The sequence below is a fragment of the Nelumbo lutea genome, chromosome 4, assembly GCF_056320005.1.
Source record: "Nelumbo lutea isolate HS-2025 chromosome 4, American lotus-T2T, whole genome shotgun sequence".
In the NCBI taxonomy this organism is placed as follows: Eukaryota; Viridiplantae; Streptophyta; class Magnoliopsida; order Proteales; family Nelumbonaceae; genus Nelumbo; species Nelumbo lutea.
The window spans coordinates 94,590,620-94,662,478 of NC_142687.1; the positions used below are offsets into that span (position 1 = coordinate 94,590,620).

At 41.0% G+C, this 71,859-nt stretch overlaps 1 protein-coding gene, 3 long non-coding RNA genes and 2 pseudogenes across 8 annotated transcripts; 4 read left to right on the top strand and 2 right to left on the bottom strand.

The window, feature by feature from the left end:
• The first annotated feature begins 281 nt into the window (after positions 1-281).
• On the top strand, positions 282-6,170 carry LOC148861934 (uncharacterized). Of its 2 annotated transcripts, XM_088986767.1 has the most exons (4): positions 285-538; positions 903-961; positions 3,545-5,214; positions 5,684-6,170. In XM_088986767.1, the coding sequence occupies exons 2-4, from the start codon at positions 909-911 to the stop codon at positions 6,049-6,051; spliced, it is 2,091 nt and encodes a 696-aa protein (XP_088842893.1). In that variant the 5' UTR covers positions 285-538; positions 903-908; the 3' UTR covers positions 6,052-6,170. The 2 variants fall into 2 exon arrangements, with proteins under 2 accessions (XP_088842894.1, XP_088842893.1); XM_088986768.1 differs by lacking the exon at positions 903-961 and having other exon boundaries at positions 282-538.
• LOC148861935 (uncharacterized) lies at positions 2,042-2,839 on the top strand. Its single transcript, XR_016113434.1, has 2 exons — positions 2,042-2,212; positions 2,362-2,839. It is a non-coding gene; the product is annotated as an uncharacterized LOC148861935 (long non-coding RNA).
• A 14,785-nt stretch (positions 6,171-20,955) lies between the features above and the next one.
• On the top strand, positions 20,956-22,869 carry LOC148861936 (cytochrome P450 monooxygenase 76AD131-like; annotated as a pseudogene). The gene is made up of 2 exons (XR_016113433.1): positions 20,956-22,020; positions 22,167-22,869. The product of XR_016113433.1 is annotated as a cytochrome P450 monooxygenase 76AD131-like (transcript).
• Positions 22,870-25,292: 2,423 nt separating this feature from the next.
• Positions 25,293-28,001, bottom strand: LOC148861937 (putative pentatricopeptide repeat-containing protein At3g15130; annotated as a pseudogene).
• A 2,840-nt stretch (positions 28,002-30,841) lies between these two features.
• On the top strand, positions 30,842-35,848 carry LOC148861938 (uncharacterized). 2 transcript variants are annotated; one of them, XR_016112528.1, is made up of 5 exons: positions 30,842-31,442; positions 32,114-32,259; positions 32,667-32,770; positions 35,437-35,525; positions 35,602-35,848. It is a non-coding gene; the product is annotated as an uncharacterized LOC148861938 (long non-coding RNA). The 2 variants fall into 2 exon arrangements; XR_016112527.1 differs by lacking the exon at positions 32,667-32,770.
• Positions 35,849-39,306: 3,458 nt separating this feature from the next.
• LOC148861939 (uncharacterized) lies at positions 39,307-45,015 on the bottom strand. Of its 2 annotated transcripts, none has more exons than XR_016112550.1 (6): positions 42,320-45,015; positions 40,647-40,701; positions 40,459-40,566; positions 40,029-40,127; positions 39,842-39,919; positions 39,307-39,715 (listed from the first exon to the last, which is right to left on the bottom strand). It is a non-coding gene; the product is annotated as an uncharacterized LOC148861939 (long non-coding RNA). The 2 variants fall into 2 exon arrangements; XR_016112551.1 differs by lacking the exon at positions 42,320-45,015 and adding an exon at positions 40,933-41,976.
• Between the last annotated feature and the right edge of the window lie 26,844 nt (positions 45,016-71,859).

The following is a 71,859-nucleotide window of genomic DNA, read 5'->3' on the forward strand; positions in this document are numbered from 1 at the left end:
ATTAATTTTTTCATTGTTTTTTTGCTGAACTATTATTTTTCCTTTGTTTTTTTTTTTTTGTCAGCAACATATATTTTCACCAGATGCCTCATAAATATAAAAGAGAGAGATGGATAAAGTGATTTTTCTGCAAGCAATCCAGCCGTACAACATCTCGCATTTGTTTCACAGGTTCGATGAGATCTTCCAAATGTGCGATTGGATTAAACAGGCGAATTTTTTGCTTTGTACGACGGCCGGTGTATTCGCATTTCATTGGATGTCAAGGTCACAGGAAGTTTAGCGTGGGAACCAACACGTGAAATGGTGAAAGGAAAAGGGCGAATTCGACGCTCAGCTCCTCGGGTTGTCGGCCTCGCGATTACTAGAAATTATCGCCGTGGTTTTTCATTTCCTCGGTTCCCCCCCCTCGTCTCTCGGTCGTACCCTTCCTCTTCCACGATTCTCTGGTTCTTCTCTTTTCACTGTCCTCTCGGTCGTTATCTGTAAACAACAAAAGCAACGGTGCTTCAGACGCGGCAGATCCCTCTCTGACCGGGTAGTGTATCTCTCCCTCCCCCTTTCTCTCTTTCTCTCATAAGTCAATTTCTCCTTAATTAATTTGTTGGGCCTTTCGCCCTTTAAGATCGCTCAAGTGTTAAAAATTCCCTAGCTTTCTTCTTCCGAAAATTTTAAGAGGTTATCACTCGAAGTTAAAATAACAGCTTATCTAGTTGAGATATTTGTTCTGATTCAGTTTTTGTGCTTGGTTCCCGTCTTTTACATCTGGTGATGCTTGAATAAAAAACTGGTTGCTTACTTTAAATTGGCCAAAGAATTTGCTTTATTGGTTCTGAGCTATTCCTGTGTTAAATTGAACTGTAATTCGAGTATTGAGAAATATGGGTTCAAACTGGGTTCAGACGTTAATGGAATTCTTGGTTGCGGAGCTGTGCCTTGGGCCGACGGATGCAAGTGACAGGTTGAATATTTTCTGTTTGGTTTTGTTATCTACATTTTGAGCTTATGGGATGAAAATAATGGATATAAACCAGGTCCAACCTACATTTTTGAAAATGGAAAATGGAATCTGTGTTTCTGGTTGTGTTTATAATTGCTTTGGAGATTTGGCTCTGGCTTTCAAAACTTGGGCAATTTCTAGCATCAATTGCTCTTTTAGATGTATTAACCAGCTTAAAGTGACTATCTACTTGGGAGGACTTATGATTGAGTTGATTTATTGGCTATACTCGTTCGCTCTAATTCATGTAAAAGTTAGTGATTTTGTTCGGTTAGTTGGATATAAATTAGTTATGCAATTCATTTAGAAGATGCTTACAGTGCCTTTTTTTAGCAACAGAAAAAAAAAAAAAAAAAGAAAGCCAAAGGTTAGGTCTGTATCCAGTCTACCCCACCCAAGACCCTAGATAGCTGGGGCCAACATTGGATAATGGCCATTTTTTTCTCTTTGCTTAAACTATTCTTTGCTGCATGTTGTATTGCTATTGCTTCTTTTTTTCCTCTAGGAAAATGTCCTTTCTTAATATTCTAGTTGTATAGAAATTTTGGTGGCTTAATTATCAAATTATTAGTAATCTTCTAAGTATTCTAGATTTGAAAATGCTATCTATTTTCTCTTTTTCATTTACCTATCTCAGATTTGAGCCCATCTTACCATAGATCTGCTCATCAAAGGTTTGATTTCAGAACATCCTATACCCGTTGCTATGAATTACCACTAGTGCTGCTCGAAAGATGTATAACCAACATTGATAAACTTATAAGCTATCCCTTTTCATTATCAAAGTAATTGTGAGTGATTAGCAATTGAATTAGGGAGGCTTCAAACGGTATCTTTGACATCAATGCCAGGAATATTTAAAAAAAGAATATCATGACTAATTTGGCTGTATTTTGGTTTGGTTGGTTATGTTGATTTTACTAGGCTTGTTATTACATAAAATTTTTCAAGTTTTCATAATGCACTTCAGTTATTGATAGTATTAGTCGATATTATTTTATTTGTGTTAACAATACTTCATTTTGTTGTTTGGGCTGTTAGGGAGGAAATAAATGGAAGGATTTTCAAGGAAGAATACTACTCTAAGGAGACTGTAATAGAAAACATATTAATAAGTGATGGTATGCTGGGTCAAAACATTGTTTATTTTTATCTTCTCTCCAAGAATGCTATGGTGAGGGGATGGTCTTGTGTAGCTAAGTCTACAGCTAGGTAGGACAGTAATATCTTATTCTTGGAAGCCTCAGAATATGTATCAAATTAAACTAAATTTAATTGACTAGTGTACAGAATCAAGGAATATCCAGAATTGGCAGGGTGTTTAGGGATCATAATTGGGTGATCTTGGCATTTTTTTTCAGGACCTATAGATCAAGGAGACTCACTAAAGGCTGAATTGCTTGCCTTACACCAAAATTTAAAGCTAGGCAAATCTCCGATCTCAGAGATATGCTGGTGGAAAGGTGATTCATGTATTACTTTAGGCTGCTTGTCAAAAAAAAAAAAAAAACAAGGACCATGTTTGGCAGATGCATCTTGAGGGAAGTAAGGAAGCTGTCTCTGGAACTAAGAGCTCACTTTAAATGGACACCAAGAGAAGCAAACTGTTTGGTAGATGCTTTAGCCAAAGAAGGGGTTAACAGGGCACAATTGTATCTGGAAGGGGATGGGGTGACAAATGGGGAACCTGCTACACAGTTTTGTATAAATAAAGGGGTGGTAGATGAGGCTACCTGGGGATATTGGGGGTGCTTGGCACTTTATCTTTGTATGTATTCCACGTTCTTTGTAACATATTGATAAAGTTGGCTGTTATAAATAAAAGAAATACTTCGTCTATTATTATTTCTTCTTTATTTCTGGTGCATTTTGGTGAAACTTACCTTTCCCCCCTTCTACGCTGAAATTGATATGAGAATTATAATTCCCCCCTCTGTGTTTCTTTTATTAGTCTATATGTTCTATGCATAATTGCTCGATTTGATATCATGTTATAAACATATCTTAAAACTTTTCATGTTGTTGTTTTAATTATTGTTATAAATACTTTTTTACCTTCATCGTTATTATCATCTTATAAACCCTATTATGATGTCTCATATCTAAAAAGGTCATTACTCAATGTTGGTCCTGACTATCTGGGATCTTGGGAGGGGTGGACTGGATATAGATCTAATCTTCAGCATTTTTTTATTTTGTGCAAAGTGGATGATCTCAAATTCAAGCTTAAGTTCTTATGCTTGTCTTCCTGAGATTTTACCATTACATCAAGCATTGGCCCCTTATGATGTTTCGTATCTTTATTTTTAATTGCAATTTGTTTCTCTGGTTAAGTTAAAAGGACTAATTTAAAATCTTGAAATCGGCAACAAGATTATAATTTGTAAATAAATGTAAAGATATCATGAACTTATTTATGCTTTTCTTTTATTTTTCTCCTTTTCTTGAGAGTTATCTTTTTCTGCTTTATTATTATTATTTTTATTGGGGGTGGGTGGGTGGGTAAAGTAAAAAGGATCTTGCTAAACTTGCTACTTATCTCAGAACTATGGTAAGAGGAAGAGATGCCTGCTGGGAGCACTGTGTTTTGGTTGATGCAACAAGACAAAAGGTCAGATGTAATTATTGTCAGCGTGAATTCAGTGGTGGGGTTTACCGTATGAAATTTCATTTGGCTCAAATCAAGAATAAAGACATAGTTCCCTGCACAGAGGTCCCAAATGAAGTGAGGGAATTCATTCTTAGCATATTAAACACTCCAAAGAAACAGAAGAATCCCAAAAAGCTAAAAGTAGATCGGGCAGCCAATGGTCTACAAAATAGCTCCTCTGCTAGTGGTGGTTTCCATCCTAACCCTGCATCTAGTGGACAACGAGGTAGCACTTGCCCATCTTTGTTATTTCCTCGTCCCTCACCAAGTGCACAACCAATGGTTGATGATGCTCAGAAGCAAAAGCAAGATGATGCTGATAAAAAGATAGCACTATTTTTCTTCCATAACTCTATTCCATTTAGTGCTACTAAGTCCATGCATTATCAGGCAATGGTGGATGCTATAGCAGAGTGTGGTGTAGGTTATAAAGCCCCGAGCTATGAAAAATTGAGATCCACTCTCTTGGAAAAGGTGAAAGGTGAAATAAATGATAATTACAAGAGATTTAGAGATGACTGGAAAGAAACAGGTTGCACAATCTTGTCTGATTGTTGGTCAGATGGTAGGAACAAATCGTTTGTTGTATTTTCAGTTACATGTCCTAAAGGGACATTGTTTCTTAAGTCAGTTGATGTATCAGGCCATGCAGATGATGCTCATTTCTTATTTGAGTTGCTTGAGTCAGTTGTTTTAGACGTTGGTGTGGAAAATGTTGTTCAAGTAATAACAGATAGTGCAGCTAGTTATGTTTATGCAGGAAGACTTCTCATGACCAAGTACAATTCATTATTCTGGTCTCCTTGCGCTTCATATTGTATTGACAAGATGCTTGAGGACATCAGTAAGCAGGAATGGGTGAGCACAGTATTGGAAGAGGCATTGGCTATTGCAAGGTACATATATAGCCATGCATGGATTTTGAATATGATGAGAAAGTTCACTGGTGGAATGGAATTGATCAGGCCAAGAATAACTAGATTTGTAACAAATTTCCTTTCCTTGAGATCCATTGTAATTCAGGAGGACAATTTGAAGCACATGTTCTCCCATACTGAATGGTTATCATCTGTATATAGTAGACGACCTGATGCACAAGCTATTAAGTCATTATTGCATTTAGATAGATTTTGGAAGTCAGCACATGAAGCTGTGAATATCTCAGAGCCCCTCGTTAAAGTTTTGAGGATTGTAGATGGTGATATGCCTGCCATGGGTTATATATATGAGTTCATGGAAAGGGCAAAGATTTCTATTAGAATGTATTATAAAGGGATTGAAGAGAAATATATGCCAATTTGGGACATAATTGACAGGAGATGGAATATGCAGCTTCATTCTCCATTACATGCAGCTGCAGCTTATCTTAATCCTTCTATTACGTACAATCCAAATTTTAAGGTTGACATAAAGATGAGGAATGGGTTTCAAGAAGCCATGATGAAGATGCTTCCTGAGGATAAAGATAAGATTGAATTCACTAAGGAACATCCTGTATATCTAAATGCACATGGTGCTCTTGGCAGTGAGTTTGCAATCATGGGTAGGACATTGAATGCTCCAGGTATATACTACTAATCTCCGCTTTCTAGGTTTTGTTTGTTGTATCGAGCTATGACTAGTATCCTGTAAGGGGCTGATGTCAGGGTGAAAATGCCAGAATTTGATGGTTTCCTTCTATATGCCCCCCCTCCCCGCTTTCCTTTCTTTTGATAATCTTTCTTCCATAAGCCCACTATATAGGACTATATGAAAGATATCTATGCTGAACACTGGATATTAGTATCCTCTGATCCATGGCATTCAAGGGTCAGGGGACAAGTGGTGATATGCCCAGAAGGGTCTATAGACCCCAGTGGCGTTGACTTTCAAATATTTTCTTCTGGCCTACCCTTTGAACTATACTACATGTTGGAAAGAGGTGGATATCATCTTTTGGTTGTATTTGACTAGAGAGTATTTCTCATTTAATAGAATCTTCTAGAAATCATAAAGAACTGTCTGTATGCCAACTGACTTCTTCTTGTCCATAGGTGATTGGTGGGCAGGATATGGTTATGAGGTCCCTACATTGCAGAGAGTTGCAATACGGATACTAAGCCAACCTTGTAGCTCTCACTGGTGCAGATGGAACTGGAGCACCTTTGAGAATAAACATGCCAAGAAACGCAACAGAATGGAGCAGGAGAAGTTCAATGATTTTGTTTTTGTGCACTGCAATCTCCGCTTACAGGCTATCCGGCAAAATAGGGATGGAAAATGTAGACCTATTATATATGATGAAATAGATGTTAGTTCTGAATGGCCAACGGAGTCTGAATCATCATTCCTCCTCTTGGATGATTCATGGCTAGAAAACCTTCCCTTTGACTGCAGAAGTAGCCCTTCAACTTATGAATAAACTGGTGAAAAAAAAAAAAGGAAAAGGAATTCAATCATGATTGCACGTTGTTGTACATTTGTTGTACTTTAGGCTTGCTAATTGTTTAGATAATATAGAAATTCAGCATCTTCACTCAATTTCACCATCAAGATTGGTAGCTCACTCCAGGATACCTAATATATACTCTCATATCCAGTCATCCTTTCCAGAGGAATATGTTTTCTTGTCTATTAGGAAACAAGAGATGATACCTATCTGTTTATACGTTTGTCTATGCTCAGCAAATTTTAGGGCTTTCTTCCTCATGTTGTGTTTCTTTAGAGATGAAGCAGCCCAGAACTTTTTGTGAAATTTATTTACCTATGGCAAGTTTGTCATTGCCATGTAAATAATTAAGCTTCTCTAATCTCGAACTAGAATTGCAACAACGTGTAGAATCATATTCTAATTGTTCCATATAACAATTAGCAGCTAATGAACTACATGTTGGACTCTATCCCTGCAATTTTCTCGTGTGTTTTCTATATTTTTGAAATGTTCATTTTCCATAGGAACAGCTAGTTTACATTGCAAATATGCAATTAGTAGACGTTCAGGACTGTTATCAGTCTTGAACCCTAATGGATTTCAGGTTCGAAAATAAGGAAAAAATGTATAGAGAGGAGAGGAGAAAGAGGGAGGAAAGAGTAGTAGAACACAAGAGTTGAAAGGAGGAACAGAAGCTTAATGTTTTGCCACCGCCACTTTATTTAATATTTATAGGTTATGCTCATTACATGGAAATGATAGATCTGCCCTTATTCTTTACATAACAAATAGAGCAAAATAAGACTGAAACAAATAATAACTGAAACAACTAAATGACCAACAACTAACCCTAGGAAGACTAGAACACCTTCTACCTTACGAACACAGTGGGACTGTAGTTGTGGGACCCACATCAGTGTTCTCGACACTCCCCATCAAGTTGGGAATAAATGTTTATCATTCCCAACTTGAAAAGATCCACTTCTAGCTTCTTCCGTGGTACAACTTTGGTGAGGATATCTGTTAGTTGCATGTGGGAGGTGATGTACGGGAGACACACTTCTTGTGATGAGACATTCTCTCGTACAAAATATTGATCAACTTCAATATGTTTAGTTATGTCATGCTGCACCGGGTTGTGTGCTATATTAATAGCCGCTTGATTATCACAATACAACATCAGAGGCTTCTCATACTCAATACCCAACTCCTCAAGTAGTGATCTCAGCCACTCTGTTAGCCATTGACCTGTATTTAGTTTCAGCACTAGATCGGGAGACAATACTCTGTTTCTTACTCCTCCAAGAGACCAGGTTACCTCCCACAAGAGCACAATATCTAGAGGTAGACCTTTTGTCATCAACACTCACAGCCCAATCAGCATCTGTATAGACCTCCACTTTCATGTGGCCATTGTTCTTGAACAGTATACCTCTACCTGGGCATCTCTTCAAGTATGTTAATATTCTTTTTGCTGCTAGAAGGTGCGTGGTTCTAGGAGAATGCATATACTGACTGACAACACTAATTGCATAACTGATATCTGGCCGAGTGAGACATAGATATAGGAGCTTTCCCACTAATCGCTGAAACATAACCTTGTCTTCAAGAGGCTCCCCACTCTCTGCACTAATCCTGTGGTTCTATTCAATGGGTGTATCTGCAAGTTTGACACCTAACTTTCTAGTTTTAGCCAACAGATATAGAACATATTTCCTCTGAGAGACAAAGATCCCCTGTTTAGATCTAGCAACCTCAGTACCCAAAAAATACCGTAGTGCACCCAGATCTTTCACCTCAAACTCTTGATGAATGAGCTATTTGAGGGACTCAATCTCATGGCTGTCATTTCCTTTCACCACAATATCATCAACATATACTACAAGTAGTGTCAGAGAGGACTCCACCCTCTTGATGAACAGTGTATGATCTGACTGGGCCTATACATAACTGAACTTCCCAATGGCTAGTCTGAATCTGTCGAACCAAGCTCTAGGTGACTGCTTCAAACCATACAATGCCTTATTGAGCCGGCAGACCTTCTTACCTGCTTCTGTATCATAGAATCCAGGAGGCAACAGCATGTAAACCTCTTCCTGCAAGTCCCCATTCAGAAAGGCATTTTTAACGTCCATTTGGTACAAAGGCCAAGTGTGACTTGCTGCAAGAGATAATAGAACTTGAATGGTGGTCATCTTGACAACCGGGGCAAATGTCTCCAAGTAATCTATACCATAAGTCTAAGTGAACCCTTTTGCAACTAGCCGAGCTTTGTACCTCTCAATGGAACCATCCGCATTGTGCTTCACAGTAAATACCCATCTACATCCAACTGGTTTCTTTCCTTTGAGTAAATCAACTAGATCCCAGGTATTATTTTTCAACAGGGCATCCATTTCAACTTGCATTGCACCTCTCCACTCCGGGACTGATAGGGCTTCTTGCACTGCTCTTGGAATAGGGACATTAGCAACGAAAGTGAGATAGGTGCAGTGGGCTGTAGATGTGGTGCAATGCCGTTTTCCTTTATGGATGGCAATGGGAAGGTCAAGGTCATCTGCAGGGGGTGAAGTGGCAACAATGGAAGGAGTCTCTATGGGCCCTGGGACTGTAATATCTAGACTTGGAGCCGCAGAAGAGGTTGGAGCTGGCCGGGACTGCAGATGACTGGAATCAACCTGCCTGCATCGCCTGTGATAGACTCTCAACTCCTGATCCCCTTGACCACCCTCGCTACTGCAGCCCTCATCACCCAATGGAATAGGTAAAGGAACAACCCCAAAAGTATTAACCATGCCCTCACTGTACTCCCCCCTGAAGAAAATGACCCAAATCCCCACACTCACTACTCTCCCCCTGAAGAGAGACCCGAGAATAGTAGGTGTCTCCTCAAAGAAAGTGACATCCATGGATACAAACTTCTTCCCTAAGACATGATCATAGCAGCAATAACCCTTTTGAGTTTGTGCATAACCAAGAAAGATGCATTTGGAGGCCTTGGGTTCGAACTTGGAGTGATGGGGACCGAGAAGCTGAACAAAACAGGTACATCCAAATGTTTTCAGGGGAATAGTAAACAACTCATTGATGTTGCACGATCTAATGCTCTCTACTGGCAGACAGATTGGATGTTGGGCTGGTGAGGCCGCCTCGGTGAGTTGCAAGAAAATAATATAGAGTGTTTGGTTGCTTTATCTGGGGTAGGCACTTTCATGCTTAAGTTAGCGAAGAGTGTTTTGAAGCAACATTTTGAAAAACGACTCAGAAATTGAATCATTTTGGCCACCGGTTTTTGGGTCGATGGTCTGACCGTCCAATTCGAATAGACGACCTGTTCTAACAAACAAATTGAAAAAACAAATAAAAATAAAATGGTCAAAATGGTTGAATGGGTCAACGGGTTGACAATTTGACCACCCAGGTCGATGGGTTATTGACTTTTTCAACGGTTTTTTTTATCAAAACCGAGTTTGGGGTAAAACGGAATCGGTTGCCTCGATGATTCTTGGGCCGAACGGTTTGACCATCCGGGTCAACGACAGTTCGAAAATATTGTTTTGAAGAGTTAGAATGCAAGAGAGCTTAAGAGTTGTGAAAGCTAAATCGTGTGTACCTTTCTTGAAGAATGGGGCACTTTTATATAGGTGCAACTTACCATGGGTTTCATGTAGCACATCCAAGATCATCTGCCCATTTGGTTCAAACATGTTTTCACGCCCGAAAGCAAACTCTACGTAAAGCGATAATGCTTATCTATTTGCCTTCGAAATGGGTAGGACGGGGTTCAACTCCATTAACATGGCGATGTGAGCCAAGAAGAGTCGAAGATGATAACCCACTCGTGAAGTCGCCAGTCACGTCGTACGCTGCTAACTAGGCCATGGTCAAGTCAGCGGAGGTATGTCACCTCTTATGCTGACCTGATACTCTTTTGGGGTGTTAGCGTATTCCATCAGTTTTAGTATTGTATCTATCTTTATCCCCTTAATTCTAGGAGATATAGTTCCACTCCAATTACTGTACATATTTTTTCTTTCCTTTTTGTATTCCAATTTAGGTTGCCGACTTGTTTTCTGGTTGTATCCTTAGCTTTATTATAAATAGGTTGTAACCTATTGAATTCAAGAAATATTATTTTCCCACTTATCTTCTTTGCTCTTTTGTATCATGGTATCAGAGCTGCGATCCGCATCTCCTTGCTTCCTCTGCGTTTCTTGTTTCTCTTCTGCAAATTTTGATTTGGTCTGAGTTCGGTAGACCTTGATCGAGCTATGCTTATTCTGTCCAGTGATTCTTGATCTAGCCGTTCACCGACTTTTCTTGTTTCCTCTCTGCAAATCTTGATCAGGCTGCAATTCCTATCACAACCGCAATCGATGCTTGCTCAACGGTTCTTGATCTCCCCTGGTCTCACTCAAACGATCTCCAGCTTGCTAAAACCACAGTCTCTCTCTATCTTTCTTTTTGGATCCGAATGTCCTTGTGAAAATCGGCATTATGGCACCATTGCCGCTGGAAGAGTTATGGCTTTAGGCTTGGTTGAAGGTGGATTTATTTGTCTGCAGAGGTTGAAAGTGGATTTATCTATTTGTGGCGTTTGGAAAGGCAAGAAAATTATGATCCAGTTGTCTCTCTACTCAACGATTCTTGATCCAGTTGTCTTCTTGCAATTCTTGACTCAATCGCGATCGTGCTTGAGCTATTTCTAGTTTTTTTTTTCTCTGTCTTTCTGTCTCGATACCATTCTTACTGGCAAGCCCACTGTCACATCATCGTCGATCGAGTCCATCGGCAGCCGTTCGACCGGGATAGTTCGTTCAAAAGCTGGGGCAGGCGAGGCGTTCTCAGGACTCTCCCGAGACTTAAGCTCAACCGCATCCTTCCTTCTTTTGAACAGATGCTATGTTGCTTGAATGAAGCATGCAGCCCATGTGCGCCATTGGTGTGAGCAGAACCAAAACTTGTGCCTAAGTTGCTTGCTATGAACTGTGTTTAAGGTCAGTATTGAGATTTTCCCGTGACTTGTGTTGCTCCAAAATTCTGCATTTCTCTTCATGGATTTTGATGATGCGCAATCCGGTCTGTCCTAGCTGCCAGTTACCTCACTTCTGACGAGATCAAAGGTGCCTGAAATAAGTAAGGAAATGGAGACTTCCGGGGAGGAACCCGTTTGAAACACTCCGAAGCTCAAGTTAGTGTTCTTCAGAAGGCAAGGGAAATGAGGAATTCTAAGACCAAAAAATGCAAGAATCACATACCTCTTCTATGTGAGATGGGGGCCTTTTATAATCACCCTGTACGCTCACTTCCATGCCTCTGCCAATTCGGGCATCATTACCTGTGCCAGATCGGGTCACTTCCTCTACCAATTGCCAGTTCGGGTGTCATAATCTCCACTGTCAGTTGTCAGTTCGGGTGTCATAACCTCCATTGCTAGTTGCTAGGGCCGCCTCTGTCCGTCTGGGATGGCGGGGCAGGCGGCCGTTGGATGGCGACTGTCATGTGCCGGTCCCCTAATCAGTCAAATGTGCCACCTCCGTGTACGGTCTCCTGGGCGTCAGGTACGGTTGTTCAGTCAGGCGACTTTGGAGCCAAAGTGGTGTTCGAGGTGAAGTCTTGAGTTCGGATAGAAGTATGGCCCAAACTACCCCTGGGTGGGCAGTTTGGGTTTTTTTTTTTTTCCTTTTGTGCTCCTAGCAAGGCTTAGGACCTCGAAGGGAGAGTTCGGGTTCCTCCTTGGGGAGCTCGGGAATCATTAGCTCGGAGCTCGGGACTCTTTAGCTCGGAGCTCGGGTTGTAGGTTCCTCGAGGGAGCTCGGGACTCCTTAGTTCGGAGCTCGGGTTTGTGGGCCTGCTGCCGTGCCGAGATGGCGCTTCTGCCAGGTCACTTTCGGTTGCTCCGACGTGTCGCATGGCCAAGGGGTTGGGTCAAATCTTCCTCCACCAATTGCCCCCTACTCCCCATGCTCGGGGTCTTGACCTGGCGTGAGGAGTTCACGGGATGACAGGTGGATTTGCCTTGGGACATTTTTGGCCTTGATCAGGAACTTTTCTGGTCCGGTCTGCTTGTGTTCTCGGCTCAACCTGGGTTGGCTTGGCTCGACCAGGGATCGGTCCTGGGCTGCGTGTGGCTCACGCGCGCAAACGATTTTTGAATTTTTCAAAATTTTGAACATGCACGCCAAACAATTTCAAATTTTTGAATGTGCGCGCCGAAGTGTCTTTTCTTCGGGGAGTGCGCAATTGACTTTGCGGGGAGCCGTTGGATGGTTTCGATCTTGGTCGTTGATGCACGGATACAGTGGCTTTAAATAGTGGGGGGATCCCCAGTCACTTTCCTCTATTATCCTTCAGCGTTTGTTCCTTGAGCTCGCGTCCAAGCCGGCCAGCTCGCATCACTTGTCCGTAGTTTGGCCACTCGTCCGTAGTTCGATAGCTTTTCCTGGTGAGTCCTCAGACTTCTTTGTTTTTGATATCTAGTTTTAGTAGCATGGATAGCCCTCTAGGGGGGTCAGAACCGATATTCTACCCCCGACAGTCTTAGTGAGTCCGAGGCGGGGCCCGAGGTAGAGCTCGAGGAAGAGCTCGAGTTTGAGCCCGTAGGCCGAGTCACCTCGGGTAGTTTGGCATCCACCTCTCGCCAAGGTAGGGTGCCAGATAAGTTCGAACCCTCTACTATGACGTCCGAAGGTCTTTGGTCCCTTATCGTCCAGTACAACCTATACGAGGAGTATACTTACTTTTTACCCTCGGGTGACTTTCCTTGGGAGCATGGTCTGGATGAGATCGTGATATTCTGGGAGCAGCTTGTTGTCGGGCAGCACCTTCCCTTCTATCCCCTAATCGTCGAGGTTATGAATCACTTTGGCGTCACTATAGGTCAGCTTCACCCGAACTCTATCCGCAACCTTGTCGGGACTATCTCCCTTTGCTGTGAGCACTACCTTCCTTTGGACTTAGAAATTTTCTCTGTTATTCTCATGCTTAAGAAACAAGTGGGTCCCTTGCTCGAGCGTAGGAGGGCATACTACTTGTCACCTCGCCCGAGCTTCAAGCTCTTACACGATCTCCCAAACAAGGTCCTAGCGTGGAAGCGGGACTACTTCGTGGTTCAAAGTGCTACGGGGTAGCCGTTTCCTACTGAGTGGGGTTTGGCCGCTCCTGATCCCGGTGTTGTTTTAGATGAAGACACAGTGAAGGGCCTCCAGGACTGGGCCTGGCTTGGGCTAAAATGCGAAGCCTATCTGACGGAGGATAAACTCATTCAAGCCAGTCTGAGTTTGGGTAGGTTTCTTGCTCAGATAAAGATATTTGTTTCTGCTTTTATTCCCGTCTTCTGACGTCGAGCTCCTTTTTGCATGTGTTATGGAGGCAGACAAGACTCGAGATGCGAACTTGTTTGCTGGCATGAAGCGGAAGAAGCGAGCTGCTAAGCGAGTTCACGCCGATCCTTCCCGGGTGGTGGAGCCTGAGGTACTGAGGATGAAGCCTCCTGGGGAACCCAAGGTGCCCCCTTTAGTTTAGGAGGCAGCAGGGGTTCCCTATGCTAGGGCTCACTATGCTGATTCTGCCTATACCCGAGCTGCGCCTTCGGTCTCGGGGAGCCACGGTGGGATTGGGAGTGTGCTGACGTCAGGCTACGCTCTCCGGAAAAGCAAGGCCACCACTTGTCCTGAGGAGGTCGCGCAGTGGGCCGATCTCCCTTCCAATCTCATAGGTGCTCGAGCTACAACTCACGCCATGGTGGTAAGTCGGAGTGGGTTTTTTTTTCTTTGCCGAGCCGATTTGTCCTCGTTCTGGCAGGTGAACTCCTCTATCCATGCCTTAGAGATCCAGGCGGAGAGACGCTTGAAACGGGCAAAAGCTGTCGAGGCGGCTTCTCGTGCTGCGCGGGCTGAGCTATCGAGGTCTCAGAGGGACAAAGAGGACTAAATGGTGGTGAGGCATATGGCCGATCTGAAGTTGGACCTGGAGCACCAGGTCGAGTACCTTCAGGAAGACATTAGGGAGAAGACGCAGATCTTTTCTCAGGCCGTTGAGGAGGCGAAGGTGAAAGTCGTTGAGGATTATATCACCTCGTCACACTTTGACGGCATGATGGTGGGCTCGTACAGACAGGGTTTCAAGTTGAGTCGATGGATGATAAGGAACACATACCCCGACCTCGATATCAGTGCCATAACCACCTTGCGCACTACTGAGGAGTTGGCTGCCACAACTGATGACGATGCGGATTCCGAAGATGAAGCGAGTCCTTCAGGTGTTGTCGAAGTCTCTTCTGAAGGCGAGGAAGATTGACTTTTGGGCTTGTGAGCTCATTTGTGTTTTTTGTTTGTTTTTTCTCTCTTGTTTGTTTTAGCAATGAAGTACTTTTTTTTGTTCGAAAAGTGTTGTGCAAATATTCTCCTCTTGCCGAAGTGAGTATATACCCGACTTGTTAGACTTAAGCCCCGAGGCGAGTTAACATAGTAAGGCTATGTGCCTGATCTGTTCTCCGCCCGGGTTAGTTAACATAGGCTGAATTGGGCCCTGGGCTATGCAGCTCGGGATCCATACTTGTGCAAATTGCTTTCGTTGATGAAGTGTCGAGGTCATCTTTGGCTTGGTATTCTGCCCCTTTTGGTGCCGAGGTCTTTGTTAGCTTGGCATTCTGGGCCTTAGGGTGCTGAGGTCTTTGCTATCTTGGTAGTGGCTTATGGCCTGCTTAGTTTGATAACTTATAAGTAAAATCGTCTTAAGTTGACGATGTTCCATGCTCGGGGTATCTGCTTACCTTCCAGGGTCTCGAGCTCGTATGCTCCCCCAAGTACTCTCTTCACTCGGTAGGGTCCTTCCTAGTTCAGCCTGAATTTGCCAACGCCGGGCTCAGGTACCATGATTTTGCAAAGGATCAGGTTGACAACACGAATGTTTCGTTTCTTAACTCTGGCGTTGTAGTACTGAGCTACCCTTTGCTGGTATGATGTGGTTCTGATGTATCCGAGGTCCCTCACCTCGTCAAGTAGGTAGAGGTCGGTACGTAGCTCGTCGCTATTAGTATTGTCGCTGTATGCTTCCAACCAAAGTGAGGGGATCTCGATTTCGGCTAGGATGACTACCTCCGTGCCATAGGTGATGTTGAAGGGAGTTTCTCCAGTGGCGGTCTTCTTTGTAGTTCGTCCGCCCATAGTCCTTTAGCTCAGTCTAGCCTGGCTTTTAGTTCGCGGAGGATAGCTCTATTTGTGACTTCTGCTTGACCATTTGCTTGTGGGTGCACGACAGATGTGAAGTTTTGTCGGGTCCCCATGCCTTGGCACCACTCTTGGAATTTGACGTCTTCGAACTGCTTGTCATTGTCGGAGATCAGCACCCGAGGTAGCCTGAAGTGGCACACTATGTTCTTCTAGAAGAAGTTCTGGACATTTTGAGTTGTGATGGTTATGAGAGTTTCAGCTTCAACCCACTTGGTGAAGTAGTCTACCGCCACTACTAGGAACTTCCTTCCTCCTGTTGCTGGCAGGAATGGTCCGAGTAGGTCGATACCCCATTGTGCGAAGGGCCATGGGCTGGTGAGGTACTTGAGGTCGACGGAGGGATGATGGTGGATATTGGCGTGCTTTTGGCACTTCTCGCATTTCCTGATTAGCCCGACGGCGTCTACTTTCATTGTTGGCCAATAGTACCCCTGTCGTAGTGCCTTATGAGCGACGGCCCTGCCCTCCAAGTGTCTGCCACATATGCCTTCATGAATGTTGCGGAGTATGAGCTCGACTTCGGGAGGTCGCAAGCAGCATAGGTAAGGGAGCGTGTAGGATTTTCGGTACTGCCATCCGTCTCTCATGACGTACTTGGCTGCCTGACGCTCTACCCTCCTAGCAGCGTTGCATTCTTCGGGGAGGGTTCCATGTAGCAGGAAGCTCGCGAGTGGATCAATCCAGCTCAGTTTTGCTTGGGCGACAGGAGCGACCTCCTCTGCCCCCCGAAGAATGTTGGGCCGAGGTAACTCTTCTATGTACACAGTTCTCATGGTGTTGTCACTGGTGCTGGCTAGCCGGGATAGGGCGTCGACCTCAGTGTTCTCAGACCTCGGGATTTGCTTGATGAAGTGTGATTGGAAGCTAAGCAGTACCTCTTTTACCTTTGCCAAGTAGGCCATCATAGCTGGCTCGCGGGCTTCATATTCCCCTGTAACTTGGTTGACCACGAGCTAGGAATCGTTGCAGATAACTATGTGTTTTGCCTTTACTTCTTGTGCCAGGGTTAGCCCAGCTATCAACATCTTGTATTCTGCCTCATTGTTGGATGCCGCGAACTCAAAGCGTAGTCTGTACTCCAGTTTTGTGTCACTCAGACCACGGAGAACTACACTGGCTCCGCTGCCTTGCTGGTTTGAGGAGCCATCTACGTGAAGGATCCAGGGCTCTTCATCCTAGTTCGGGCTTGGCCTAACTAAGAGAGATACCGAACTGGGTGCAACCTCACGGGGCTCGGACTCAACCGGCTTGGGAGCACTGAGCTCACCCGAACTGGGAACCTCGTGCTCAACCAGGCTAAGGACCTCGGAGCTGAACGTGCATTTTGCAACAAAATCCGCCAAGGCTTGAGCTTTGATGGCGGTTCGAGGCTTGTACCGGAGATCGTACTCACTGAGTTCGATGGCCCACTTCATCAATCGTCCAGAGACCTCGGGCCTGAGTAATACTTGCCTTAAGGATTTGTCGGTGAGGACGATGATGGGATGAGCTTGAAAATACGGGCGGAGTTTGCGAGCCGTAGTGACCAGAGCATAAGCTAGCTTTTCTATCTCTGGGATGAGTATGAACCTATTAGTGGTACTCTACTTCATCGTAGCCCATTGCCCTCCCTTGAAGTTGTGATCAAAGATTTGCTCTCTGAAGAAACTCGACTAAAAACACTTCAAGATGAGCGTTCCGTACTATCTACTGATGTTCTTGTTACTCCGGGTACATCTACTACTTCTTCAATTTCCTCTAAATCCTTAAAACGGAGTTTTTGCAATTACTGCAAGAAGACTGGTCACACTATTTTTGAGTGCCACCGCCAGCAAGCCAAAAAGGCATCTGGACAGAAGTCCTCATCCATGGGTTCTCAGGCTTCGAGTTCTACTGCCGTTGTTGCCACAAAGGATTCTTCTGATAACACCTCTCCAAAATTTTCTCTTCGAGACCTCCAAACCCTTCTTCACCAGCTCCAACCTGCTTCTGGTAATGCCTTCTAATTCAGTCTTGTTCGTCACTCCAGGTGCTACCTCATCATGGTATTTTGATTCTTCCTGTTGCAATCATATGACATCCAATTCATACCTATTTACTTCCAAGTCCCGACCTTCTGTTGCACCAATTGTTCATACTATCGATAGTTCAACCTTAACTGTTAAAAGTGTAGGAACTATTTCAACACCTCGTTTGTCACTACCTATTACTTTTTTGGTACCTCAATTATCTATAAATCTTATATCTGTTAGACAATTATGTGAACTTGGTTTTGAAATACATTTCTCAAGTCGCGGTTGTATTGTGCAAGATCCATGGATAGGGAAGATCATTGGGACAGACTGTAAGGTTGGGAGATTGTTTGAGCTATCATCTCTTCAATTACCATCTCTTGCTGGTGCTGTCACCTCTAGCGTCTGGCATTCTCATCTTGGTCACATTTCTACCTCTAAGTTAGGATCTTTAATTTCTAATGGATGTTTGGGTCCTGTTAAAACAATACCCTTTGATTGTGTTTCCTGTCATCTTTCAAAATATCATGCTTTGCCTTTTAATATAAGTGAATATGTTTCTTCTGCACCTTTTGATCTTATTAATTCTGATATTTGGGGACCTTCGCCTCATAATACCATGGGTGGTTCGTGTTATTTTGTGATATTCGTTGATGATTTCTCTCGGTATACAGGATTTATCTCATGCGTAATAAATCTGAATTACCTGCAATTTATATTCAATTTGCCACCATGATCAAAACTCAATTTTCCTTTATCATCAAATTTTTTCGCATTGATAATGCCATGGAATATAGAGATTCTATCCTTACCCAATTTCTTTCACAAAATGGAATCATCATTCATAGATCTTGTCCCGACACTTCTCAACAAAATGGGCATGCAGAACAAAAACATAGGCATATTCTTGATACTGTCCAAACTCTTTTAATCTCTTCCTCTTGTCATGAGCGTTTTTGGGGGGAGGCAGTCCTCACTGTTGTTTATACCATCAATTGCATTCCTTCTCCTGTTATTTGTAACATTTCTCCTTATGAACGGTTGTATGGCCATTGCCTTGATTACCAGCCACTTCGTGTGTTTTGTTGTGCTTGTTTTGTTCTATTACAACCTCATGAACATACCAAATTGGAACCAAAAGCACATTTATGTTGTTTTCTCGGGTATGGTATTGAACATAAAGGATATTGGTGTTGGGATCCTCTTTCCCAACAACTTCGCATATCTTGTCATGTTACCTTTTGGGAACACAAAATGCTCTCAAGTCTCTCCCCATTTCGAGTTACCACGACATCTTCATATTTTTTTACTGATCCTACTATTTCGTTTTTTCTTGATGATTTACCTACAGGTCCGATTACTTCTTCCTTTGATAGCTCTAATAGTATTACGCAACCTACAACCTCTCCTAATGCATCTACCTTGGCTATGGATTCTCCAGCTCTGCCTTCTTCTGAGCTCTTGATTCCTCCTACTGAATTAGACCCTGATCATTCTGATGCTCCACTCCGTCGTTCTGGTAGGGTCACTAAACCTTCCATTCTCCTTTATGATTTTCATTGTTACTCTACCATTGTTTCTTTATACGAGCCTCGTACCTATCGCGAGGCTAGTACTGCCCCTCTATGGCAGAAAACAATGGTAGAAGAAATCCAAGCTCTTACAAGCACTCATACTTGGGATTTAGTTGACCTGCCTTCAGATAAATCCGTGATTGGTTGTAAATGGGTCTACAAAATCAAGACTCGGGCAGATGGTTCAGTTGAAAGGTATAAAGCTAGATTGGTAGCAAAAGGGTTCACACAAGAGTATGTCATTGATTATGAGGAGACTTTTGCCCCAATGGCCCGTCTCACTTCTGTTTGCAGTCTTATTGCGATTGTTGCAGCTAAGCACTGGCAACTATTTCAGATGGATGTTAAGAATGCTTTTCTCAATGGAGATCTTTCTGAAGAGATTTATATGCAGCCCCCTCCTGGTTATGATCATCTACCTAATCAGATTTGTCGTCTCCGTAAAGTTCTATATGGACTTAAGCAAGCGCCTCGAACATGGTTCTCCAAATTCAGCTCTACCGTTTGTCAGTTTGGTTTTCACTCTAGCACTCATGATCATGCCTTGTTCATTCGTAAGACCTCTCAGGGTTGTGTACTTCTCCTCCTTTATGTGGATGACATGATCATTATTGGTGATGATTTGCAGGGCATTTCTGCTTTTAAGACTTCTCTCAGCAAACAATTTGAAATGAAAGATCTTGGTCGACTAAATTATTTCTTAGGCATTGAGGTCTCCCTCGACCAATCAGCATATTATCTGTCTCAGGCCAAGTATGCCACTGATCTTGTTTCTCGTGCCTGACTCACTGATACTAAGATTGTTGACACTTCGATTGAGCCTAATACCCATTTTTCAGCCACTGATGGTATTCCTCTCAGTGACTGCACCTTATATCGGCAACTAGTTGGCAGTCTTGTATACCTTACGGTTACTCGTCCTAATATTGCATATGCAGTTCATATTGTGAGTCAGTTCATGTCTACCCCCTCGCACTACTCATTATGTTGCTGTGCTTTGCATCATCCGTTATGTCAATGGCACTTTGTTTCATGGACTTCACTACTCCAGCTCTTCCTCTCTTCACTTGATCGCATATTCTGATGCTAATTGGGCCGGTGATCCTACTGACAGACGCTCCACTACTAGTTATTGCTTCTTTATTGGCAACTCTCTTATATCTTGGCGTAGTAAGAAGCAAACGGTTGTCTCTCGTTTCAGTACCGAAACTGAATATCAAGCTCTTGCTAACACTACCTCCGAGCTGTTATGGTTACGATGGTTACTCCATGACATGGGAATTACTCATTCATCTGCAACCTCTCTTTACTGTGACAATCGTAGCGCCATACATATTGCCCACAATATGTATTTCATAAGCGCACTAAGTATATTGAGATTGATTGTCACTTCATTCATCATCGTGTGCTCCAGGGTATTGTTCGCCTTATTCCTGCCCCTTCCCAGGATCAGTCTGCAGATATATTTACCAAAGGTCACTCTCCTCTTCGCTTTCGTATTCTACTTGGCAAACTCCATATGACTGATACATTACCATCTTGAGTTTGAGGGGGGATGTTAGCGTATTCCATCAGTTTTAGTATTGTATCTATCTTTATCCCCTTAATTCTAGGAGATATAATTCCACTCCAATTACTGTACATATTTTTTTCTTTCCTTTTTGTATTCCAATTTAAGTTGCCAACCTATTATTTGATTGTAAGCTTAGCTTTATTATAAATAGATTGTAACCAATTGAATTCACATCAACAAATATTATTTTCCCATTTATCTTCTTTGCTCTTCTCTTTGGTATCGTGGGGGCGTCCACAGGGTGCCCAGCCGACTTGGGTGCGACATGTCCAAAGTGCTAAAATCAACCCTCACCATGGTCCTATAGCATTTTTACACCACACGAGAGGAAGATATTCATATTTGTATGTTTTCATTGAGATGGGAGATTTTAGCAATCCAAGTTGCAAGGGGTGTTACGTCAAAAAAAGTTGGCAAGCGGTGTGAGGAGGAAATCCAATTTAATAAAATATAACGTGGCAATTTCTCGCACCCCCCCCCCCACCCCCCAAAAAAAAGAAAAGAAAAACTTCTGGATAAGTTTGCTTTTCATCAGTAAAAGGTCAACCGTCGCCCGTCGGTCCTCGGTGGCAGAGTTACCTTATTTCTTCAGTCTCCCTTTGCCGCCCAACCCACACACAGCACTCTCATCTTATGGGCTCCCTTCCTGTTCCTGATGCGTTGCGGTGGTGGTGGCAAGTGAGCAACCGCAGAGATGAATACGCCCGAGCAGTGCTCACACTTTCCTTGGTAGTCCTTTCCATCTCCTGGTACGCATGGTTAACCAGGAAATCAAGGAAGGCAGACCTCCCGTTGCCGCCCGGCCCACGAGGCCTGCCCCTGGTCGGAAACCTCCTTTCCCTTCAGCCGGAACTCCACGTCTATTTCGCCGAGCTGGCGCGGACCTATGGCCCCATCACGAAATTGCAGCTAGGTAAGAAGTTGGGCATTGTGATTACCTCACCGTCGTTGCCTAAGGAAGTGCTCAAGGACCACGACACCACCTTTGCCAACCATGACGTACCGGCTGCAGGCCGGGCGTCTACATATGGGGGCCTTGATATTTTATGGACTCCATATGGTCCAGAGTGGCGATTGCTGCGTAAGGTGTGCGTGCGTGAGATGCTCGGCATTGCCACTCTTGACGCCGTCTATGGCCTTCGTCAGCGGGAGGTTCGCCGGACCGTGGAATACCTGTATTCCAGGACTGGCTCCCCGGTGAATATTGGGGAGCAGATGTTCTTGACCGTGCTCAATCTGATCACGAGCATGCTGTGGGGCGATACGATCAATGGGGAGGAGCGGTCTCGTCTCGGCGCAGAGTTCCGACAAGCCATTGGCGAGATGACAGCGCTACTGAGTGTGCCCAATGTTTCCGATTTTTTTCCTATTCTGGCCGCTTCGATCTGCAAGGCGTGGAGAGGAAGATGAAGGGTCTGGCCTCGCAGTTTGATCGAATGTTTGATTCCATGATTCATAAACGGCTGAATATCATGGACGAAAAAGGTAAAGAGGAGGGCCATGACTTTCTGCAGTTCCTATTGAATCTCAAGGACCAAGGAGATGCTAACAACTCCCTCACAATGAATCAAATCAAGGCCTTACTCATGGTATGGTTTTACTTAATTAATCTAGCTAGATTTAAAATGATATCCAGTTCATCCTCACCAATATTTCATCACTTTGAAGATAACTCTGTTCTGTTGGGCATTTATATTTGTAATCAGACTGATCAATCATATCGTTGACTGAACAGGACATGGTGATTGGTGGGACGGAAACGACTTCAAACACGGTAGAGTGGGCAATAGCCGAACTGATGAACAAACCAGAGAGGATGAGGAAAGCCCAAGAAGAACTGGAGAGAGTGGTGGGTAAAGACAACATAGTCGAAGAGTCTCACCTTCCCAAGCTACACTACTTGCAAGCCGTGATGAAAGAAGTGCTCCGTTTACACCCGGTTCTGCCACTGTTAGTCCCCCATTGCCCAAGCTCTTCGTGCGCTGTTGGGGGTTACATGGTCCCCAAGGGCGCCAGAGTCTTCGTCAATGCGTGGGCAATCCATAGAGACCCTGCGTTGTGGGACAAACCCTTGACGTTTGATCCCGAGAGGTTCTTGATTGATGGGAAATGGGATTACACCGGCAAGGATTTGAGCTACTTCCCGTTTGGTTCCGGGAGGAGGATATGTGCAGGGATAGCAACGGCAGAGAGGATGGTTATGTATGCATTGGCATCGCTGTTGCATTCGTTCAACTGGGAAATACCGAAGGGAGCAAAGCTTCAACTTACTGAGAAGTTTGGGACTGCGCTAAAGAAGGCCACACCTCTTGTCGCAGTCCCCACGCCAAGGTTATCTGATCCAAAACTTTATGCCTGATGTTAATTTCGATAAAGAAGGCCACACCTCTTGACTGTGTTGAAATGCAATAAAGTTTTAAATATATATATATATATATATATATATATATATATATGCAGAGAAGATTCTGTTCTGTTCTTGATCGAATTGAGAGTACTCAGCTCAGATCTATGTTGTATAAAAGAAATGAACAACAAAATAAGCCCAATGCAATAATTTTCAAGAAACTAAAACAAGATGGGTGGTTGGCTGGTTGCAGTGATTAGCAGAAGGTCTTTGAACATTACAGAAAATAACTCAGACAAGCTTGACGTATTAACCTTCCGGTATAGCAGTAACTCTATAATGCCATGACTAGTGCCTGCCAAATTCTAGGTTGTCTTTTGCGAAAAGAAGATTCCCCTCATTGCATTTAGGTAAATCCGAAGCCATTTTTCAGCACCATTTTCTACAACCGAGTTCATCCTTTTTTATTTTTATTTTATTTTAATGATTTCTCTTTTTGTTTTCTTAAATCATCCTAATGATGTAGGTGTTTTTCTTTTCTTTTCTTTTTTTTTTTCATTTCAGCCGTGATTATTTTGTTGATTGGATGGTGTTTGGCATTCTTGTTTATTAGGTGTAAAAATCATTAGAATAGCTTGTTGGTTGATTTGGATAGCATTCTATGTCTGTTTAGTAGTTACTTAACTTAATTAGAATCAATATCATTGCTGAAATTTCTTCTCTCTCATATTATTCAAATTCGGATGTCTACTTAAGTGAATATACATTTTGGATCTTTTGCTTGAATGTTAGAATATGTGTTTAATGGTGCTTTATCTTTGTGTCAAATTATAATTTAAATTAGTTTGTTGTCTTATTTATTTGATTATTTTGTTTTATGATTTTTTTTATCCTAAATGTAGATTGTATTTAGTAAGCCCTATTTGAAGTGGCTCATAGGGGATTGATTCCCTTGTGTTTTGATTTTCTCATTAGCCTAATAGGAACGAGGGGAACCTTGGATAAAGAAGGATGATGCATATAGTTGCCTAATCCTTTGTTCATTTAAGGGTTTCCTTCACCCAAAAAAGAGAATGAGAGGGTGGAATCACTTGGGAAACAAGCCACCATGACTATCCTCTTTGATGGGTAAGGTTGTTAGAAATCTAGTAGGTTTTGTTTCCTTTGCTTCTTATTCTTTCTTTACTAAATTAGGGGAATGGTACTACATGTTAAGTATGGGAGATAGGTGCTTAACACCTTCCCTCTCTCCCCTAAAAAGTACCTAGAATAACTTTATCTTGGGTATGTATGAGTCATGTCTTGTTCATTGAACATGGGAGGCCCATCACTCCCATGTTTCTATTCTAGATGGGTGGCGGTTCCATACCATTTCAGCCATGGAGTGAATCCCAATTTCAATGGGATGTTCATAGTATACAATGGCGTTTCATTGTTATTGTGTTTTGAGTTAATCAATTCAAATTCGTTAGAAATATGTTTTTGTCAGTGTCACATCATGTATGGGCATAGTTTCAAGTAGAAAATTGCATGTGTGGAAAACATCAAATTTAAAGTTTTAAGAAGAAATAACAATTTGTATGTTCAATTCAAATCTGTCTCACAATTGTGAGACAAATGCTATGCAAAATCACTATACCAAACACTCCCTAGGTTTTGGCCTAACTAAGATGTTGGTCTTCGGACTTCAATATATGACAAAGAGTTATGGTCAAGGTTCAAAATATCGATATGTCTGATACGCCGGTAGGGGTGTATCGGGCGAATCAATATTGTTTTTTGATGCTTTTTTTTTTCTGCAACCGGTTCAGGTGGACCGATTTAGGGATCCTCCACCCCCTGAACTGTCAGAACCCCCGATACACCACTGTAAGGGCATATCAGAGGGGTCCCAGAACGATGTGTATCGTCTAATACAGGCTGATACATGTCGATACTTTGAACCTTTTGATAAGCTTGGAATGAAGGAACCGTTTGATAACACCTGAACTAGTTAAAAAGGCTTTTATTGCTGTCTTTTAATGAATATAAATTGTTGTAGGCAATTTGATTGATGAAGCTGAAAGTGGGTTATACCTTTAAATATTTTATTATTATTATTATTATTATTATTATTATTATTTGTACATCTGGGAAACTATTTGTATATACCATATAACTTTCAAAAACAACTCGTACATTCCTTATTTATCTTTTAAACCTTTACTCCAACTGATAAAACTTAAATGACTGAATTGTTCTTAACTGTTGATTAAATTTTCAAAACATGTCATTCCCTCCTCTCCTTTTCTTCTTTCCAAAACATGTTGCCGATACGAACTTCATGTATTGAATTATTACAAAAGTATGGAAACAAATTACAAAAATAAATTTGTAATATGAAAAAATACAAAGGATTTGAAGTCTTTGAATCTACTCAATAACGTAAGCAACCTCTGATTAATGGTCAAATTAATTCAGTGAAAATGAGAATCGGTGTGTTTCTTTTGTTTCTCAAAGTATTGATGTATATACTCAATAAGAGCATACAAGTCCACATTTAGCATACAACTCAATAAGAGCACTCCCAGTGCCAAAATTAGAGTCGGAATCAACAAGTGTTTTAACAATATGAGAATGGAGAGCTCAGCCTTCTTCCAACTTATGCAGATTAGCACAGGCTCTGAGAACAAAACTTATTGTGGAATGACCTGGCATCAGTCCTAGCTCCTTCGTCTTACAGAACAGTTCTAGAGCTTTTCCATCTTCTGAATCAAAGGTTAGACCTGCAATCATGGCATTGAAGCATATCTCATTCTTATGCCTGACCTCAAGAAAACATTTGTAAGCATGACAAACCATCCCTGTACCAACATACATATTGATGAGGGCATTCCAGATAAAAGAATCCAATCCAAAGCCAGACTTGATAAAACTGCAATGCACTTGCGAGCCAACTGCCGTAACCTCTATATTTGAACACAGACTAAATGCATTAGCAAAGATAAAAGGGTCAAATTTATGACCTTCCGAGACAAATTGGCGAAACAAATGCAGGCCTTGTTCAGCAACCCCACTCTGATTGAAACCGGCCAGCAAAGAACTCCAGACCACATTGTCCTTCTCTTCTAGTTCCTGGAACACTTTATAGGCATCCTCTAGGAATCCCAACTTGGAATAGGTGTCGACAAGGGCTCCACCAACAAAATTATACTTATCCAAGCCAACCTTTAGGCCTTTAAACGGTATTTGAAAATCCGATTTCGAATTCGAGATTCGGCATAATCGAATTGAATTCGGATAGTTCAAATCGGATATTCGGTCGAATTCGAATACCATTTTTTTACTGATTAAATTATCGGATCGAATTTAGATATGCATTGATTTGATCCAATAAATATCCAAACCGATTATATATATAATATAAGGATTTATATATATATATATATTAATATATTATATAATATATATTATATTATTATATAATATAAAGTTTAAAAAAAGAAAATAAAAAATAACGAATAATGACTAATGAGTTCGAAAATCTCATTGAACTCTTTCATTTCATACGAACCTGAACCTCCTTACCCCCTCTCTCTCATCTTCTCAAAACCCTAAAAGTGTAAAACCCTAACCCTCTGACCTCCGTCACTCCCTTCATCGTCACCGAACGCCGCCTGAGCAACCACCGTCGGTCCGTCACTGGTCATCTCCCTTCATCGCCATCATCGCTCATCTCGTCACCTCGACCTCTCTCTCTTTTCTCAGTCTCTGTCTCAATGACAATGAGACGTTGAATCGCCGCTGGGAAGTCGGGAACCCATCACTATTCACCTTCTTTTCTCAGTCTCAGTGACAATGAGACTGAGAATCATCATCTTCTTTTCTCAGTCATCGCCCTGCAACCCGCGATTGATGCCGGGACCAATCATCTTCTTTTCCCAGTCTTAGTGTGAATTGCCAGCATCACCTTCTTGTGCTGCAATCCACGACTGCCACTGGAAACCCATGCCTACTGTCGTCCCTTGCCTCTTTTCCCAAGGTAATTTGATTATAATAATACTGAATGGTTGCTATGCTAAAAATTTCAGATTTTTCAGTCGAATTAGATTCGAATCGGATATTCGATTTGATAATGAAAATCGAATTCAAACTCAAAGATTTGATATCCGTCGAATATCGAATCGAATTCGAATATTAATATTCATAATCGGTTTCGAATTCGAATCTAACCTCATTCGATTCGAATTCAATCCGTTTACAGGCCTACCTACCTTAATAGTATGGCCATGAAAAAACTTAACCAGGTGGAAATTCCACAAGTCTGTGCATGATTTAATAAGAACAGCATATGTAAAACATGTCGGTGATACATTAGAATGCATCATCTGATGAAAAGTTAATGGTTTCCTTAGCCTCTGATACCTGAACGCAACTATCCAGCAGTGTATTCCACAAGGCCTCGGATCTTTCATTCAGCGGGATTCCATTGAAGAGCTTACGGGCATCATCCATTTCCCAAGATTTTACATACATATTGAAAATAGAGCTATTGCAAAAGAAGCACAGTTCAAAGCCAGATTTCAGTGTTTGACCATGAAGAGCCTTTCCCATCAGCAATTTGCCTGCAACTCCACATGCTTTGAGTGCCACTGAGAACCCAAACTCGTTGGGCCACAACCCTAAACGACACATAAGAGAAAACAACTGCAGGCCAAGGTCGTTGTAACCGTATTGTACATAGGCTGAGATCATGCTTGTCCACGAAATCAAATTTGGTTCTGGCATCTCGTCAAACAGAGAATATTGTTCTGTACAAAGATATCTCGATGTAGCCCGCTTTTGATGAGAATTAAATGAAGTGACTTTCCATTGTTAACATCTCTCAGATCACTGAAACGCTGCAAAAGTGAAGCACACTCTTGTAAGGAAAACTGAGGTCTATGGCTCTCAATGTCGGAGAAGCTGTTGATGGCGCGAACTGTTCTCTGAATCCCAGAAATGAAATTGTTAAAATGAATGAAAAGATTTGTACAATTCAGTTTTGCAGAGAGGATTTCTCTCTGAAATGGGAAGGAAATCCAGAAACGATTCCCAAAGATCATGTTCGAAAAGATTCATCTGTAGGTTCCTGAGTAACACGTCCTGGTCCAGTTTCTAGTATTCGATAAAAAACTGGTATTTGAATTTTCAGGGAAATAAACGAAGTAGGGGTGCAACTTCTGAGAAATCGTCCATGCCGTAGATGGTTCAAACAGTGCACGATCAATTGTGAGAAGGTTTCCAATCCCCTACTGAAACCGCATTTGTCCAGTTCAGCAGAGAATCGCTTCTACCGGAGAAGACGACCTGAGAACGTGTTAATATGCCCTAGATGGACTCACCCGCGTCGCAAATGTTTGGTTGATACGAATCACTCCCATTTTTCCTCCTCAGCAAATGGTTCAAGCCTGTGAAGAAGAAGAAGAAGAGATTCGCGAAGCTTAAAAGTCGTCCTTTTAGAGTCGCTCGCCTCTCCTCTCTTTTTTTTTTTTTTTCAAGGGTTTTGGAGAAATTCAAAACCTATGTATTTCGACCGATCATAGGAGCAAATTTTTCTTTCCTTTTTTTTAAAAAGTAATATTTTCTCCTCTTCTCGCTACAAATCTAAAAAGTATACAAATTTGCATCGATGCATTTTTGAAACCTAACTAAACGAATATAAATCTGAATCGGAGTGCTAATTTGCAACGGTTCAGATTTGCACTCCAACCAAACGCAGCCCTAAGTACTATGGGCTGGTTCGCATCAACCTACAAGATTATTCCATGCATCTTATTGCACATCAGAAGGCAGTAGGTGATGAGGAGGATACCCTGAATCAGATAGCATCCAATGTTTAAGTAGGGGTGTTCAAATTTGGTTGATAAACCGAAAATCAAATCAAACCGAATAAACTAATCCGGTTCGATTAATTCATTTATCGGTTTGGTTCGATTTTTATTATTTTAAAAAATTGATTTTCGATTTCGGTTTGGTTTGATTGAGAATTTCAACTTGTTAAATGCTTGTCATTTATGTGAAATCATGGTCCAGCCGAACTGAAAACCAAACCAAATGGAACCAAATTCAATTAGGGTTGGTTTAGTTCTAAAATATAATTCGGTTCAATTGGTTAGAGGAAATGATAAAACCAAATAATTGGTTAAGTCCTCAATTTGTACTGAACCGACCAATTGCACACCACCATGTTTAACCTTAACAACAATGAACTCACTTACCAATCTTAGTGGTAGTAAGGGACAAATCCCTGTTTCCCGATGCCATGCCATTTCTAGTTGTCTAGCATCAGGTCACTACTCTAGCACAATTCTTTATCAATCGACCCTTCAAAGTTCCCTTGGACCCTAGGGCAAAACTGCAACAGGGGGCGTAGATGAAAGGGTCAATTGGCTCCTATATCATGGCTAAGAGCCCCATCGTAGAGTGAAGGTGACCCATTGAGGGAATGGATCAATGTAGGGATCCTACCTTAACAACGCATGCTAACAACACCGAAAAGCAATTCATGGCTATGGAGGAGATGTAGACAATGATTGGACAACTAAAGAACACAAGGATGTCGACTTTGATGGTCCGGTTATTAGGTCAAACGATTGGCTCGTTTTGACAAAAAAATAAAAAATAAAAAATGGTTAAAATTGTTCAAACGATTAATCACCCGGCTCAGTGGTTTATTGATCAAAATTAATGTTTTTTTGAGAAAATCCAGTTTTGGGGGGAAAAGGAACCGGCCACCTTCCTGATTTTTCAGGTCCTACCATCCAGTCCGGTCCAATTTTGAAAACCAAGCATGCAAGGATATCGGACACTTTATGAATTTGAGGACCTACCTACATGCAAGCAAGTCCTTCGATGCTCATACATACACTTGGTTTTGCAACCTCAAGCTTGGGTCTATTAAGACGTGGAATGAAATGGTGGCTCTTTTCTTTGGCAAATTCTATGAGTTAAAAGAAGAACTCACTATCACTGATCTAGGATGAATGGAATAGGGTAAAGATGAAGAGGTCGATGACCTCATATGGCATTTCCACACCAAAAGTTTGGATTTGAAGCATGTGTTGGGCGAAGATGAACATGTCTTGGTACAACTGTGCCTAAATGATATCATTACTAATTTTGGATACATTTGGAAAACTTATAATCAACTTCACTGATTTGCATTCCTTCGCCTAATGAACAATCTTGTTAATCGCCAAGTTAAAAGAAAAGGGCAAGTAAGCATAGGATCAACAAGTTGCTATTGCAGAACAATCTCTCCTACCTACGAGAATTCTATCCACGTTTATCATAGTCACACATGGAGAACATCTCATCTTCTGCCTGGTATTATGTAGGGGGAGATGTTCCCAATTCACAGGGGCTAATGTATTGTGGGTAGGCATGAGCAGAGTTCTTGTGGGTAGGAGGTCCATAGTCTTAACCAAAAAGAGCGGCCTTACATAGGAGATGCTAGTAAATCCCATTATCCCAAAAGACCTTGATCCCCTTAAGGGGCGTTCTTTTTGTGGATTTTGATAGGGGGAAACTTGGTCAATGGGATTTTGGTTCTTATTGACCAAGAACCCCATGTTTTTTTTTTCATATTTATGTGGGGACCAGGGAAAGTTTATTTTCTTGGGTATCATTTACTTAGATAAGTGATATCCATCTCTTGGGTGGATAAATAACTTTCATACCTAGGGGGAAAATTGCCAACACTAATGAACAAGATAGAAATGCCCCTTTTAATAATGGATTTTTATGGCTAAAATGATCATTACATTATTTATTTAGGAAATAAAAGAATATGAGTAAAATGCATTTACCCGGATAAGTGTTTCCTAGGAAAATTTACCCATATAATTGCATTTACTCGGATAAATAACTTACCGAAAAAAGAACGAGGCCTTAGTGGAGGATTGGATAGCAGAATGACTTCTTAGAGACCCAAAGTTTATGAAGATCTCAAACCTAAAATAAAGGCTTACCCAACATTTTGTGTATATCATGGCCATGTGAAACACCCTACTCCAAAGTGCTATCTATTAAGGAGGTTTAATGCCAGTAAATCCCATAAAAGGGAGATCGAGGTCCGAGAAAAGATCAAGCCGTAAGTGCATGAAGAGCCATTGGCCTAGAATGATGCACCCCAATAGATCAAGAAATTCATTCACCTCCCGACCTAGGGGGAGGAATTGAAAGGATGAGAACCAAGGGACATCAACATGGAGATGGAAGAATCAATCAACATTGTGGCAGGTGAAAGTGAATCATAGTCGGAAAAGGGCGAAGACATTCAATGCCATTCGAAGTTTAAAGAGTTTTGTGATAGCATGTTGCAACAAATCCAATAAATGATAGCTAAAGAAAATGAAAAAATATTGATTGAATGATCAAACATTCGAACCCAGGCCAGATGCCAAAACCCTCTTCTTGTTTCTGAAAGAAAATAAGAACAGATAGAAAACCTAGCTCCTATCGACTGGCCGTCGATCATTTTCTCCTCTCCCATCGCCATTGTCGTTGCCCGTCGGCCGGTTCTCTTTCTCCCCCTTTGCCATCGCCTCGTCCAGTTCTCTTTCTCCCCCATTCTTCTCCTTCTCTAAAATCCGAATCTGGATCTCTGGTTTTCTTCTCCCTTCTACAGTTTAACAATTTTAGGTAAATAATTTTTTGAGTTAAATTAGTTGATATGAAATTTGTTTAAAATACGAATGATACCTCTTAATCTCTTATAGTCTTACGAAATTTTTTAGCTAAATAGTTCAATAGTTGCTTTGTAAATCTTGTTTCTCTTCTTTCTAAAATTTCCACATTAGTAAGAAATGTTCTTAAACATTTCTTTTTGGGCCTTGTTTTCTTGAAAATTCAACAATTATTTGTGAATAAAATAGATCATAGATGGGAAACAAGCCATTGCTAAGGAAAAATAAGAAAGAAACAATTTCTGAATCGTTGCCATAATGAATGTGCTTTTTACGTTTAAAATTCGAGAGCTCATGGTCATGAATGTAGATCGTCAGAACTGGTTTTATTTATTTATTTATTTTTTATGATGTGATTAAAAAATGTATAAAACCATGCACTTTTTGGTTTGCTTGGCTGGGGGATTTCAGATTTGTTCATTTTGCTTTTAAAGCTGGAAAGTTAGATTATTTGATGTTTTAGGGAATGTAAAGTGTTGGATGTTGGGAAGCCCCACTGGTTAAGTTAACGAACGTATAGAAAGATGATAGATATGTTTTCTTATCTTATATGAAGAGATCGATATGGCTTACGGGCAGGGTGGATAGCTGACGAGTGTGCTTTCTTTCTTTTGTTTGCCCAACCAGAGAGAGGGGATCCTGCTCCTGATCCAGTGGTGGTTCCTGGTCAATAAAGATTCCCTTCCCTAAGACGAGACGAGCTCACTGGGGAAAGACTGAACATCTCTTGTCCTCCAGTTTCAGGTCTTCCTTATGCAGGTTATGAATTCAAGGTAGAGGGGTTGCCCTAGTATTTTTTATAGAAGAGAGGTTGAATGTTTTAGGGAATTATAGACTTCATGAAAATATAAAATAAAACTCATTATGAGAATATGAGGAATGTTAATGGAGATTAGTTTCTTGTATTAAAGGTTCTTTAATTTGAAAGTATAAGATAAAATGAGAACTAGAACAATTCTTCGAGACCTTTACATGCCTTCTTTATCACACGATGATGTTATCTCTAATTTAATCCATCTCTAAATTTCAGTTTTTTTCTTATTCAATCCTTTTCAATTCTTTGGGGGAATGGAAGAGAACTTTAAGATATGATTTAATACTTATTCATTCCTTTTCTTATTCATTCATGCTTATTCATTCTTATTAATTCTTTTTCTTATTCATCCTTTTTCTTTATTAGATGTCAAGTGGGGTGATAATAACACAAGCATAAATCCCCCTCCTAAACCTCAAAGTAATGATGACAATGCATCAAATCCACTTATTATGGAGGTTGATTCAAATGTAAGTTTTTCTTCTACTTCTTGAAAAAAAAAATCTTGGGTGTGGGATCACTTCACTAAGATAGATTGTCAAGTTAAAAGTGATCCAAGAGCATCATGTAACTATCGTGGTAAGGGCTTAGCTTGTCCTCGTGCAAGTGGTACAAGTTGCTTGATTAATCATTTGACTAGATGTAAGAAGTATCCTTTGAATGCAGACAAGAAACAAAAAACTTTGGAGTCTTTATATCAAAATGCAAAAGAGGGGGGACACGGGCACCACACCAATACTTATAACTTACAAGTTATCCTTGGCTTTGTTCAGGAGTATCCAATAGATATATTCCATTCACCTCACGGCCAATCCCAATCACTTTCTGAGACTTCAGGTCCTGAAAAACACAATAAGAAGGGAAGTAGGTTACACTACAGTTTAAGGATTTAGTTAGGCTACTCACGAACATCAAATTAATATTTAGTCTAGGGACATGAAGGATAGAAAAAAGAGAAAGAAAGTATGTAGCCTTGATGACTCCCTTGCCAGAGATAGGAGCAAGTGAGCCATCGGCTAAGGTAATCTTATCATGGCCAAGAAGCAAATCATAAGAGCTAAACATAGTGGAAATGCTTGTCATACGATCAGAAGCACTAGAGTCAATAATCCAAGGGATCCTACGATTACAGTACCATGCAATCACGATTTGTAGTCCCTTCATATCAAACAATAACCAAAGATTGTTATGATCTCTTTTTTGAGGAGAAGAGAAAGTTGAATAATTATTTTAAGAAATTGCCATTGAGGATCTACCTTACTTCAAAATCTTAGATATATGTGTCCCACTGTTCATTTCATAGATGATGACTAGAGATTGTATAAATTTTGGTCCAATTTCCAGTCCAAAATCTTATTTAAATTTTGGTCCAATTTCTAGTCATTCGAGAGAAATGATTGATAAGGTAATTGAGAGACATTTGCTTGATTGGGGCATTGAGAAAGTTTTCACTGTAACAGTAGACAATGCAAGATCAAATGCTGTGGGAATTCAATACTTGAAAAAGAGACTCAACTGTTGGAAGGGAAGTGTTTTAAAGAGTGAGTTCTTACACATGAGATGTGGTGCACATATTTTGAGTTTAATTGTCAAAAATGGATTTTTAGAGTTGATGAATCTATTTTTAGGATCCATTCTGTAGTGAAGTATGCAAGGTCTTCTCTATCACGATTGTAAATGTTTAAGAATTGTGTAGAGAAAGAAAAGATAGAAAGAGTCTTATTTGCCTAGATGTTGATACTAGGTGGAACTCTACTTACTTGATGTTGGAATCTGCTTTAAATTTTAAGAATGCATTTGATTTGTTGAAGACTGTTGATGGTAAGTACGTAGAGGAGCTTACTAGTTCAAAAAATAAGGGTTTGCCTAATGATGATGATTGAGAATATGCTCGGTGTTTGCTTCTTTTCTTAAAATTTTCTATGAAACTACAATGAAATTGCTTGGGTCATTTTATGTAACTAGAAATGAATACATGAAAGAAATTTATAGTGTTAGGTTTGTTATTTCTAGGAGGTGTACTAGTGATGATTTTAGTGTTAGTTTGATTACTTCCTAGATATAAAAGAAGTTTGAAAAGTATTGGGCAAATGAAAGGAATATCAACATCATGTTGTTCACTGCGGTGGTTCTTGACCCTCGATATAAATTGTAGTATGTGGATTGGGTTATTAATTAATTCTATGATCTTGATAATGCTTAAGTGTTGAGAGAGAGGGTGAAGCAAGTTTTGGTCTTCATGTTTGAGTTTTATAGTTCAGTTAAGTCATCTCATAATGTTCAATCAAGCAATCAAATTCAAGACACAAATGAGATGGAAGTTGATAGTGTGGAAAATGTTGTTGGTTTTATGAATGCACTGTATTAAAAGAAAAAAGCAAACCGATGAGGTGTAAATACCAAAACAGAATTGGATAGATATTTAAGGGAGTTATGTGAAGATCCGAAAAATAAATCACTTGACATATTGGATTGATGGAAAATTAATTCATCTAAATATCAAGTGTTTTGTATAATGGTTTGAGATGTGTTAGTTATGCCTATATCTGTAGTTGCATCTGAGTCGGCTTTTAGCATTGGAGGTCGTGTGCTTGATTCATTCCGTAGTTCTCTAACTCCAAGAATGGTGGAAGCTATCATTTGTGGACAAGATTAAATACAAAGATCACATGGCTACATTCATTTAGAGGAGAGTTTAGAAGAACTTAAGAGTATGGAATCAGCTAACGCTTTTCTTTTCTATTTTATTTTTCCTATTCATTTTTATTTTGTTATATTAATTCTAATTTATGCTTGTCTTAATCTTTTTTGTAGAGATATCATGTATCAGTGAGGAACATCCTCTTATTGCTATTGATGATTGAATATTTATGGTTGTAGACTTCATTGAATTTAAACTTTCATGGTTGTGGACCTTGTTTAATGCTTATGGTTGTGAATTTGTGATTTATGAACCTTGTTGAATGACCAAGTTTTGAAAGAAATATCTTATTGAATGTTTTTGCAGAGCTATCTTATTGAATGTTTTATGTTGATTGGTTAATAGTTTAATACTTTTATGATATACAGATAATAAGCAAGAGGCTTTGACCTATGCAAAATTCAATCAGGTTAAGGCTTATTTGCTTTGTAACAGGTGAAACAATCACTTTTCTTGACTGATGGAGGCTGGATCTAAGCAAGTTTTAATCCCCCTTGTTATTCCCTTGTCAAAAAAGCAATCAGGTATTAGTTAGTCTTACGGATTTGAAGTTGAATACTTGAACTATTCTTATTCTTTGCTTTTTCCATTTCTCTATAGGTTTTATGACTATAATTGCCTTGCTACAAATCTGTAATGGCCAACACCCAACAATTCCATAGGTGCTAATCTTGGAACTAGGGGTGGATTCGAGCAGAGTCGAGTGAAAAAAAATATTTTATAAAAATAATAAATTATATATAAAAACATCTTGTATTTGATATTTAAAAAATTAAGAATTATAATAATTAATAATTTTAATATTTTTATTGTATATATTATTTTCTATAATTTTATTTTATATATATATATATATATATATATAAGCCGGCTTGCGAGCCTCACGAGTTGAGCTCTAGTAGGCTCGAGCTCGACTTGTTTAATAATTGAGCCAATGAATTGAGCTCGAGCTCGATTGAAACCGAGGCGAGCCGAACTCAAGCAGCTTGTGAAAAACTCGGCTCGTTATCACCCCTACTTGGAACAGGTATTTTTGACAAATTGGCTTGAATTAGGAATGAAATTAAGAAGCAAGATTTTTTTTTGATAGATAAAGAAGCATGAAACTTAAGAAGCATTTTTTTTGGATATCATGTTGTGTAGGTTTTTCACATTGAACTCAAGAAGCATGAAAATTGAAAATTGAGATTGTTGATGCTTTTCATTTCCTGATTTAGTTCAACTATTTTTAGTTGTAAGTGATGAAATCAACTATGCTCTAAATATGAAATATGCTTGTTTCTCTTTTTAGGTTTTTTCCTTTGCTATTTTTGTCATTTTAGATAAGAAACATTTTTTAATAAAAATAAAAAAATAAAAAAACCAAAAATCGAAGACCGAAGACCAGTTAACTGCTTGTTTCAGTTCAGTTTTGGTTCAGACTAATACAAAAACCAGTGGTACCGGTTTGGTTTTTAAAATATGCCCATGGTTCAGTTAACCAAACCGTGGACACCCCTACCACAACCTAGGTGGGAAGATTACTAGCATCATGATCCAAAATTACGAGCACGAGAACAGGCCCACAAGGCCAAAGATATAAAGATTTGAAGGGTAAAATGATGATTACAACAAGCTTTACAAGCGGCTTGTGTCCAGAGGCCCTTGGGACAAGCTCTTCCTCCCAACTTGTGTATGAAAAGGTTACAAGAGGAAGTATCACTAGGGCACATTACTAAGATTACGTGCCTCACAAGACAGGTAGTATATTGTATTTAATGATGTGAGGGTCTCCTCACCCCCTTTTGGAGGGGACCCCGAGTAAAGGTGTCAATGGGTTGATTTTAGATTGGATTCATCCAGTACAAAATCAATTTGGATGGATTGGACGGATGAATAAGACATATTGGATTGGACTTAGTCCATCCATAACAAATTTATATTGGATTGGGTTGGATTGAGCCAATATCTGGTCCATTAATGTAAGATAAGAATATATGTGTCAATGGGCTGGGTTTGAGTTAAAACCAATTTAAATTCTAAATCAAAATGAATTTGAATAGATCAGACAATCCAGACATTAAATTGGACCGGTTCAAATTGATTTAAAACATTCATTGGATTGGATTGGACCTGATCCATTTATAATGGACTCACATTGGACTAGATTGGATTGAACCAAATCCAGTCCAATTGAGACCCCTGACACCGAGTACATGGAGAATGGAACCAAGAGGAATCATTTCCATGGAAATCAAATCAATTTTGATGATAGATACCTCCCCATAGATGTAGTAAGATCTAAGTCAAACTTGCCAAAGAGGTCCTCGCAATAATTAACCTTTCGAGAGGAGACGGCCCTCCTAAACCTGTTAACATTAACACTAAGCTCCCTAAATATAACGACCTTGTTAAAAGAGGTATGGAGATGCCCTTGCTTGAACCTATGATGAAATGTTGGGCCTTAACCCCCACTTCTTTGTACACAAAGTCAAAGTGAACCTGGATTACTCGCCTGTAAATAGGGGTGCAAATGGATCGGATTATGATCCGATCTGATCCTATTTGGTCAAATTCGGATCACCCTTGGTCAGATTTTTGGATCGGATCGGATCTTATGATTCGATAAGAAATTTGATTGGATTCAGATCCCCCTATCCGATCCGATCCTTTGGTCAATGAAAATAATTAAAAATGTATATATATGATGAAAATAATTAAAAAGTACTTGTATTTTTTGTTTTTTCTTTATTTAAATTGTGTATATTTTATTTTTTCTTTTAATAATTTATTAATTTTTAAAGAAAATAAGTCGGATCAAATCACATTTGAAGATCAGATAGGATTAAAATTCAGATCGAGTCCTATCAGATCCGATTAGATCTTCGGATCAGATTCGAATATACCCTGAGAAGTTTTCTGTCGGAATAGAAGTTTTCTATAGCAACACCTCAAGAAGTTCTCCAATTTTCTTAGCCAACATTGTACTAGTACGAAAGAAGGACAAAATACGATGTTGCATGGATTTTTGGGATCTGAACAAGGTTTACACCTAGGATGAATTTCTCTTACCGAATATCAGTGTAGAGGTGTAAATCGGGCCATGCTGCCTGCGACCCGATACGAACTTGGACCGGCTTGGCACGATGATCTGTGGGCCATGCCAGGCCCGGCACGATCATGCAGGCCGTGTTGGGCCTAGGGTTTTAGGTCTATGGGCAGACACGATTGGAACACAAATGGACAAAAAGAATGTCTTCAATTGTAAAAGGCTCTTTGAATGTAGCAGGGAGGTCTTCTTGGCTTCAAGCGTTCAACGAAAACACTTTTGATGGTAGTAATTTGAAGGAAAAATCTTCAATACAAAAATTCTTCAATCGATGTATCATGGAGTTGCAGCAATTTCGAAGCTTCTAATCATTATAGAACCAGAATCCTTGCTATTTCTTCCTGCAATAAGAAAAGCCAAACAAAAGAAAACTTTGGACGGGGTGTTGAAGGGAGGAGCCAAATGGGAGCAGGAGCCCCAAAAAGGGGGAAGAAAAAAATGTTTGAAGGATTTTAGTTGCAGCAGTTTTGAGGGCTGTAACCTTGGTTTTGGTGCAGCATTTCCTCTTTTTTTTTTGTCAAAAGAAAGGGAGTCAGAGAGCTGCCGGAGGGCGAGAGTAAACCGCCCACCATCTCCTTTTATATTGAATTGACTTTGTTTCAAGAGTCTGCCCATATCTTCATTAAAAACCAGACATTTAATTTGAGAGAATCGGCTAGTTGGCAAAGGTTTGACTCCAAGATTTCAAGGATCTTGCACATTCGACTAAATTAACCAACTTTATTTCCCTTTTTAGGGATCTTAATCTAAGATTGGTATTCAATTTGACTCCACTAGGCTGACTGATTTGTTAAATTTTTTGAAATGTGCCGATTTAAATGAAGCTCAACATGGCGGGGATTCTATTTGTTGATGGGCTGGTGGGGTAATTCACCCTTGGGCTGAAGGATTAGTGGGCCCCTATGATGGGCTGAACAAGCAGCCATTTGTTGAGTCATCTCTCTTTATATATATATTAATTAACAAATGCCCCCAAATCGATGATGGGCTGAAGGATTATTGGATTCACTTTCTATCTTTATTAATTTCCTTCCTTCTCACTTTCCCTTTTTCCTCCCTCTCTTTTTTTTTTTTTTTTGATTCGTGAGGAGCCTATTTATATTGTTAGGCATTAGAGCTCCCCAAAAGTATAAACTTCATGTTAAAGTATAGAAAATCAACATATTCCAACACATTCATGAGAAGAAAAAGAAGAAAGAAAAGAAAATTTAAAAAAATATATATAAGGGCTGAACCCCTATTTCTGTTATAGGAAAAGAATAAAAGAAAAGGTGGACAACATTTTAGTATATAAACACACAAAATTAGTAAAGAAAAATAAGAAAATGTGTTGATTGGACAACATTTTATGTTCTTCCTTGCTTATTGGTTCAGGTTTTGAACTGTAACAAATAAGAAAATAATAAAAAGAAATTTGTATATAAACACAAAAAATGAATATTTTAGTTTAAAAATGCCTTTTTTATAATTATAACCTCAAAAAAATTAAGAATATAAAAGTTTTTTATGACACACTATAAAAAACTACTTGGCGATTAGGCGAGGCGAGGGAAGCCTCCAAGGGCGCCTTGTCACCTAGGCATCACCTTGACAACTATGGCAGAAGCCTTGATAGATGTGCAAACCCTTGCATCCAAAGGAAATAGTTAAATCAATTATAGTGGGGAAAAGAACATAACTTCTGATTAAAGCTAATCCAAATTTTGACTGCTTCCCAATAAAGAGGTAAAATAAGCCCAAAAAAGAGTGTACCTGAAGTTTCTTTGTAACTATACTAATTGCCTCTTCGGATGCTCTCTTGCAATCATGGAAGGATGAGTCCCCATATGCCTAGAGAAGAAAACAATAAGAACTATCTTTCTCATGAACGAGAAAATTTAAGTTAAACAAAAATAGAATGCAAAGGGGGAAAAAGGAAAAACAAGTCAAAAAAATTAACCTTAAAAATTGGTGTGGCTCCAGTAAAAAACTTGACTGCATCTGCATAAGCTTCTGATTTGATACACTTTCCAAGTCGACTGGGAAGATCATAAATGAACTGCTCTTTTCCACAAAACATGAAATCTCTAGTGACTCATACATGGCCAACAGGTCAAAACTTGCATGAACTATCAGATATGAGAAAAAGACAGCCCATAGCGTGATGTCTTATCTAAGGATAAGCCCTGATGCAGCATGTGGATAAAAATACAGAACTTCCTTAAAGCAACACCAGATTTTGATACCAATAACTTCTGCATAGTGCCACATAGCCTCCACTTTGCATGTCCTAGGTGAACTCTTACATGGATTATGTCATTCGAACAATTTCTTATTACAGGACCTACAAAACAGTCATGGCACAAATAATTTTATGGTTCAATTTATACCTGTACTTTCCTTAGAAGGTTCCTGGTGCGGTGCAATTTCTCTATATGTTCTCTCTTTTCCAGAAGGGATGTGTTAACCCTATCACTTCAAGATTGCACAGACATAATCTGCAGAGGTAGGCCAAGAAAAGGTGAACGTTTTTTCTAGTTATAGAAATCAACAAGTGAAATAGCAATTCTCTAACCACCTTATCAAGGAGTTGCTCCATGTTTGTCTCCATACCTACAATATTATTTTTCATCCTGTAACAGAAAAAGGAGATAAGAAACCAAACTGCAGTTTTAGGTTGATATTACTCAATCTACTTCTACTGAATAACATCTTGAAAACACAAATAGCAGACCACTCCATAAGAGTGTCACCACAATTTTCTCCAGCAATACAAATTCAACAAAAAAATCCATAAAAACAATACACTTCTTTAATCCATTCAAAAAGAGACCAAAAACCATCTCCAAGAACCTTTGACACACCTTCAAATCCTGGAAATAAGAGAATCCATTCCACAATCCTTCTTCCATAAAACATTGCAGTTTGATCTGTTCCTCGAGCTTTTCTTCAAAATCCTTCTATTTCTCTCTTTAAAAAAGTTGTGTTAATTCAAGTTGTTAGTGTGATGTTAACCTTCTTGCTTTCCTAATCCTATGATATTGAAGCCTCTACACTGATATCTCTTTAAGGCCCTTGAGGCAGGCAAATCTAACCAAGTGCATGCTGGGCGTTTGGAGGCAGTGCCACTGACCATAATTTTTGGCCTGTATGTATAATGGGGTTAGTTTTATGATTTTGGTAGTTCTATTTAGGATTAGGGATGAAAAAACATTTGTATTTGTCAGTGGAAATTGTGCTTTCTGAGATCATATCTGCAACAATTAGGGCTTCAGTTATTCAACATGTTTTATCTTTTTTCTTTTAAAAGTTAACTATTACTAGTGCATAATCACCAATAAAAGGTAACTTAGAAACATACCAAAAAATACAAGGTAATTTAGAAGTTCATAGACCATTACAGTGTGTAAAACACACAAAAATGTGTACAAAAAGTAACCCAAAAAGCAAAATTGTAGAAGGTGCACCCCTAGGCCAAGGCTTGATGTGACCTAGTCACATATCTAGGTAAACCTGGCACACACCTTTTGAAAGGAGCTACACCTAGGTTGAAGTGAGGTGTATGTCTTAAAATGTGCCTTGCCTTTGCACTTAGGCTTGCCTTTAAAGCACAGCTAAGCATGAGGTAAGACCTGCTTTTCTCCATTGTCACTTAAGTCAACCACATTTAACCATACAACATAACATATGAGAGAGAGAAACATAATGTCCTCACTTTACAACGAAATAGGCATATAAACATGACATGCAAAATACCACCCACACCTCCCAATATAGACTTCGTAAATTCCTCCAAAGTAAAGGCCCAATCTAGTATCATGTACCCCATGTGTACACAAGTTTCCCCAAGTAATGATGCACCCACTAAGAATCTTATATTACTTTACCTCTTCTCAGAAAAAAAAAAATCTTATATCACTTTCCTTCCCATTTTCTCTTTTTGAAAAGTAACTGCCAATATCTTTGTATTAATATCATTGCAACAAAGCCTTATCTGAAATATACGGCTCAGCTGGTAAATGTTTTTCTACTAAAATTAGAATAAGTAAAACATGCCATATAAAAACACCAGCAACAAATACACAAGCCCATCCTCCAAGCTGTACAAGCTTTACATTGTCAATAGGGATTCACTACACATTCCCTACCCTTGCAACACCAAGTCTAGCTAATTTATCAGATAGAGAATTATCCTCACTATTAATCCACTTTAAAAACAAAGGACAAAGGAATGCAGGAATTTTATCTCACTGAGTAGGTGACACAAACTTCATAGCCCACTTTAAAAGCAAGAGGATTTCTTTTAAGACACCTCTAACATTGAAAAGGAGAGTTCAGTTTGAATTCAAGATGAAGGTATCAGTTGACGTCAGGGAGACAAGTAAGATGGAGGAAAGGATGAAAGTTCTTCATGCAAACTTGGTGGGAAGAATGTTGGGGAAAGATTGGGAGAATGATAAAATTGAAATTGGGCGGCATTAGAATGGGGAAAAGAGAAGATGATGGGGGTTAGAAGATTAAACGCCGAACTTATTTTGTTCATGTTCCATAGTAAAGAGGCAGCAGAATGGGTTCTGGAATTCAAGAAGACAAGGGAGAGGGAATTTGATTAGAGATTAGACTGGTGGTATCTGGTGGCTAGCGAGCTAATTGCAGAGAGAAGTTCATACTTGTGTTGGATCGGAGTAGTTGGAATACCTCTGCACGCTTGGAGCATATTGACGTTCGAAGATTTTTTCAGGGCACGATAGGAATAGGACCTAGGAGAAGCTCGACATGGCAAGATTGTTGATTGAGGTTAAAGGTCCTGGTGATGTTCAGGAAGCATGCTTCTGGAATTTGCAGGCAAGTTGTATGAATTGCATTTAATTGTTGAAGGTGCAGACATCACTCTCAAGCATGTAGAAATTGGCAGCGGGTCAAGCAAAGGCACTTCGAGCAACTTTGATTTCACTGAAGAGGAGGAGATAGGAAAAGCCTCTAGAGTGAGGAAGGTTGGGGAGAGACAAGGATGCAGAACTGGGGAGTCGGAGAAGGGGAAGGAGAAGAAAAGGGTCGATCAAGAGAGAGAGAGAGAAGAAGAAGATTAGGCAGCAGAAGAGACTGAGGTGGCAGCATCCTGTAGTAGGGAAGAACAGGTGAACAATTCAGAGTTCAAAGGTTCAGGTCGGACTAAACAGGTGGGGGGTAGGGCAGATGACCTGGAGGAAGGCCAAAGGTCAAAGGGGAGTGGGAGAGTATCGGGAGTAACCAGGGAGCATTTGGTTGATAGAAGCGAGGGAGAGAATAAAGGAGAGAGGAATTGCCGGTTTAAAAGGTTATCGATAATTTTAAAAAGAGATTGAGATTTTTAAAGAGGCAGGGGACAAGACGTATTTTCGGGAATTGCCTTTTATCTACGAAAAAAGGGGCAGGTAGCATTGGGAAGATTGATCAAAAGAGAATACTAATCCTCGAAGAAGAAGGTGAATGGGTTTGGGTGGTATCGAGATACAAAAAGGGGACAAAGGTCGTTGTTCAAGGTGAAGATAGAAGCAAGAGCTTCGACTCCAGCTCAAAGGACAAAGAGGGCGTCCTAAACACAATTTTATAAAAAAAAAAAAAGGAATTGAGTCTGAATAGCAGTAAATAGAGGTTTAAGGAGCCAGGTTTGGAGGGCTCCCTCCTTCCTTCAGAAAATACAGAAGCTGATGAGTAGCAGCCCAACAGTGGTGGAGGAGAGAGATGAACAATTATTAGGGAGTGTGTGAACCCCCCCTGAAGGACCTGTGGTAAATGACAGCAGGATCCCTTTCAAAGTTACTCCTACAAGTGAAGAGGTAAGACCGGAACCTTCTTTCCATCCACCAGTGTCTCTTCTTTTCTCTTTTCCCCTCCTGGAGATAAAGTAGGCCTTGTTGGTGTTAGTGCGGGAAAGGAGTCCGTAAAGATTGAGGAGACAGGAGAAGGATCGAAAAGGAAAATATATAGGGAGGAAGCTAATAGAGTTTATAATAGGAGAAGGATTTCTGGAAAAAAGGAGTCTGTGGTACAAGAGCATGTTGATGGAGGGCAGGGGGAGGGGAGGAGAATCAGCATGGCAAAGGGTGAAACAAAAGAAGTAAAGAGTATAGCTGGTAAAGAAAAAAGAACAGTGGATATTGAGAGTCTAGTGGAGCGACAGGTGAAGATAGGAAAATCCCTTGGGTTGTTCTTGGGTGGAGAAGGAATATTGAGGAAAACCATAGCCAAATTCGAGGAAAGCAGAAGGGGAGAAATTAAAAAAAAAAAAAAAAAAAAGAAAAGATTGGGGAAGGTGGACAGTTGGGAGGAAGGGGCAGGGAGGGAGGACGATTTAGTTGACGAGGAGTATAGGGGAAAATACAAGGAATTTGTGGTTGGGGGGGGGGGGGTGTAGGGGACAAAGCAGAATACAGAAGATGAAATTGGTTTCCTGGAATGTGAGGGGATTGAGAGAAAGTAAGAGAAGAACAATAGTTAGGAATATGTTGAGAAAATTTAAGCCTGAAGTTGTGCTGCTGCAAGAAGCGAAGTTGGAGACATTTGATCTGCGTATGAAAAATGAGATATGGGGTGATAATAGTGGGGATTGGGCAGAGGTGAGTGCGGTGGGTCTCTCTGGGGGTTTGGTGGTAATATGGGATTCAAGAAGCCTAAAGAAAATTGGAGAAAAAAGGGGAGTGTTTTCAATATCGATCTACTTTTAGGTTGGTAGATGGGGGCTGGTTGGGTACTTTCGAATGTTTATGGTCCTAATGGAGAGGCAGCAAGAGTGGAGTTTTGGGAGGAGCTGGAGGAGGTAAGACCAGGAGGCGGGGGGAGGGGGAGGGATGATAGAGAAAGAGTAGGGATGAGAAGGTTTGCAGATTTTATCAGAAGAAATGGTTTAATTGATCCACCTTTAGGTGGTAGCAGATTCACTTGGACAAATGGCCAATCTCCTCCCATTCTGAGGAGATTGGACTAATGTTTTAAAAGTGCAAGGCGCTAAGTCTATGTTCAAGGCTCTGACTGCAGGTGAACTTAACTCCTCCTTTCCCTTCAAAAAGATTTGGTGCAGCCATATCCCAACCAGAGTCTGTTTTTTTGTATGGGAAGCTTGCTTTCAGAGATTAAATACTATTGATCTCCTGCAGAAGAAACATTTGGGAAGACTCTCTATCTCACCTCATGTCTGCATCTTAGGTCTGAATGATGGTGAATCAGCAGATACATCTTGCTTCACTGAAAATTCACCCAAAACATCTGGCTTCATTTCTTGAGAATGACAGGTTATAATTGGGTTATATCAGAGCACATTCAAGACTTCTTGCAACAGTGGTGAGGAATAGGACTAAGCAAAAAGGAAAAAATTTATTGGCAATCTGTTTTTCATGCAGTGACGTGGCAATTCGTTATAGTCTTTCCCCACCCGTACTAGCCTCCATTTATCAAGGCCTCTCATCGACTTATCTTTCTTGTCAACAGTTAGGCTAGTGTGTACATTTCTTTTCGACACATTTCTTATATGTGTGGCCTGGCCTGTATTTTAAGAAGGTCTATCGCAGGTTTGATTCCCAGCAATATGCTCCTATGATTACCCTCCATGGTACTAGCAATGCATTTATGCATTCAGAGCACCCTGATAAAGAAGCTCGTTACAGTGTTAGGACTCGTCGGGATTTTCACTGGCAATTGGTCATCAACGTCCATTCGTTTGTAGATGGTAAGGAAAGGCACGGCATAGATCTTCCTCTTGAGGAGTTAGAGTTTTTGATCAGCAAAAGTCCAATATTCCTATCATGGCAGAGAAACTCCATAGTGGAATCGAAATTGTATATTCTGTACCAATTTTCTTGCCAGTTCAGATTTTATCAAACAACATTTGGATCTCCCAACCATTAGCGAGTCAAGCTTGGCGTAGTTGAAGCCTATCATTGTTGGAGGTCTCTCTTAAGAAAAGACACTATGTCCAAATTCATTGTGCCACCACGTCTTAGAGACTCTCAACGTTCAACCACGACAAACTATTCAGGTTGTTGGTATAGTGAGGTTTTGCCAGTTCTACGACAACTCAAAATCGAAGCTCTGGCTAGTAGTGAAACGAACTTCTACCATGTTGGTCTCACTAGGGCACAAGAAGACAAGATTGTCATGAGGAATGTTCATGACAAAAAGGTGAAGACAGGGGAGGAAGTAGGATTGGAAGATGCTCAATCAAGGATGAATGTTGTTACACCTTCTACCCCTTTAAAGCGCCAACAACCCGAGAAAGATAACCATGGTGAATCAAAAGGTGAAGTACAATAACCTGAATTCTTTAAGCATCAACAGTGAGCCAATCATGAAGATGACTCTGCTTCCAAGAGCAATAAATTGAACAAGACCTCATCATTGACACCCCCAGTAAAAGTCGTTTGGCGAAATATGTTAAAACTAATCCTAAAGGGTTACAAGATTTACCTTCAGGAGGGACACATACCCCTGTCTTGGTGGACTCTGGCGATGGTAGTTCATCTTCTCACTATGGCCGGTTTGCACCTATGGATTCCTAAGGTACAATTTCCCTTTCTTTCTCTCCCTTTATTTGATTGTTACTTGGTTATATCTATTTAATGTGTATCTCTCATTTCTCTCTCTTTTTTTTTGTAGGTGAGAGAGTTGCAACTCCAAAGAAGGTGGTTCCATGAGCAGCCATTGGTAATCAGCAAGTGGAGACAGGCATGGGGCATGATTCCTTTGCTTCTACTGATGATGAGGATGTCAACAAGATCATGCGTTATGCATTGGAATAGTACTTAATCAACTTCATTCAATCAATGCTCAAGGAGCCTCATGATGTGATAAGGACTTGGGTTGGCAAAAGACTACCAGTAGTTTCTCAAGTCATGAAGAAACAATTTCATGTGGAGCATATGCCTTTTGAGAGGCGAGTGGAAGTTTTCCTAAGGCACAATGACGATTACCTAGCCCACCAGCAAACCATTGAAGGGGGAGTTTCCCTTGAAGAAAAGACTTATAGAATGGAATTGATCGCCAAAAGCATTGCAAACCAATTAGTGATCCAAGTCGAGATTCAAGTGAAGTCGAGTGATGTTGGCACCCAAGTAGAGACCCTCAAGAAGTGTCAGTGTGAGCTGTTAGAAGAGTTGTCCCACTTGGAGGATGGATTAAAAGAGTTGGAACCCACCTTGCATGATTTGCAGAGTCGAGAGGCAAACTCTATTGCTGATTTATCTACAATTAAGTTGATGGATCAGGAACTCAGAGCGATGACTGTGATCCCTGTAGAGAAGCTTAAGACTTGCAGAGTTCTTCGAGAGGCACTTAACACGAAGGCTTCATACCTCAAAGTGTTTGACTGGATTAACTTTGATTGCTTAGAGTAGGTTAGGATAGTAGATTGAACCTTCGCAAACTTTTGCACTAGGCATTTAAGAGATGTCTTGATGTTTTGTTAGTTTAACTCCTTTTGAATCATTCATGATGTTCTTGCAATGTATGATCAATTTTTTTCTCTCTTTCCTCCCTTTTTTTCTTTGGATTTAACCATTCACAATTTATACTCATGCGGGCCAGGAGTATTACATAATAATTTTTTTTATTTGATTTGGCTGTTCACAATTTATACTCATGTGGGCCAGGAGTGATACAAATGATTATTTTGTGACTGCACCTTTTCAGGTTGCCTATGTACCCCTTAGAGGGATCAAGTCATGATGTAGTTCATAAAGTAGTTTGTACTTGCAATTTGAGGCTTAGGTCGTTATCTAGGAGCACTTAGTGGATAGTTTAGGCTAGTGTCCGGGAGCACTTCATGAATCTTCATGGATAATACCTTTTTAGGTATTTCCCATTGATAGGTCCCAGTTGTATAGCCATCGAGAGTAATGAGTAAGTAAGCACCATTGTTGTAGACTTCTCGAACTACATGTGGACCATCTCACTTGGGATCGAATTTTTTTCCAGAACGATGTGACAAGATGATTGGCCTATGGACTGCAAGTACTAAGTCTCCCTTTGGAATGAGTGGGGCCAGACTCTTCTATTGAAAACGTGAGCCATTTGGGCTTGGTAGCATTCCAAGCGTTGCTATGCCTCTAACCTCTTTTCATCCAAGGTGTCGAGTTCTACAAGCCTAAGTCATGCATTCTCATTGTCTGTAAGCCCTTCTTGGATTGCTATGCATAATGAGGGAATTTGTACCTCAAGTGGGAGCACCGCCTCGACCCCATAAACTAGTGAGTAAGGGTTTGCTTGTGTAGCTGTATGGTAAGAAGTACGATAGGCCCATAGTGCTTCACCCATACGCTCATGCCAATCTCTTTTGCTTTTAGAAACTACTTTCTCCAATAATTTGCATAGGGTTTTATTAAAGGCCTCAACCAAACCATTTGCAGTTGCATTGTACATACTAGAGCACCTTTGTTTAATACCAGATTTCTCACAAAATTGGTCCATTAAATGGTTGCTAAATGGCTTTCCATTGTCAGTCACAATGTAGTGCGGAACGCCATAGCGATGGACAATGTAGTTCTTAATGAATTCCACAACTGTTTCCTTTTTGACTTCTTTGAGTGCTATGTCTTCTGCCCGCTTTGAAAAGTAATCAATCCTAGCAAGAATATAAAGATGCCCCTTAGATGACTTTTGGAGTGGACCAACAACATCTAACCCCCAAGCGTCAAAGGCCCAAGAAGCAACTATGGGGTGCAAAGGCTCAGGTGGTTGACAAATGAAGTCACCATGAAACTGGCATGCCTGGTAATGTTTTGCATATTCTATTGATTCTTTTACCATGGTCGGCCAATAATACCCCATTCTCTTGATCCGATCATAGATTTTTGGCCCAAATTGGTGAACTCCACAAATTCCTACATGGGCGGCTTCTACTACAATTGGTGTCTCATCTTTGCCCAAACATCTTAAAAGTATATCACTAAAAGATCTTCGATACAGCTTACCATTTAGGTAGACGAATCGAGGGGCTCTTCTTCGTACCTCTATTCGAAGTTTTGGATTTTCAAGAAGCTTTCCATCTTGTAGGTAATCAATTTTAGGTTGCCTCCAATCCTTTCCTTCACTAGGAGACACTGAGATGGCATTACTCTCATTTTCTTCTTCATTGGTGGTAACCGGAGGTATGACCCAACTGTTGCAAATGGGTACAGATGCTGAGTCTCTTCCGGATAATAAGAGCATTGTAGCAAGGTTAGCTAGAGTGTTCGCTTGTTTGTTCTCACTTCTGGGTATGTGCTCAATGTTTATGTAATCAAATTGTTTCATGAGCTTAGTCGCATAGAGAAAGTATGAGACTAGGTCCAACTTACGCACATCGCATTCCCCTAAGAGTTGATTTATGAGTAGTTTTGAATCTCCGTGAACAACCTTGTGTCGGATTTCCATATCTAGAGCCATCTTTAACCCAATAATTAGGGCCTGGTATTCTGCTACATTATTTGAACATAAACATGTCAATGTGAAAGAGAAAGGCAATACCTCCCGTCATAGGGATGAAGGGATAGGAAATCCATCATATGGACGCCCAAAGATTGTGAAATAAGGGGCCGAATTTCAAAAAAAAAAAATTTCCTATCCTTTCAACTGGGAATCGAATTCCCTATTTAGAAAATCTTATTTTCAAGGATCATTCTTGAACCATAAACTGAATCAGATCTGAACCAAAAGGGATAGGGAGAGATAATACCTGATACAGAGAAATAATATCTCTCAATGGAGGTGTTCACGCCCAAGGTAGGATCCAAAATCTACTCCCACTGAAGATGGCGCAGTGCAGGGTGGAGTAGAATCAATAGTGTTCTTCCAAAAGAACTTGATCCTTCTCAAGAATCACATGGATGGCTTGTGAATACAACTCCCACCAATCTTTTCTCCAAAAGATTGGATCAAGATCCAATCTTGATTTCTCCCAAGTAATGGAGATCAAATTGATGTAGGCGGCGGCTGCAGGAAGGAGGCGGTTAGAGAGTATTTGTAGGGTGCAGAATTCTCTCTTCTGTGATCTCAGCTCTAAAGACAAGACTGTTGGTTGGCTGTTGTGTTGTTGGATGTCCAAAGGCTGCTGCCCCCTCTTCCTTTTATAGACTTAAAGGGATCAACTCCTAATCCCATTAGGAATTTCTAACCCAAATCATATTTGGATTAGAAGTCCCTTTAAGATAAGGGATAATCCTTATCTTATCTGCAGATTAGATCAGCCATCTCCTAATCTAATTAGGAAGTTTCCAGATCTAAATCTCATTTAGATCTTGGACTCTCTAAGTGGATAGGGTGTGGGCCCAATCCTATAAGCTAATCTTATCTCAGAATTCGCCCCTTAAAGACTAATCAAATTAGCCCAGTTCGAAATGGGCTTAAGGCCCATTTAGGGTTATGTATTCATTTAGCCTTCCAAACTGCTACCCAGTTGGGCTTCCTTGTATGGCGTGGGACCCAAACATTGATCTACACATCAGCCACATGGGTTTAGCCCAGCCTTTGTTACAAGGCCTGGCCAAATACACTATTATGGACAGTGCACCCCCTAAAACCCATCAGATGGGCTCTATGGGCCCAACACTTACCCTAAGTCGTCCCTGGGCCAAGCCACCTTGTAACACCCAGGGACTGTGGGCAGATGCAAGATTAGCCCATCAGGTATTATCCTCAATGGTCTTACACTTAACCTTTCAGCCCATAATGATCATACACTACCCAACAAGAGAGGACCTCTCCCTCGGCTGCAAGGAATAGTGTTGCACTCTCTCAAGCATGGATCCCGAGAATTAAAACCTTTTGCAAATCATTTCGAAACCATAATGTATATACTTTTATATCTCATATAAAATATATTTTGCAAAACAAATCTCAACGATTGAAATCGGTTGCCGGCAATATTGGTTTCCATCAGTGAGAGTGCATCCCCGATCATTACCTTTGTCCGACAAAGGGGTTGATCCTGTCACTATGTACACCCACTGAGATGAATTCTCAAACTATCCCAACATACCCAGGTTTTGACCCCCGCTAAGGATCTCACTGATTGGTACATCAAATACAGCCCAATCCGACACCTAGTGTAGTACCATAATCGAGTCTAGGTGTTGGGTGTAATTTTTCAGTTTTGCCCATCAATCTCCAAGGTCCAGGGCAATACTGGAAATCTGGTCCAGTTCAAAGATTCAATTAATCCCACACTGTATGTGCCTAGGGTCTCACCCTGGTAGCTGAGACAAGCCACCCAACCGACTTGGTGGCACCACAGTGTTAGCCTTGCCAAGATAGGTCTCCCCAGACCGACCCACTAGCTGTGAACATTCTAAACTAACACGAGTCTCATTAAGTGTCCAATTTAAGGGTATTGCACAGAAACATACCAAGGGAACATGAATCAAATATGCACTTTTATTCATTTACAATAAACTCATAAAGTACATCATTTTGATTGAAGCTAAGGGCATACAAAACTGTCTAACAACTCCCACTTGCACTTAGGTCCAATCAGGTACTAGCCGGAGTCCCATGCTTTCCACATGTTTCTCAAACACTTTCTGTGACAGTGGCATAGTCAATGGGTCTACCACATTCTCCGCTGATGCTACCTCTTATTATCATCCTCTCATAGGTCCAATGTTGTCATACAACAGTGGAATGGGTGATGTGCTGAATTTCAAATTCAGGAATGAACACCTTCATTCATAAGGCTGCCTCACTTACGGCAATGCGTTCGGCTTGGGTTGTGGACTATTAATTTGCTACTTAGGACCCCTGTTTGCTGACATTCAGGAAACAACACACGATTCTATCGTGAAAACATATCCAGATGTAGACTTTCTATCATCTGGATCCGATTGGAAATCGGCATCTGTATACCCTTGGATCTGTAGTGAGTTACCATCGAATACTAGACAAAACTCTTTTGTCTTTCGAAGGTACTTAAGTATGTTTTTCACAGCAGTCCAGTGCTCTTGCCCTGGTTTGGCCTAAAATCTGCTTACTACACTCGCTGCCTGTGCAATGTCAGGACGAGTGCACAGCATGGCATACATGATGCTCCCTACGGCAGAGGCATAGGGAACACCTTTCATGCCATCAATCTCCTCAGAAATCTTGGGAGACATCTTCTTGGAGAGAGTAACTCCATGCCTGAAAGAAACATTTCCTTTCTTGGAGTTTTCCATGCTGTATCTTTTGACTATTTTGTCAATGTAGGCAGATTGGGATAATCCTATTATCCACTTTGATCTATCTCTATAGAGTCGAAGACCCAGTATATAGGAGGATTCTCCAAGATCTTTCATGGAGAATTGCTATGAAAGCCATACTTTCTCCGTAGTTAACATTCCTACATCATTCCCAATGAGTAAAATGTCATCTACATACAGAACCAAGAAGGTAACCTTATCTCCACTGTACTTCCTGTAAACACAGGGTTCATCCGGATTTTGCTCGAAGTCAAACATTTTGACAACAGAGTCAAAACAGATGTTCCAACTTCTAGAAGCTTGCTTAAGTCCATAAATGTATCTATTAAGTTTACATACCATGTTTTTCTGATGCGTAGCTATGAAGACTTGCGGCTGCTGCATATAGATATCTTCAGTAAGATCTCCATTCAGGAATGCAATTTTGACATCCATTTGCCAAATCTCATAATCATGGTATGCTGCTACAGCTTGCAGGATCCTAATGGATTTAAGCATGGCCACAGGCGAAAAGGTTTCCTTATAATCGATGCCCTCTTTCTGAGTGTACCCTTTCGCCACCAGACGAGCTTTGAAGGTCTCAACCCTACCATCGGGGCCCTTCTTCCTCTTGTAAATCCATTTGCAACCGATTGCTTTTACCCCAGAGGGTGGATCTACTAGAGTTCAGACTCCATTGGTCTCCATTGAGTCCATCTCTGCTCTTATGGCCTCCACCCACTTCTGGGAATCTATGTCCAACATAGCTTCCGCGTAAGTCACGAGATCCTCCTCACTAGTTAAGGTTTCCACCAGGTAACTATCCTGGTCATAACCATAACGGACTGGTGGCCTGGATACCCGGGTGGATTTTCTAGGTTAGTCACTACCTGGAACTTGTGGGACATCTCCCACTGCTCCTGAGCTCTCCTCATCAAGAACGATTTCCTGATGTAATCGGTCTCCAAGAACTGGGCATTTCGACTGTAGAACACTTTCTGCTCACTTGGGTCATAGAAAAGGTAACCTATAGAGCCTTTTGGGTAGCCTACAAATAGGCAACAGTTGGTCTTGGATTCCAGCTTGTCTGCACTCGTTCTTTTAACGTGTGCTGGACAACCCCAAATTTTCAAGTGTCTGACACTTGGTTTTTTTCCGGTCCAAAGTTCATATGGAGTGTTCGGAACCGATTTGGTTGGAACCCGGTTCAGCACGTAAATCGCAGTCTCTAATGCGTAGCCCTAAAAGGATGTGGGTAACTCTGAGTGTATGAGAAGTGACCGGACCATATCCAATAAGGTCCTATTCCTCCTCTCTGAAACACCGTTAAGTTGTGGTGTAGCAGGAGGAGCTAATTGTGATACTATCCCATTGTCCTTTAAGTAGTCCCTACATGTGGGATTAACTGTATCATGGGCTCTATTCTTGGGGATTTCAGCCAACGTAGTTTCGGTTATGTTAGTTTCTAGAGAAGGATGTAGAACATAGAGACCGTTCTCCAGTTCTCCATATGCGATGAATCTGTTATTTCTTTTAATAGTAATCGTATTACTAAAGAAGACAGAATAACCATCTGCACATAGTTTTGAAACAGAAATCAAAATTCTTCTTAAGTTTTGTACATAAAGACAATCTTTCAGTACAACTTTTCCTTCTCTAAAAATTAACTCCACGGTTCCTATTGCCGCGGCTGCAACAGTTGCAGTAGTCCCCAAGTAGAGAGTGACTTCTCCTTCACTTAGCCTTCTGCTTACCTTGAACCCTTGCAGTGAGTTACACGCATGAGTTGAAGCCACAGAGTCAATACACCAGGATGTAGAAGCTACCAATAAATTGCTTTCTATAACACAAGTTTTGAAATTACCTTTCTTGGATTCCAGGTAGGCAGGACAATTCCTTTTCCAGTGGCCGGTCTTCTTGCAGAAGTGACAGGCATCCGATGCTTTATCTTTCTTCTACTTTTGCTCTTAGTGGCTTTCTTCTGAGGCTTCTTTGCCTTCCTCTTTCTCTTGCCCGTCTTGCTAGCTTCAACAAGCATAACTACAGGCTCATCCTTTCTAATCAGTTCTTCGGCTCTTTGCAACATATTGCTGAGCTCTTGCAAGCTGACATTCAGCTTGTTCATGTTATAGTTCATGATGAACGGATTAAAGGAAGGAGGCAAAGAATTAAGGATGGCATCTATCTGGGTTGAAAGGTCCAGCCCAGATCCAAGAGCCTCCAGTTCGTTGATGTAACCCATCATCCGAAGACAGGTCGTGAACTTGTTGTCCCTTGGACATTTGTGTGGTCATGAACTGTTTCAAGACATTTTGTTGAGTAGAACAATTCTGCTCTTCATACATCATCCTCAGGCTGTCCAATATGTCCTTGGGAAGTTCGATATGAATGAACTGCCTCTGTATTGGGTTGTCCAAGGAGGCAATGATGTAACACCGGGCTAGGGAGTTTTTCTCCTCCCATTCCTGATAGTCTCTCCTTCGGGCCTCAGAAGCCCTGTCACCCGGACGCTCCGGGGCAGGATTCTTTTCCACTTTGTCCAGCTTTTCTGAACCTAGGACCAGCATAAGGTTCCTGTACCAGTCGGCATAGTTTGGGCCCTTAAGCTTGTTGTCATCAAGAAGCTTTGCAAAAGATCCGTTTGCCATTTTCTAATAAAAGAGCAAACATCAGTCCGCAACCTAATTTGATTCATGTTCATTTCATAGATATGGATTTTAATCTATGATCATTTCCATTTATTCATCTCTCGATTTTCCTACTTTCTCAATCACAGAGACTACGGGTTGTCTCTGGAAATGTGGAAAATCACATATGGTGCATGGAGCCAATTGTTTCAGCTGCATAACCCCACCACCTTTCTGTGAAGGATCATATCCACTCATCATATGAGTTTTCCCTTTGGCCTCTGTCAAACAAGGTTCAGAGCCGTTTTCAGATAAACCTTTCTGTCCAGTGAGTGCTTACCCATCATATTCATGAACGCCAAGGTACTGTGAGAGAGTTCCCATTTTCTGGTGAAACCCCTCCCACATCGGTCTATGACGCCCCTATCATCTTATGAAACACTCAAACAAGCCCAACAACAAATGGATAGCCCATTTTCTGGTGCGTTTCCTCAATACTGAAGGACCCATCCTCATGCTAATGATGGAAGGCCATTAGAGAGTTCATCATATGAATCTCCCTACCACTTGCACTCATATTAGCTGGAAGGAACAATTAATTACGCCCTAGATTGATTTAGGTCAAACCAAAGTGGCTCCCACTGACTTTCATAAAGTTAGATTTCAGTGGGCCTTAATCGGCTAGGGTTCCGCACGTAACCTCTCGATGAGGTGTGGGGCCCACCACTGAGGGAGGTCATCCAATGACCAAAAGGGACACCATGGCAATGATGTGCATTCAGCCATGGTGTGCGCAAGAGCCACTATCAAATGAGCATGGGTCAAGCACTTATGGCCTATGCACGCAGCACATCACACATCCAAACATCTCATGTAGGGATAAATTGATCAAATCTATTAATTATCTGTAAGGCCCATTGGAAGCCTGTTAGAATTCCATAATATTAACCATTAATATTATCTAGGTATATGGGCTGAATTAGGGTTACACAGTTTGGCCCATATAGCTTTATCCTTTAAAATGGGCTTTTAGCAGTTTTAACTATTTAAAACTGAGCCTTTACAGGTTTGAGCCGAACTAACAATTTAATTAAATATCAATCCTCAGGCCCATTAGTGGAAAAATTAGGGCTGACTTTTAGCCTTGATTAAACCCTAGATTTGGTCCAAACAGTTTGAACCAATCTTGGTTCGAATGGGTCTAGGGTTTGATTTTTAATTAAATCCTTAATTCAAGAAAATAATCTAAAATTAGATAACTGATAAAAGAAAAACAAGAATCAGTTAATTAGGGTTGTTCGCACACTCCATCCTGCAAAACAGAGGTTAGATCACAGATTGCAGTTTCTCAAACTACAAATCGTAGATATCGAATCTCCCATCTACGAAATCTCCTTCTCTGTGCCGCCATCTTCGATCCAAAATTAAAATAAATAGAAATCCTATTTCTATTAATTATTACATCAGAACTAATGCCTATACATTGAGTCTAAAAATAAAAAAAAAATATTTACAGACCAAATGTAATAAATAAATTCAATAAACTACAAATTTTGCAGTTTTCCCTACGCAAACCAAGAGTTTGATCTCCTCTTGTACGAACAACCCATAAATCAAGAAAATTATAAAGAACTATTCTAAATAAAAATTAGATTTATTTAAAATTAATTTCAGATTATTTTCCCATCTGTTTTGGGAACAAATTTCCCAAAACCCATATCTGCGCAAATTGGGTAGAACGCCTTCTCCCTATTTGCGCAGGTTCAGATTTGAAAAAGAATGGTTCAAGATTTGAACCATGGCTCTGATACCAATGAAGGGATAGGAAATCCATCATATGGATGCCCAAAGATTGTGGAATAAGGGGGCGAATTTCAAAAGAAAAAAATTTCCTCTCCTTTCAACTGGGAATCAAATTCCCTATTTAGAAAATCTTATTTTCAATGATCATTCTTGAACCATAAACTGAACAAGATTTGAACCAAAAGGGGTAGGGAGAGATAATACCTGATACAGAGAAATAATATCTCTCAATGGAGGTGTTCACGCCCAAGGTAGGATCCAAAATCTGCTCCCACTGAAAATGGCGCAGTGTAGGGTGGAGCAGAATCAACAGTGTTCTTCCAAAAGAACTTGATCCTTCTCAAGAATCACATGGATGGCTTGTGAATACACCTAGTGCAGTTTCATAATCGAGTCTAGGGGTCGGGTGTAATTTTCCAGTTTTTCCCATCAATCTCCAAGATCCAGGGCAATACTGGAAATCTGGTCCAGTTCAAAGATTTAATTAATCCCACACTGTATGTGCCTAGGGTTTCACCCCGGTAGCTAAGACAAACCACCCCAACCGACTTGGTGGCACCACAGTGTCAGCCTTGTTAGGATAGGTCTCCCCAGACAGACCCACTGGCTGTGAACATTCTAAACTAACACGAGTCTCATTAAGTGTCCAGTTTAAGGGTATTGCACAGAAACATACTAAGGGAACATGAATCAAATATGCACTCTTATTCATTTACAATAAACTCATAAAGTACATCATTTTGATTGAAGCTAAGGGCATACAAAACTGTCTAACAGGGGAGACAAACACCACCCCTGCTCCAGCACCATCCTTTTGAGCAACACCATCAAAGAACAACTCCCAAGGTAATGGAAGCTGAATGGAGAATACTTCTTCATCTAGGAGGTCTTCAAGCAACTCCCAACTTGTTGGGATGGGGTGATCAGCTAGAAAATCAGCCAATTCTTAACCCTTATTCAACTTTTGTGGAATGTATTTGATTACAAACTCAGACAATATAGAGCCCTCTTGGCTAGCCTACCAGAAAGTACTAGTTTAGACATGATGTATTTAAGTGGGTCAGCTCATGAGATTAGGTGGATTGTATTTGCTAGCATGTAATGGCAGAACTTTTTTGTTGCAAAGATCAGGGCGAGACATGCCTTTTCAATTGGGGAATAATTTAGTTCTTCCCCCATTAATGTCTGACTTAAATAATACAAAGCATTTTCCTTGCCTTGTTCATTTACTCGAGCAAATAAAGCACCTAATGATTGCTCTTAGGTGGTGATATAGAGAATTAGAGGTCGCCTTGGGATTGGGCCTGGGTTTGGGTCTGCCAATACTGGAGGCTTGAGGAGATAATTTTTTATGCTTCTGATAGCATTCTCACATGCCTCATCTCAAACAAAAGGCACTCCCTTCTTCATTAATCTATTGAATGGAATACATCTCCCTGCCAAGTTAGAAATAAACCTCCAGATGTAGGCGAGGCAACCTTGAAGATGTTTAAGTTCCAGTAGGTTCTTAGGTTCAGGCATATTTTGAATAGCATCAAATTTAGATTGATCAATTTCAATGTTGTGATATCATACGATGAATCCAAGAAACTTCCCAGATGTCACTCCAAAAGTGCACTTTAGGGGATTCATCTTTAGCTGATACCACCTTAACCAACCATGGATCTTGCGTAAGTCACTTAAGTGGTCAGCTCTCTTCCTTGACTTCACAACTAAATCATCAACATAACACTCCACAGTGTTGTGCAATAGGTCATAAAAAATGTTTTGCATGGCACGTTGGTAAGTTGCGCCAGCATTTTTCAGCCAAAGGGCATGACTTTGTAACAATAAATCCCCTTAGGGGTACGGAATGCAGTGAGTTCTTCATCTTCAGGAGCCATCTGAATATGGTTGTACCCCGATGAGCCATCCGACATATCTTTCGATCTCGAACATACCCCATGACGTACAAGGGTCTATTATGAGGATGGGGCCCTAATTTTAAATCTTCATCTGAAAAAGGTAATGGTGGCCATGCATGAGGCAAGTTCCCTTTGACTGGTGATCCTCTCCTTTTATTCATTAGGATTTGTAAGAACACAACAAAGAGCACGTTGAACCCCTTCTAGCAAATGTAGTGTTGCATATAGACTAAATTGTGTTGGAATTTCATTAAGTTGGTCGAGGACTTCATCAATATCCATAACTTTTTCATTTTTACTTGATCCCAATTTTGGTGATTCATCCTCTTCTGGGGATACATCTTCTGCATGCATGGCATAACATGTTACCATGTGCACCTCCGCACACTCTCTGGAGTGATTGGGAAGAGGGGGTCTGTTGCTCGCATGTTGACTAAGCAAAAATACTTTTTCTCCTCACTTTCTTGCTCTTGGGTGGTATATGTGATTGAACCCTTTTGACTTGCTCAGGTTGCTCGCAGAGTAGGTTTGGTAGACATGTTACACGACGCTTTCATCGAGTAATGATAGTCCAACCCTCATCATCTAAAGGTGATATGATGGAACGGGGTGAAGGAATTTCCTCTAGACTAAGATCTTGCACTTGTATTTGGCTTAGTAGTGCCCCTGATGTAGAATGACATACAGTGGGGTCAAAAGTACCAAACACGATTTCGTATGACGGTACAACTAATGAATGGTAAGTTTCTAGGGGGACTTAGTATCAGGGGACCCAAACGTGATAGTTGTCATGTTGGTAGCTACTATATCCTCATTTATATCTAACTCAATCATCCCTAATTTAGCCAACTGCATTATTTTGTCTTTGAGAACAAAAAACTTTTTGATTGGGTGGCTGATTATCCGATGGTAGCGGCAATACTTGGGGTGGTCAGTCTGCCCCTCTTCTTCTGTGTGCTTGTAGTTAGGTAGCTCTATTAATTTCTGGGCTAGAAGAGCATCTAGCATCCCTGGCACATTGGAGTCTAGGAATGGGTACACCTTTGCTTCTAACTCCTTTAGAGTGAGCTTTGGTTTTTCCATTTCTTGGCAAGCGGTTGAATTTGTCTGTTTCTTTCGCCTTTTGCTACCAGAAACCCTAAGAGGGGCAGTTGAAGTTGTCAAAACTTCTTTTGGTTAAGATATCTTTACCTCCCTTTTTCCGTCTTTCTTTTCTTGTTCCTTTCAAAAGTCTTGTGATCATTGTTCTCCAAAGGTGGCTAAGATAAGCTCCATGTCAAGGGCATGGGTGGCTAGTTCTTCAAACATCCAGGGATTTATCCCCTTCAGGATGTAATGTAACCCCCAATGCATACCCTATATATAGGTGTCTATGGCTGATGCCTCAGTGAGCATATCTAGATAGTTAAGATAGAGATTTATCCACCTGTCAATATAGTCAACGACTAGTTCATCTTTCTTTTGGTTTGTGGTGGTAAGTTCATACATGCTTACAGTATGCTAAGTATTGTAGAAGTGACCCAAGAACTCTCTTTCTAATTGGTCCCAACCATCAATTGACCCGAAAGGGAGGTCGGTGTACCAAGCACAAATTGTTTTACCATCAGACCACCGTAGGTTCCGACATTGTTGCATGTCTCCACAAAGTGTGCAATGTGTTGCCTAGGGTTACCTTTCCTGTCAAATTGTTAAAACTTCGGGGGTTGGTACCCTAATGGCATAGGCATATGATCAAAGCACTCGGTGTATGGCTTAGTATACACTGAGGATGATTGTGGAATACCCCTATACTGAGCACGTACTGTGTCAGCTATCATGTTTTGGAGTTACTGTACTGAGAGGGAGGCAACCAAGGCATGCTAGGCATCTCGTATGTTAGTACGTTCTGGCAATTGCTCTCAAGGAGGGTCTACTTGCAGGGTGAACCCTAGTGGGGTGTGAGGGCCCCTGGCTGATGCCGGTGTTTGCATTTGTTCCATCCGATTCATGAGAGAAGCAATCTGAAGGTCCTTCTCTTCCAATGTCTTTGTCAACTTAGCGATGGCCGCAACCATCTCAGCGAGTTGTCTTCCACCATAGTAGCTCCGCCATCATGACGGGTGCTACTGAGGTGTAGGAGCGAGTCTGCATGTAATCAGACCCTCTAGTCTTAGGAGAGTTGGGACGGGAGCCAGACCTTGACCCGATGCTCAATTCCATGTCTGACATGGGCATTCCTCCACTTGGATACTCAAGCTGATTTGTTGTGATGAACTCTTTTTCTAGGGCTACCCCTTCATATTAATGTCCCTTGTCGTTGGCAACCTTGAAGGTCCCCTTTTGGCATTTTGGACTTTTGAAGGCACCCCTTGATTTCCATAGAAGGCGAGAGATGTAACCAGTTGGGAATCCCTGGACCTTGTCATAACGCGGGTGGTTGGCCTCTCATAGTTGGAGGCTACAAATGCACTTGATCTGGATGAGCTTGAGTTATATGTGGTGTTTTTCTTGTTCTTGACTACGCTTGAAACGATTTTCTTTGGAGCCATGCGTCCAAACCGTTTGTCAAAAATAAACTTGATGCGTTGACTTGAGAGATGAGAGGAAAGAGAGGTCCCATCAGGTGTGCCAGAAATTTGTCAACACAAATTTCATGCTAAATTTGGAGCACAAAAAATTAATGCAGACAAATTCAAAGAATTTTAATTTTTTTTTGCAGAATATCAAATGGGATACAAACTCTCTTTTTCTTGGCAAAGAAAACCCTCTGATTCTCTTGTCTTGGACAAAATCCGAAACCGCGTCTGGAACTTGTAATTACGAGAAGCAACTAACAATCGGCAAAAGTTCCCTCATGGTCAATCAATGATTGGAACACAAATGGACAAAAAGGATGTCTTCAATTGTAAAAGGCTCTTTGGATGTAGTAGACCGGGGGAAGTCTTCTTGGCTTCAAGGGTTGAACGAAAACCCTCTTTGATTGTAGTAATTTGAAAGAAAAATCTACAATGGTTTAAAGACCAAAATTCTTCAATCGATGTAGCACGGAGTTGCAGCAATTTCGAAGCTTCTAATCATTATAGAACCAGAATCCTTGCTATTTTCTCCTACAATAGAGTCCACCCATATCTTCATTAAAAATCAGACATTTAATTTGGGGCTCCCACAAAATAAGCTATAGATGGCCATTAGCAGATTCTCTCCAATGATTTTGGGTGTAATGTGATGGAGGGTGACTTGGCCTGACCTCATAGTACGGGTACACGTGAGCGTGACCTTGCTCAAGTAGTGACTCAGTGTGACAGCGAAACAGATGCAGTTGCAACTCGGAGGAAAGGTCCCACCAAGTTTAGCTTGGCAACTCGGCGGGTAAACTACTCGTTGGGAGCCGCCTGACCTGCACCCCCTCCCCGGGTCTAAGGCACTTCGGGGTGCCCCTAAGCTCGGGATACCCCGACCTCTCTTGATACCCAAGCTCCTCTCGATGGACCTCGGGCCACTCCCAGACAGGAACACATCGATTCATCTCTAGACACCCCGAGGTAAAGACACCTCGGGCTAGACAGCTCGGCATAGCTTGCTACATGCGGCTCACCACTCACGGGACAGTTCGATACAAGGTAACTCGTGGAAGGGTAGTTCGGTATACCACAGGAAGGCCTCCTGCCCGACCACCGTACCTGACAAATCTGGGGCAGCCACCATGTCCCTTGATAGAGAGCATCGTGCCTGCCACCTTTAGAGGGCGTCGTACACCTGACAGGCATGAACCCAGCAGTGACGGCCCTGCGTGCACCACCTCAGCCCTGCCCGTAATGGCTGTGGCAGGCTGACAGTGGCGGTTGTACCTACCCTGTCAAAGGCCAGTGGGCCTGATGCAACGAAATTCTGGTATAAGGATCCTCTTCTTAGGAAACGGGTATCTTTGTGATCACTTGCGCTATCTCACTCTTAGCCTATATCCTCTCCTTGCTTCCTACACAGAATACTAACTTAATCGTCAGAGTGTTCCTGCAGGGCAAACCCCCTAGGGATTCTTCTTCTTCTTCCTCATCCTAGGTACCTTTCAGGAGCCACGCGAGTGCCAGCTAGGAGTGACCAGATTGCGCACCATCATTTGGTGCCGTCTGTGGGAAATGCTTCTAAAAGCCTTTCTCTAAACCTTCGTAGTTTTTCTCTCTTTCTTCTCTAAAGACTTAGCACTCATGGCTTCCTCAAGCAATATCGGATGCAGCATGGAGATGGATACTGCCAGGGAACAACCCCAAGTTCCTAAGGTCTGTATTGGGCAGTTCACCATTCCTCTCTCGGTGGACGGGGTCCCCACCCTGAACGTGCCACCAGCAACGGTTCCTGTGGGTGTCCCCCTTCCTCCCTCTATTGAAACGACCTTTTCTCAAGCGACTGTTGTCCCCCTGGTGACTAGCCAGAACCAGTTTGACGATCTGATGTAGTGCATGCGAACCATGCAAGCACAGGTGCAACAGCTCCAGTAATACCAGCTTTACCAGCACCAAGTGCTGCACCACGTCTCCTAGTTCCGCTAACAACAGCAGTTCCCTCAATTGCCTCAATCTCAGCTCTAGTAGCCGCAGCTCCCTCCACAGCACCCGGCCTCACACCAAGCTAGGTCTCGCCACCAGGACAAACATCCTTCTCACCAAGGAGAAGCCTCCCATAACCTCCCCTAGAGCCGGGCCTCCTCCCGCGTCGGACAAGAAAGACCGGCCACCCTGGTCTCACCGCGGGCGGCCAGGTCGGGCAGACCCCAGTTCGCCAGATCTACAACACCCCTGCTGTCGTAGTTCGAAGCCGCGTTCCTGGAGAACCTGTTCGAGGCCTTGGTCACGGACTCTAAGCAGAACCCCTCTGTTCGCAGCCATCACCAGCAACCAGAGCCGCTTCTGGCATAGACGATCCCCGACAGTATGGAGGCGAGCAGCACCAACGCGGAGTCGGCCAAGAGACAAAGACGTCACCGTTGAGCTTGCCAAACTACATCCTACAGCTAGCCCAATCTCCAAGGCTGGGAAGAGGTAAACTTGGATGAAGCTAAAGTTCCCCTTCTTTCAGTTTCCTCCCCCTATCTCCCGAGCTCCTGGTAGTCCCAATGCCTAAAGACTTCAAACTCCCCCCTCTCGATAAGTATGAACTTACAATTTATCTATATTTTATGAGGTTTTTGCATGAAATTTTATAATGGTTTAATTAAATTTTTGCCGTATTTTAGCTTGATTGCAAGAAAGATTTCAGGGGGAGCCAAATCAACAAAAAGAAGGCAAAAGCAAGAAAAGAAAACCCAAAAATTTATCAAGTTCAGCCCGGCCCAGCCATGAGAGCAAGAGAATTTCATTCGGCCCAAGAAGAGCAAGTGAAACTCTTTGGAAAATCCAAGGGAAGAAGCCTAGCTATGAGGAGAATTCGGCCCAGCAAGGAAGGCCCATTTTTAGCCCAAATAACAGCCTAGAGTGTAGCCCACATGAGCTCAAAAGCAAGCTAAGTTGTAGCCCAAATAGCAGCCCAAAGGGAGCTAGGGGCGGCAACTTCTAGGAGTTTCTTGAAGAGAAGGAGGGAGCACTCTAGAAGGTTCATGAGGGGTGTAATACACCCCATTCTAGAGGCTTCAAGAAGGGGCAAGAGCCCCCTTGAAAAACTATATAAGGAGGCCTGTAGGAGGGGAGAAAGTTGTTCAATTGCTTGAGAGAAAGGCTCTCCCACTCTTAGAGGTTCAGCCACCTTGAGAGAAGAGAAGAGAAGAAGGCTAGGCGCAAGGAAGAAGAAGAAGAAGGGCTGAAGGAAGTTCAAGACAAGCAAGCTAGAAGAAGAAGGTGAGTTCGAATTGAGGGATTGTGATTCAAAGATTTTTTGTAATAAATCATTTGTAGTTTCATTCTCTTTTGATTTGAATTCAGTTTCTTAGTTATATGTTCTTTCTTCTTTCTCCTTGTTTCCATTCTTCCTTGATGTATTTCAGCTTGTAAAATTTCAGTTCAGCAATCTAATTCTTTTTGATTCATTCAAATGATCATGCATTGTACTTGAAGTTTCTTGAATAAGGGTGTGATTGCAGATCAATTCGGCCAACTAACCTTCAAAACTCAGATCTGAATTCTCAGATCTGAGATTGCAAGATCTGAATTGCTTGAAAGAGAATTCAGATCTGCAAATTTCAGATTGGGCGAATTAATCTACAGCTTGGAATTCCTAGAGTGCTTGAGAGAGACTCTAGGAATTCAGATCTACTATTCAAGAACTGAATTGAGTGCAAGGTTAGAGATAACTTGCACAATTCAGTTGGTGATCAATTCAGATTTGAATTGATGCCTTAGAAGTGTTTGAAGAAATGCATGCATGGGGATTAGATTCTTGCTAGAGATAGAAAAACCGTCACTCATGCATAGGATGAACATGCGCTTGAGAGAGGCTGTTCATGACCTTGGGGTTTCACCAAACCAAGGCTCAATCATGATTCATTCGAATGATCCAAATTGATAGATTGCTGAATTCTGAGATTGACATTTACTGCTTACTCTTCTAACCTGAATTGAAGGCAATTGGACTGATGTGTGGCTCATTGTGACACTAGCAAGTGCACTAGCCGTTCAAGTAATAAAGTAGTGAGTGAAGTATCGTTCCCACGAGGATTTAGGAAACAATTACCAATACTAAATTGAACATTTCTTATCTGATCAACAAATAAATCAAAACTCTAATGAAAGCTAAGAAATCCTAAATTAAAATCTATCTAAATCATTGGTCCAATTGCCTTCAATTCAGGTTAGAAGAGTAAGCAGTAAATGTCAATCTCAGAATTCAGCAATCTATCAATTTGGATCATTCGAATGAATCATGATTGAGCCTTGGTTTGATGAAACCCCAAGGTCATGAACAGCCTCTCTCAAGCGCATGTTCATCCTATGCATGAGTGACGGTTCTTCTATCTCTAGCAAGAATCTAATCCCCATGCATGCATTTCTTCAAACACTTCTAAGGCATCAATTCAAATCTGAATTGATCACCAACTGAATTGTGCAAGTTATCTCTAACCTTGCACTCAATTCAGTTCTTGAATAGTAGATCTGAATTCCTAGAGTCTCTCTCAAGCACTCTAGGAATTCCAAGCTGTAGATTAATTCGCCCAATCTGAAATTTGCAGATCTGAATTCTCTTTCAAGCAATTCAGATCTTGCAATCTCAGATCTGAGAATTCAGATCTGAGTTTTGAAGGTTAGTTGGCCGAATTGATCTGCAATCACACCCTTATTCAAGAAACTTCAAGTACAATGCATGATCATTTGAATGAATCAAAAAGAATTAGATTGCTGAACTGAAATTTTACAAGCTGAAATACATCAAGGAAGAATGGAAACAAGGAGAAAGAAGAAAGAACATATAACTAAGAAACTGAATTCAAATCAAAAGAGAATGAAACTACAAATGATTTATTACAAAAAATCTTTGAATCACAATCCCTCAATTCGAACTCACCTTCTTCTTCTAGCTTGCTTGTCTTGAACTTCCTTCAGCCCTTCTTCTTCTTCTTCCTTGCGCCTAGCCTTCTTCTCTTCTCTTCTCTCAAGGTGGCTGAACCTCTAAGAGTGGGAGAGCCTTTCTCTCAAGCAATTGAACAACTTTCTCCCCTCCTACAGGCCTCCTTATATAGTTTTTCAAGGGGGCTCTTGCCCCTTCTTGAAGCCTCTAGAATGGGGTGTATTACACCCCTCATGAACCTTCTAGAGTGCTCCCTCCTTCTCTTCAAGAAACTCCTAGAAGTTGCCGCCCCTAGCTCCCTTTGGGCTGCTATTTGGGCTACAACTTAGCTTGCTTTTGAGCTCATGTGGGCTACACTCTAGGCTGTTATTTGGGCTAAAAATGGGCCTTCCTTGCTGGGCCGAATTCTCCTCATAGCTAGGCTTCTTCCCTTGGATTTTCCAAAGAGTTTCACTTGCTCTTCTTGGGCCGAATGAAATTCTCTTGCTCTCATGGCTGGGCCGGGCTGAACTTGATAAATTTTTGGGTTTTCTTTTCTTGCTTTTGCCTTCTTTTTGTTGATTTGGCTCCCCCTGAAATCTTTCTTGCAATCAAGCTAAAATACGGCAAAAATTTAATTAAACCATTATAAAATTTCATGCAAAAACCTCATAAAATATAGATAAATTGTAAGTTCATCAAATACCCCCACACTTAAGCTTTTGCTTGTCCTCAAGCAAAGACATCAGCCATAAACTTAACATTCCCCCCTTCTGTTCTCACCATTTACCTGGTGAACTTTTTAAGATAGAAATGCATTGAGTAGTCGGGGAACTTTTGTAAGTGCTTAACTCTTATTCTTGTAAATTACCATTTAAGATATGTATCAGATCCGAGGAAAGGAGAATATGAATTTCATCATAGTCTAGCCTTCACTCCTAATTCATATATAAATCAGCTCTTTAATTGTCAAGGTTAATAATCAAATTTCACTGAGTTTCACATCTGTAACTAAATCTCAATGAGAGTTCAACTTTAGAGTGCCCCTTTGAACCTCGATTGTCACCACAATTACTTATTTCTAAGGGTGAGTGCATTTTATGCTCCATCTCACCTTTTTTTTTTCTTTTTTTTTCTTTTCGGTGTGAGTGCATTTTATGCTCCATCTCACACTTTTCTCTCTTTTTTTTTTTTTTTTTTTTTTTTTTTCTTTTTTTTTTTGGTGTGAGTGCATCTTATGCTCCATCTCACACTGGTCACTTGTTTGAGGTAGGTAAATAGGACTCATGTTCTAAGCTGCTAGTTTTACTATTCAGCTCAGAATAGCGGAGTCAATTTGGGCTTTTGTCCTTCTTTGCAATTATTGAACCTCAAGAATTAGCACTTCAGATGTGCACTAGCTCTCTTGACCATTAACAATGAAATCAAGGGCTTCCATACACATGAAGGAAGTTAGGGCTAGTCATGCTGAAAGGCATATTCAGCTCCCCTTTTCTCCTGCATAAATCAAATTGGGTCATTTACAAGAATAAAAACTTAACAAGTACATCAGTCTCCCTCAACTCATTGAATTCCTTCTTAAAAAAAATCATCAAATAAATAGTAATGAACTTGAGGGGTTCCAGTCTTTTTTTTTTTTTTTTTTTTTTTTGTGATGTCATTGCTTGCATATGTGTGTTGGCGTGCATGAGGTGCATGGTTTCAACCCCCATACCCTAGCCTCGGGCTCACTCCCCCACACTTGAGATGAACATTGTCCTCAATGTTCGTAGTGTTAGGGAGTCACACTTGCTAGAGCAAACTGAAGAAAAGAAAATGATGAACTGAGTCCTTAAAGAATTGGAATTTTGAGAAAAAGATCTTTATTTTACTAACTAATATTCTAAAAAGATAAATGACAAAAAGATTCCTTAACTTGTTCATGAGCAAGCATAAGAGATTATTGGTTATCTAGATAAACAGTGGATGGAGGGGGTACAGTACTGCCCATTAAATATGGTTTCAGGCGCTGACCATTTACTTTAAACGTGCCCTGAACTGGGTGGGTGAGTTCTATAGCCCCATGGGGAAAAACCTGTGAAATGGTAAAGGGTCCAGACCACCTGGATCTCAGCTTACCTGGAAACAAGCGGAGACGGGAATTATATAACAATACCTGTTGGCCCACATAAAAGTCCCGTCTCAGCAAGTTCTTATCATGCCAGTTTTTTATTCTTTCTTTATAAACTTTGGCATTCTCATAGGTGGTAAGTCTGAATTCATCCAATTCATTCAATTGCAACCGCCTTTTAGCCCCTGTGGCCTGAATGTCAAAATTTAAGAATTTAAGAGCCCAATAGGCCTTGTGTTCCAATTCAACTGGTAAATGGCATGCTTTACCAAAGACCAATCTGTAGGGGGACATGCCAATAGGTGTCTTAAATGTAGTTCTGTATGCCCATAATGCATCATCTAATTTGATGGACCAATCTTTTCTGGTGGATGCTACAGTCTTTTCCAGAATTCTTTTGAGTTCCCTGTTAGCCAACTCCACTTGGCCACTGGTTTGAGGGTGATAAGGGGTAGCTAATTTATGTGTAATTCCATATTTCTGCATTAACCTCTCAAATTGGCTATTGCAGAAGTGAGTTCCCCTATCACTAATTATAGCTCGCGGAGTGCCAAATCGGGAGAATAGCTTCTTTAGGAAGTGTACTACCCTTCTTGAGTCATTTGTGGGTAAAGCCATGGCTTCTACCCATTTGGATACATAGTCAACTGCAACGAGGATGTACTTATTCCCAAAAGAATTCGGGAAAGGTCCCATGAAATCTATACCCCAAACATCAAAGATTTCACAGATTAAAATATTGGAAAGGGGCATTTCATTCCGTCGGGAAATGTTTCCCGATCTTTGGCATTTGTCACATGTGGACACATACCGATGGGCATCTTTGAAGAGTGTGGGCCAATAAAAACCTGATTGCAAAACCTTGGCTGCCGTGCGACTAGCTCCAAAATGACCTCCTGCTTCTTTATCATGGCAAAATTGGAGTACCGACTCCATCTCCTCCTCGGGGACACATCTCCTTATGATCTGATCTGCACACAATTTATACAAAAAGGGTTCCTCCCACAGATAGTATTTTACATCAGAAAAGAATTTCTTTTTCTGTTGATATGAAAGGTTAGGAGGAAGGACTTGTGCAGCTAGATAATTAGCAAAATCAGCATACCAAGGATATGAGTATTTCTGTATTGAGTACAACTGCTCATCCGGAAATTCTTCTCGAATGTTGCTGGTTATCTCCTCTTTTGAGCTTACCGTGTCCAACCGGGAGAGATGGTCAGCAGCCAGGTTTGCAGCACCCTTCAGGTCTCTAATCTCAATGTCAAACTCTTGCAATAAAAGGATCCACCTGATCAGTCTTGGTTTTGAGTTTTGCTTGGTAAGCAAGTGCCTTAATGCCGAGTGATCTGTGTGGACAACAACCTTGGATAATATCAGATATGAACGAAACTTATCAAGTGCAAATATTACTGCTAACAGCTCCTTTTCTGTGGTGGTGTAATTGAGTTGGGGTCCAGTCAAGGTTCTGCTAGCATAGTAAATTGGCTGAAAATGTTTGTTCATTCTTTGTCCTAAAACAGCTCCTATAGCAAAATCACTCGCATCACACATCAATTCAAATGGGAGGGTCCAATCTGGTGCTATCATGATAGGTGCATGGATCAATTTGTCTTTCAAGATGTTGAAAGCATGAAGACATTCAGTTGAAAATTCAAAAGGCACTTCTTTCTGAAGCAAGGTAGATAATGGCTTGGAAATTTTTGAGAAATCTTTAATAAACCTTCTATAGAATCCGACATGTCCTAAGAAACTTCTCAAAGAACGAATAGATGTTGGGGTTGGTAATTTTTCAATTGCCTCCACCTTGGCCTTGTCGACTTCTATACCTCTTTGAGAGATCTTGTGTCCAAGCACTATGCCTTCTTGCACCATAAAATGACATTTCTCCCAATTCAACACAAGATGTGTTTCTTTACATCTAGTAAGCACCTGTTCCAGATTATTCAAACATGCATCAAATGAAGAGCCAAAAACTGAAAAATCATCCATGAAGATCTCAATAAATTTTTCAACCATATCAGAAAATATAGACATCATACATCGCTGAAAGGTTGCTGGGGCATTGCATAACCCAAAGGGCATCCTTCGGTATGCAAAGGTTCCATATGGGCAAGTAAAAGTGGTCTTTTCTTGATCTTCTGGTGCAATTGGTATCTGGTTATACCCTGAATATCCATCCAAGAAACAATAATACTCATGCCCGGCTAGCCTCTCCAACATTTGATCCATAAATGGGAGAGGGAAATGGTCCTTCCGGGTGGCTTCATTTAATTTTCTATAGTCAATACACACACGCCATCCGGTAATGGTTCTAGTAGGGATGAGTTCATTTTTCTCATTTGGAACAACAGTCGTACCCCCTTTTTTGGGCACAACTTGCACAGGGCTTACCCAAGAACTATCAGAAATAGGATAAATGATCCCAGCATCTAACAACTTAATTATTTCAGCCTTTACCACTTCTTTCATGTTGGGATTCAGGCGCCTTTGGGGCTGAACGGAAGGCTTGCTGTCCTCTTCCATCAAAATTCTGTGAGTGCAGATTGATGGATTAATGCCTTTGATATCTTCTACCTTCCAAGCTATAGCATTTTTGTGTTCCCGCAGCACTCTTAATAATTTTTCTCTTTGTAAGGGATTCAGTGCTGCGGAAATTATCACGGGGAGATCTGATGGTTCCTCAAGGAAAGCATACTCTAAATGGGATGGTAATTGCTTCAGTTCAAGGGTGGGGGGTTCTTGGGGTGATGGCTTACCTGATGGTCCGGGCAATTTGCCTAAGTTCTCTAATTTAAGAAACCCCTTTCCCTTGAATTGAGGCTTATCATTCAGGTATGCTATCATGAGGTTTATTTTTTTATTTTCTATTTCTTCAAGTTCTCCCTGCTGGAGGCAGAGTTCAAGAGGATCAGTTATTCTACTTACCTGGAAGCATTCATCAATTGTCAATTCAATGGCATCAATCATAAAACAAGAATCATCACTAGAGGGTGCATGTTTCATAGCATCAGACATTTTAAAAATTATCTCCTCATCTTGTATCCTAAGGCTGAGTTGTCCTTGTTGGACATCAATCATTGCTTTCCCGGTAGCCAGGAAAGGTCTCCCTAGGATAAGCGGGACCTCCACATCTTCTTGCATGTCTAACACAATGAAATCAACTGGAAAAATGAATTTGTCAACTTTAACTAACACATCTTCTATGATCCCCCTAGGATGTCTAATGGATCTATCAGCCAATTGTAATGCCACTCTAGTGGGTTGGGGTTCATTCAACCCCAATTTCTTGAAGATAGAATATGGCATTAAATTGATGCTAGCTCCCAGGTCACATAAAGCTTTTTCAATTTTTAAACTGCCAATGGTACAAGGAATAGTGAAACTCCCTGGATCTTTGAGTTTCTGAGGCAGCTTGTTCAGAAGGATAGCAGAACATTCCTCATTTAATGCAACTGTAGCCACATCTCCCAGTTTCCTTTTGTTTGCCAATAATTCCTTCAAAAACCTTGCATAGTGTGGCATTTGGGCTAAAGCATCAGCAAAAGGAATATTAATATGTAAACTTTTAAATATTTCAAGAAACTTACCAAATTCCTTCTCCAATTTTTGTTGCTTCAGCCTGTTAGGGAATGGAACTTGTGGTTGTTGGTGCATCCCTTGTTGTGCTTCTGGTTGTTCCGTCTTCTGTTGTCTGGTTCCAAGGCTTGTTTCTGCCTTGGGTTCAGCCCAATTCTTC

What these genes read in the sequence shown, in the direction of transcription:
- LOC148861934 (XM_088986767.1), top strand. Translation starts at nt 909, where the DNA reads ATGGAATTCTTGGTTGCGGAGCTGTGCCTTGGGCCGACGGATGCAAGT. An exon ending in CCGACGGATGCAAGTGACAG is followed by an intron (nt 962 to 3,544) that starts GTTGAATATTTT and finishes TACTTATCTCAG; the next exon opens with AACTATGGTAAGAGGAAGAG. An exon ending in TAGGACATTGAATGCTCCAG is followed by an intron (nt 5,215 to 5,683) that starts GTATATACTACT and finishes TCTTGTCCATAG; the next exon opens with GTGATTGGTGGGCAGGATAT.